The sequence below is a fragment of the Rhamphochromis longiceps genome, linkage group LG7 (assembly GCF_057381845.1).
Source record: "Rhamphochromis longiceps isolate RC_006_pf linkage group LG7, R_longiceps_female_GT1.1, whole genome shotgun sequence".
NCBI lineage: Eukaryota > Metazoa > Chordata > Actinopteri > Cichliformes > Cichlidae > Rhamphochromis > Rhamphochromis longiceps.
This window is the reverse complement of record NC_140563.1, coordinates 32,920,231-32,975,902: the sequence shown is the minus strand read 5'-3', so window position 1 is coordinate 32,975,902 and position 55,672 is coordinate 32,920,231. Positions and strand designations below refer to the sequence as shown.

At 40.5% G+C, this 55,672-nt stretch overlaps 4 protein-coding genes and 1 pseudogene across 4 annotated transcripts; 2 read left to right on the top strand and 3 right to left on the bottom strand.

The window, feature by feature from the left end:
• Positions 1-4,728: 4,728 nt before the first annotated feature.
• txnl1 (thioredoxin-like 1) lies at positions 4,729-10,878 on the top strand. Its single transcript, XM_085413406.1, has 8 exons — positions 4,729-5,018; positions 5,846-5,942; positions 7,185-7,358; positions 8,796-8,918; positions 9,653-9,722; positions 9,870-10,042; positions 10,429-10,533; positions 10,613-10,878. The coding sequence occupies exons 1-8, from the start codon at positions 4,921-4,923 to the stop codon at positions 10,640-10,642; spliced, it is 870 nt and encodes a 289-aa protein (XP_085269532.1). The 5' UTR covers positions 4,729-4,920; the 3' UTR covers positions 10,643-10,878.
• Positions 10,879-14,317: 3,439 nt separating this feature from the next.
• Positions 14,318-25,091, top strand: LOC146665684 (uncharacterized). Its single transcript, XM_085413405.1, has 7 exons — positions 14,318-14,543; positions 16,472-16,616; positions 16,692-16,787; positions 22,843-22,987; positions 23,207-23,352; positions 23,708-23,847; positions 24,192-25,091. Exons 1-7 carry the CDS (start codon positions 14,444-14,446, stop codon positions 24,338-24,340), a joined length of 921 nt encoding a protein of 306 aa, XP_085269531.1. The 5' UTR covers positions 14,318-14,443; the 3' UTR covers positions 24,341-25,091.
• Positions 25,092-29,906: 4,815 nt separating this feature from the next.
• LOC146665683 (tripartite motif-containing protein 16-like) lies at positions 29,907-31,551 on the bottom strand. Its single transcript, XM_085411187.1, has one exon. It carries the CDS (start codon positions 31,549-31,551, stop codon positions 30,058-30,060), a length of 1,494 nt encoding a protein of 497 aa, XP_085267313.1. The 3' UTR covers positions 29,907-30,057.
• An 8,485-nt stretch (positions 31,552-40,036) lies between these two features.
• On the bottom strand, positions 40,037-40,586 carry LOC146665682 (endonuclease domain-containing 1 protein-like; annotated as a pseudogene).
• A 9,039-nt stretch (positions 40,587-49,625) lies between these two features.
• On the bottom strand, positions 49,626-51,779 carry LOC146665681 (tripartite motif-containing protein 16-like). The gene has a single exon (XM_085413404.1). The coding sequence runs from the start codon at positions 51,510-51,512 to the stop codon at positions 50,004-50,006; it is 1,509 nt and encodes a 502-aa protein (XP_085269530.1). The 5' UTR covers positions 51,513-51,779; the 3' UTR covers positions 49,626-50,003.
• Positions 51,780-55,672: the final 3,893 nt, after the last annotated feature.

The window sequence follows — 55,672 nt, the reverse complement described above, 5'->3', positions numbered from 1 at the left end:
CGATGCCAATGTTTTTTACCTTTATCATTTGTGTGATGAATGTTTGTCAAGTTGCAAATTCTGAACACATTTTAATAACCACTAAATCACAGGGAGTTTTACTTCCCACAATAACTACACAACAAAACACAACTTTCAACTTTTAATGCAAGGTGTTTTTTTTTGAAAACCTGTAATGTAAACGTACCTGCCACATTTACATTTACAAAGAGGACTAATGTTGTGTTATTTAAATGTGCTGCACGCTATAAATTAAACAGACACGACAGTCAAGACAAAAATAGGTAAAAAACGACGTATCAGTCCTATCACACTGGTATCAATCTTATACCAATACCAGCATTGGCATCGATGTTCTGATCCGCTTACTTCTAAAGACTATCCAGAACCCTAATGAGAGGTGGGGCCTTAGCAAGCCTGCAATGGCCCATATCAAAATGAGTCAGCACTACGGCATGACACACATGGCCCTTCATTTTAGAAACAGCAGCAGGTCCCTCTTCAAATGATCTGATGACAGGGAAGCTCATATAGTAGCAGCTTAAAGTCAGTCCAAGCAGTCATGTATCAAAGCAGGTCCAACATTATACTTTAATGTTAGACAAATGAGGTAAGCCGGCATTGTGAGCAAGCAGGTGTGCTTCAGGCCGATGAAACCTAGCTTGCCACAATCATTGCTTCTCAATCAAATATTTGTTGGCAGTTTATATTTACATGACGATACCCAAACTTATTATAGTTCATTACAATTACAATTAAAATTTGATGTGAAACAAACAACCAAAATAAAATGTCCTTTTAAAAGAAATGTCCTTAGTTTTAGTATTTTCAGTATTTTTTAGTTGTCAAAGACTGATGAGGTTCTTCAGTGAAAACTGATGTCTGTGGTTTTATTGTGAGTTTAGACAATAAATTGAGTCTGAGTTTCCTAAATCTTGAGCCTTTTACATGTTCTCTATACCATAATACAGGGAGTGCAGAATTATTAGGCAAGTTGTATTTTTGAGGAATAATTTTATTATTGAACAACAACCATGTTCTCAATGAACCCAAAAAACTCATTAATATCAAAGCTGAATGTTTTTGGAAGTAGTTTTTAGTTTGTTTTTAGTTTTAGCTATTTTAGGGGGATATCTGTGTGTGCAGGTGACTATTACTGTGCATAATTATTAGGCAACTTAACAAAAAACAAATATATACCCATTTCAATTATTTATTTTTACCAGTGAAACCAATATAACATCTCCACATTCACAAATATACATTTCTGACATTCAAAAACAAAACAAAAACAAATCAGCGACCAATATAGCCACCTTTCTTTGCAAGGACACTCAAAAGCCTGCCATCCATGGATTCTGTCAGTGTTTTGATCTGTTCACCATCAACATTGTGTGCAGCAGCAACCACAGCCTCCCAGACACTGTTCAGAGAAGTGTACTGTTTTCCCTCCTTGTAAATCTCACATTTGATGATGAACCACAGGTTCTCAATGGGGTTCAGATCAGGTGAACAAGGTGGCCATGTCATTAGTTTTTCTTCTTTTATACCCTTCTTGCCAGCCACGCTGTGGAGTACTTGGACGCGTGTGATGGAGCATTGTCCTGCATGAAAATCATGTTTTTCTTGAAGGATGCAGACTTCTTCCTGTACCACTGCTTGAAGAAGGTGTCTTCCAGAAACTGGCAGTAGGACTGGGAGTTGAGCTTGACTCCATCCTCAACCCGAAAAGGCCCCACAAGCTCATCTTTGATGATACCAGCCCAAACCAGTACTCCACCTCCACCTTGCTGGCGTCTGAGTCAGACTGGAGCTCTCTGCCCTTTAACAATCCAGCCACGGGCCCATCCATCTGGCCCATCAAGACTCACTCTCATTTCATCAGTCCATAAAACCTTAGAAAAACCAGTCTTGAGATATTTCTTGGCCCAGTCTTGACGTTTCAGCTTGTGTGTCTTGTTCAGTGGTGGTCGTCTTTCAGCTTTTCTTACCTTGGCCATGTCTCTGAGTATTGCACACCTTGTGCTTTTGGGCACTCCAGTGATGTTGCAGCTCTGAAATATGGCCAAACTGGTGGCAAGTGGCATCTTGGCAGCTGCACGCTTGACTTTTCTCAGTTCATGGGCAGTTATTTTGCGCCTTGGTTTTTCCACACGCTTCTTGCGACCCCGTTGACTATTTTGAATGAAACGCTTGATTGTTCGATGATCACGCTTCAGAAGCTTTGCAATTTTGAGACTGCTGCATCCCTCTGCAAGATATCTCACTACTTTTGACTTTTCTGAGCCTGTCAAGTCCTTCTTTTGACCCATTTTGCCAAAGGAAAGGAAGTTGCCTAATAATTATGCACACCTGATGTAGGGTGTTGATGTCATTAGACCACACCCCTTCTCATTACAGAGATGCACATCACCTAATATGCTTAATTGGTAGTAGGCTTTCGAGCCTATACAGCTTGGAGTAAGACAACATGCATGAAGAGGATGATGTGGACAAAATACTCATTTGCCTAATAATTCTGCACTCCCTGTACTTAAAAAGACTAAAACTAACAGTGAAACTAATGAAAAATACTTTTAAAATAAACATTTTCAAACAACAATCCACAAATTCAAATCAAAATTACAATAAAAACTGATTAGAAAATACAAACCTATAAAAACTCAGTGAATGCCTTTATTGAACTTTTTCTAATTTTGTGAAACATTATGAGGCAGCACACTGACACACCCATATACATATTTCTGTATTGCTTAATCATCCAGTATCTACAAAACAATTAGACTGCTTTATAATTTTTGAGTTTGATAAGATCCAAAGATTCAAACAGGAAGTGGCATTATGGGGCGATCGTAGCTCAAGAGTTGGGCGTTTGTCTTGTGATCGGAAGGTTGCCAGTTCGAGCCCCAGCTCCAACAGTCATTGTGTCCTTCGGCAAGACACTTCACCCGTTGCCTACTGATGGTGGTCAGAGGGCCCAGTGGTGCCAGTGTCCGGCAGCCTCGCCTCTGTCAGTGCGCCCCAGGGCAGCTGTGGCTACACTGTAGCTTGCCATCACCTGTGTATGAATGTATGTGTGTGTGAATGGGTGGATGATTGTGTATAGTGTAAAGCGCTTTGGGGTCCTTAGGACCAAGTAAAGCGCTATACAAATACAGACCATTTACCATTACTGTGCAAGAGTCTTGAGCCCCGGTGAAAGACTTTTTGGCAGGTTAGAAAACTACAAATACCATTCACTGTACAGTCATCCTTTAAATTAATAATAACAGAGACATTAAAAGAGAGAGGCGTGGAAGAAGTGTAATTTCTGAATCAAACTGCAAATGTTGGGCGATTTTATCAGATTTGGCTGGTGATTCTGTACATGATTTTTTTTAACTTCCTATTTACCACAAAAATTAAAGAGAAGGCTCTGATTGATCTGTAAAAATAGTTTCTCTGTCAGCACATCGTAATAATTGTGTTATACTTCATTTATTTCACTCTAAAGGCATCTATTGAACATTAACTGTTACATTTGTAATGTGATTTTGGAGTTTCAGTGAGATGCACTGTATGTTTAGCTTTGATTTAAAGCCTAAGTCACTGTGTCACTCTAACTCTCAATTCTTAAAACCCAGTGCAATTCCATGGGAAAGTGTAATGGGGCAGCATTACACCAAAAGCTGTGTTTAACAATATCTTAATATGTATTTTTTCTTAATCTGAGAGTTTACATGCTGCCGATGCTTCTGGTGCCTTTTTATGTTATCAAAATACTTTGCCAGCGCTGATTTTCTCCTCCGTTGTTGTTACACCTAAAGAGATTCTACAGATTAGCAAGTATAAAAAATATTTAAAGATCAAATGTATGTGCTTTATTTCCCTGTCAATCATAAATCTTTTTTGATCGGTTTAATATGAGGCTAAGCTCTTCTACAAATACTCATTATAATGATGTTTATTTATTTATTTTTTGTATATATATATAACACCCGACCTACTATTTACTATGAAGGCCTAAAAGTGCCTAAAAAAATAGTAAAAACTGCAACATATCTAAGATGATAATAATAATAATAATAATAATAATAATAATAATAATAATAATAATAATAATAATAATAATAATAATGATATTAATAGGCCTACTACTAATAATAATGTTAGCATTTATGAGTCTGTAAAGTGTGTTGTGATGAATTTTCTTTTTTCTAATTGTCTTTTCTTAATTATTTCATTTTTCATGTTCTTCATTTGTCCATTGTTTCTTTATTGTTCATGTACTTTGCCTTTTAATTTCATTAATTTTTCTTTTTCTTTTATTTTCAATTTAATTAATGTATTGTATGCATGTATGTGGATTTAATTTTATTTATTTATTGCATTAATGGCCATGTTATTTTTCATTTTGCACTGCATATATAGTTAGCTAAATTTATGGAGCAGTCCATTGTTTTCTCTACAAAACTCAGTGGTGAGAAGTAAATGAAATTTGCAACATGTGAGGTTTGGATCAAAAAGCACATTTTCCTTTTTTGTCCTTTATTCATTCATTCATGCTTTACGGAATTTGTAAGATTTATGAGACCAGCGTTTGATTTGATTTGGTTTGCACTCCTTTCCCCCCTAAAAATTAAGATTTTTGTTGTTCGTTCCTGTTCGTAACCTGTTGAGGCCAATATAACGTGCGGACACAGACTCGGCGAGGACGAAGAAGAAAGCCCTACATTTCCGGTTGTGTAGTAGCCAATCAGGAGTCACATCCTGGAGCAACGCACTGTAACTGTAGTGTGTGGCTCGGAACCGGACGGCTAGTCGGCTAACCCACCGACAGAAGGCTAAAAACAAAACACCGTATATTTGTTAGGCTTCCCTGTTTGTTCGCTCTGAACATCACCCGGGTAACCGCCTCACATCGCAGCAGCACACTGCACCATGGTAGGCGTTAAAGTGATCGGGAGCGACCCGGACTTCCAGCCGGAGCTAGCCGCCGCCGGCTCCAGGCTCGCCGTGGTGAAGTTCACAATGGCCGGGTAAGCTCAGGCCCCTCGAGACTTAATCCTTAGTTTCGGGATATGACTGAGAAACATTCAGGGATAGTCGCTTAGCCGCTTTGAGGAGGTGACATGAGCTGAATATTTCTCTCACCGGCAGCGTTTATTGTATTGTAATTACGGCCGGCATGCTAGCGTTATGCTAGCAGTGAGCGAGGCGTTAGCTCACTAGCGCTGCTGCTTACAATGACACGGCAGTATTACAGCAACTTGGCTGCTGAGGTGTGCGAGTGAGCTGGCTGATTAAATAGAATGAGCTCTACTGTAGCATTGTCCTCATGAAAAGCAGAACTACTACCACTAGCATAACAAATGATCTGTTACGTGCGGGTTTTCAGGTCTTTGTGTGATTTTATGAACACTCTGATTGTAAGAGGCTTTGATTGATCTATAGGCCTGTTAAGCTGATGAAAAGACAGCAGATCAATAGTGATGATAATCAGTTTAAAGTATCTAAAGTTAAAGGTTATGTCTTTCGTTTGGGACACATTAAATGATGATAATGCTGGGTTCTTGTCCTGAGGGTAAACTCACGTACCCACAACAGCAGCAAAAAGGTCTAAATGAAAAGTTTAGACCAACATTAAAACTTGTAATTCATTTATTAGTTTACATTCTACTAAAGGTTTTTATGATATTATAATAAATAAAGGAGTAAGTTAAGCTTGTATTAGCTTCACTGAGCAGTGTTATTGTGTGTGGCAGATTTTCATCACATCTTGCAGGACAAGTACTGCAACAATTGATGCACTGATCCATCGTGAGACTAGAATTGACCGCTAACCTGCTCTGTCCTTCCTCCTCAGGTGCCGGCCATGCATCAGAATAGCTCCAGCTTTCAACACGTTGAGTAACAAATACCCACAGGTCGTCTTCCTCGAAGTAGATGTTCACGTCTGTCAGGTGAGTCTGATTCACCACGTTGTTGACATCCTGTGCAGTCCTGAAACAAGAAAAATACAGTGCTGTGAAAAAGCACTGTATTTTTTCTCTACAAAATGAGTAAAAATATGAGTAAATACAGCCACCCAAACTTACATAGCCTTGTGTGAAAAAGTAATTGCCCCCTTTATTAAGTGAGATTAGCCACATTTTTTGGAAAGCTGAGTGCATTTTCATTAGCCAGACCCAGGCTGAATTACTGTCAGACCTGATGAGTCAAGACATGTAAATAGAACCTGTCTGGCAAAGTGAAGTAAGATAAAAGATCTCAAAAAGCAAGACATCATGCCACAAGCTAAAGAAACTCAAGAACTGCTGAGAAGCAGAGTCAATGACGTCTGTCAGTCTGAAAAGGATAAAAAGCCACTTCGAAAGCTTTGTGACCCCAGTGAGAGCTGTTATCCACAAATGGAGAAAGCCTGGAACAGTGCTGAACTTTCTCAGGAGTGGCCAGCACAGCAAAATTACTCCAGAACACCATCCAAAGAACTTCAGGTTGGCCTTAACTTGCCTTAGTTAAGGTCAGAGTTCTTGATTGAACAATAAGAAAGACTGGGCAAAAATGGCATCTATGGGAGATTTATAAGGACTCATTCTTTTTAACACTCTTTGCTATTCTCCATGGCCAGCTGACGGATCTACAACAACACAAGCAAGAGTAGCCCACAGAGCAGTTGTACCACATACTTTGTGTCATGTTTTTCAACCCTGAAAGTTTAATTGGGATGTCTCCTGCACTTATGAAGTCACGAGGGCTCAAAAAGGCTACAAAAAAATTTAAAAGGTTCCAAATTTCAGCCCAGATGAGATACATTGGTGGCCTATAAGTCAAACAATTGTCATACTGATGGTTGATTTCTATGGTTTCATGAAATTAATACAAAAAAAACAAAAGGGGGAGGGAGTGGGAAGCAGACCAAATTTACTATGAATATTGATTTTCGTCTATTAATGGGAAACAAGCTCAAACTTAACTGTGACCTAACTGACAATATTACTGATCGTCCACAATCCCTGAAGTCGTCATCATCATCCTCTGCAGACTGAGTCAGAGCAGCAGAAATGTATGCTTCTGTCGGGGGTTATGAAATAATAGACATGTGTGGTGCCGGTCAATAGTGAGACCCAAACAGGCAAGTTTAGTTGCACTAAAGTCTGATTATATTCTGAATTTTAAATATATATTTTTTCTAATTTCCTTAGGCAACGGCCGCAGCCAACAACATCTCAGCGACACCAACGTTCCTGTTCTTCAGGAACCGGGTGCGGGTCGATCAGTACCAAGGGGCAGACGCTGCAGGTCTGGAGGAGAAGATCAAACAGCACACAGAGAACGACCCTGGAAATAGCGAGGACTCTGACATTCCTAAGGGATATGTGAGTGGATAATGTTCCTGATGGCTTTCGATTGCTGATGAGGACAGCTGGATTGTCCGCTGGCCATCAGCAGTGTTCAAATAAAGAAATAATCTGTGCATTTATTGCTAGTTGAAGACAGCAGTCACGAAGTTAGGGAAAAGGTCATTAGTCATTGTCTCCTTTAGGGATGTGCTTTTGCTTATGAATGCCAGCTCAGTACGTTCCCCTATATTTACATTTCTCCTGAGTTATTTTACAAAGTTAGAAAAGCTGTTTAAGCTGAGCCTGGTGTAAAGAATGGTTCACAGTCTCTTCCTCACAGTGAGAAATAAAGCTATTTCTCACTGTGATTATTGATCAGTACTCTACATCAGCATTTGAAAAAGTTGGACCAGTGCATCATGAGCCAACTTGACTACCAATAAAGGTGTGAGTCAATCCAGTTGTCCCATATTTCTGTATTTTTTTCAGTGTAAGATATATATTCATTGTGGTATTATTTAGAAAAAGCAGCATGTCGGATAGCATTGTTTTTTAAAAATGAACTTTAATTAAAATAAAATGCCATTAAAGTTCATATTTAATAGTTCTTATGTCAATTTTCATCAAACCCAATAAGACATTCTTACATTTTTTAGTACTCTTAAGGCTTTACTGAAGGTTCTCATCAGTGTTGGTGTGTTATTTGTGGTAGATGGCAGTGGGTCACGCCCCCAAGCAGACAGCATAACATTTTCACTATTTTCAGTGCTGGCAGCTCTTTCCAACAAGGAACTGAAGTCACTGCTAAACCACAAGACTATTGACAAAAATGTGTGTTTTACCTCACCTGACACAGGAGCTGTTTCGTCCACTGCTTCCTAAACAAGTTAATTATTTTGTCTTAATGTGTAACTTCTGTGTTTTAATAGTTAAGTTTGAATAAAAGATAAAGTTATAAAATACGAAGTCCACACAAAAACAGACCAACAAACGGTTATCTGTGATAAAAAGCATTGTTTTGTCAGCTTTATTTCTTCACAGCGGCTGAACTTTGTCACCTGTTGCCACTTATGACATTATAAGTTAAAATGTACCTTTAAAGTTTGAGTTAGTGTTCAGATGAATCACCACCACATCATGTCACCATTAATCATACTGTCTAATCTTATCTCGATAATCCACTCATATGTTTCAAAAACTAAACATCATCCAGCCATACTCTGTACTAAACCAATGTAAGCACTGATTTGACAGTAATGCTCTCTGATTCAGTAAAAAATGATAGAAAAATACCATAAATAGCCCAACTCTGTGTGAAAACACGTGCAAGCTTTGCCACAGATGAATGAAAAGGTTAAACAAATGTGTATGTAAACCTGCTGCAGTACACACATGAATCCAGCTTCATAAATATCGAGCCGTACACGAAGTTTGAACTGAATAAATGAGTTTGTCTCCTCTGCTGTGTTTCAGATGGACCTCATGCCTTTTGTGAACAAAGCCGGTTGCGAGTGCCTCAACGAGAGCGACGACTGCGGCTTCGACAACTGTTTGATCAAAGACTCGTCCTACCTGGAGTCTGACTGCGATGAACAGGTTCGATTTTTCGCTTCATGCGGGAAGTTTAAACATTACAAGTTTAAAGTTCTCACGAAATCAGTACCTCGCTCAGCCTGGATGTTATTTCCTCAAAGAAGCTGGTTTCACATTGAGAATGTCTAATAGATGAGTTGTCTCTTAAAAACATGTTTAATTTGTTTGGACCTCTTAAAATGTGACGATACATTTTCAGGGGTTTATCCTCATATGAAATATCTGGGTAATCATGATACTTTTAAAGTGGTGTTCCTGATAATTGTTTTTTCTTATTCTTTCTAATATTTGTCTCCTGAATACTCAAGAGAGAAATTTTTAGCATATGGTTTTAATGACCCTGAATTTAGATTTTTTTCTCTTTATGTTCATGACACTTTTAAACAGGAATGTAAACTAGCTAAAACATATTGTGCGTTTAAAAAATGAAACAAAAATATACAACAAATATCTTCATTTCAGACAACATAACCAGCACGAGAGGCTTTGCTGATTATATTTATTGATTTAACAAATCCCACCCATATCATAATGTCTAAAGCTAACAGACTTGACATTTAGACATTTTCAAACAATACAAAATAAACTGAAACTCTCAGGTTTGTTCAGGAAACTGAAACAAAGCTAAAACTAACTGAAACCCTTAGTCTGCTCTCATTCTGTTTACCACCTTAATAAACTTTGTTATATGTGGAGCATCAACCTGATGGATGTTTTCCTTTTTAAATTTTGTCCAGTTCTTGATAACGATCGCCTTCAATCAGCCTGTGAAGCTCTTCTCTATGAAACTACTGTCCTCAGACTTTGGTGAGTGTTTCTCCTGCTGACATTAATCACAGCCTCTGGAGCATCTGGAGGCGCTGATATGAACTTTGTCAGTTTCCGAGTGGTAAAAAAAAAATCATCATCTTCTTTCTGTGTCTCATTTTTTCTTTATTTTTCACTCTCTGTCAGCCCAAGCCCCTAAGGTGGTGAAGGTGTTTATCAATCTCCCTCGGTCGATGGGGTTCGACGACGCAGAGCGGAGCGAAGCCACTCAGACTCTGGAGCTGTCTGAGGAAGATTACAAAGAAGACGGTTTGATTCCTCTGCGCTACGTCAAGTTTCAGAACGTACAGAGTGTTACAGTAAGGACCCGACTACCAACAGTACCTCTGAAACATTACTGCGGTTAGATCTTAATGCATTAGAAATGTATTTTAAGAAGGTTGTTAATGAGCAGCAGAAGAGGCCGTGATGCAAACGGCAAAAATGCTCAAGTATATACAATAGAAGTAAATCCTGTAGCTGGGGGGAAAAGCTTTTAGAGGTTTATTTGTGGGATGGTCACCAAAATTGTGAGTTATAGGAAAAAGACTTCCCTCTTGGAGGAATTTGGAGAAGTAGCTTGGGAAGGGTCGCCCTATGGACACATTGCACGCTGGCAGAATCAACGAACAGTTAAAGAAAAACATTTTTTGTGTGTTTTTGTTGAATTGTTAAATGCATTTTCTTGTTTTTTTTTCCCCTTCAGTTGTTCATTAAGTCAAACCAAGGAGGCGAGGAGACGACAAAAATCAACTACCTGACATTCATAGGCACTCCGGTGCAGGCCACTAACATGAACGATTTCAAAAGGGTGAGGAGCAGCTGCAGCAGCCTGTGCTCATTTGTGTAGAGCAGTGTTTGACACTCACCCATGTTTTGTCCCCACGCAGGTCGTAGGGAAGAAAGGCGAGAGTCACTGAGCAGGAGAACAAAGGGGAGGATGAGGAGGAGGCTGAAGATGCATCCAAGGACTTTCCCCCTCTCTGCCAAAGCTGTCACACACATGATGCTCACATACAAACACACACAAACACACAGGGCCTCCAACTGTCCTCCTCGAGCTCTGAATGAATGCTCCACCTGTGGAGTCTATAAATCATTTGTATTTTAATTCTGATGGAACCTCTGTAAATAAAACACGATCCTTTTTCAAAGGCACGTGCGTCAGTCTTGATTTCTTTTAGTAGTAGCACCACGAAGACATGGCTGCTGGAAGGTTATACTATTATTCACTATTATTGAGTCAGAACAAATGGTATTGGTTTACTGATGCATGACAAGCTGCAACCTGAAAAATGGAAAACAAAACGTGCTTTCAGTTTTATCACCACTCAAACTATTCCTCTCACAGGTATCAGCCATGACCTGAAAATCCACTTGCTCTTTCCTCTCGGTGGTAAAGTTTCTTGCACTCCGTGTTTCTGAGAGGTTAAATGTCAGCGCTAACTATTTGTTTGGATCAGAACAAATTCTGATGTTCAATGTGTTTGAGTGTTTCTCCTGAAGGACCCGGTGATTATTCCCTGTGGACACAACTACTGTATGAACTGTATTAAAAGCTACTGGGATGAAAAGGATCAGACTGAAACCTACAGGTGTCCTCAGTGCAGACAGACAGATCGTATTAAGTATGAAGAGTTGGACAGCACCAGAGCCAGACATGATTCACACCTACTGGCTGAAGAAGCTAACTGCACATGGCAGCACAAATGAACCAGTTGCTGATCATCTGCTAGAAACTGATTTCTGATGTTTCCTTGTGTTTTTATATGTAATTTTTTTACTTATTTTGGTTTGTTGCTTCAAGGCAACACTGTGTGACAAGGGTAGTCAAACAAGTTATTCTATAATATGTTTTATTAGTACAACAAGGATGAACAAATAAACAATAAATAAACAATGTAAACATTTCACAGAACAATAAAACACCAAAGTACATCCAACATTTGACCCTAACCCCATGCACACACACACACACACACATGATGTGTTTCCATCACTTTTGGGGACATTACATTAACTTACATTCATTTCCTGGAGACAAAGGCTACGTTCACACTGCAGGCGAAAGCGCATCAAATCCGATTTTTTTGACCCTATGCGACCCATATCCGATCATGCTATGACAGTGTGAACGGCGCAAATCCGATATTTTCAAATCCGATCTGGGTCACTTTCGTATGTGGTACTGAATCCGATACATATCCGATGTTTTAGAAAGCGACTGCTGTTTGAACGGTCAAGTCGCATTAAATCCGCCTTTTACGTCACCGACACAAGACTGAAGCCAATTATCAGCGCCCGAGAAGACATCGCGAACGCTTCCTAGCCATCCAGTGTAGATGTCAGTGAAACTGTTGGGAAGACAACGTAAACATTTTATTTGTACTGTATAATCTGCAGATTCTGACAGAAATCTGCAGCTATCCTTTGAAGCACCGCTCCTCTCTTAAACAGCAATAAGGATCATTATTAGGTTATTTACATTATTATGTAAATAACAAAATAACTTAAAGCAAAAATTGGGAAACGTAAAGTCCGAAGTCTTTATATTAACGGCCATCAGTCAAACAATACTGTTTGTTCTTGGTCTAAACAGAGCGCGTCGTGTGTGACATCTTCTTTTGCGCATGCGGGCCGCTTTGAGCGTTCACACTAGAGCGCGTTTGCTGTCGCATTTTATTTGTAGTGTGAACGAGGAGACAAAAAAATCGGATTTGATCAAAAAATCGGAATTGAGCATTAAGACCTGCAGTGTGAACGTAGCCTTATTCTACCCATCACAAGTCCCTGCCTGAACCTAACCCTGAATCAAGCCTTCACCCTAAAATGTAATGATTTACCTTGCAGTTTGTCCCCATAAAGTAAGCGAGACCTCACAATGTGAGTGTGTAAACAGATTTGTGTCCCCACAACGATAAGTAATACACGTCACACACACACAATTACTTTACCAACTGACCCCTGACTGCCTAAGTGTCCCTCAAAAAAAAAGTAAAGTAAAAGTAAAAAACATTGACTATGATCATATACATGCACACAAACACATCTCTACACACATATGCTAATGCATTATTTTGCCTGAAAAAAAGTTAGGCTAACTACACAGTGTTGCCTTGAGGCAACAAGTGAAAATTAACAGTTTTACTGTATAAATAAATTTCAAAAAGTAGAACAAACAATCAAATATACTTCTTAACATATTAATGCACAAAGTATTTTATATACATTTATTTCACTATAAACATGTAAAATAGTGATCTTTATCTTACCTCCTAATGGAAATGTCTCATCTTGCAGAAAGCCCCCCCAACTTAAAGTCACCACCTTCAACTCATCATTTTATTGGAAAGAGATGTGCCTCGTAGCATTATTTGAAGAAAAAAAAGTTTGTTTATTTTGAAGGGCCAGTGTGAGGCATGGAAATGTGGTTTGTTGCCTCAGGGCGACGCTAGCAGTAGTGGGATAGTTCATGACAACACGACTCAGTGCCCACACACATGGATACTGGAATGACTGGACACTAGGGGCTCGAGCCCTTAACAGGAACTCAGTGGGAATGTGGCGAACATCACTAAAAGATGCATTTTCACAAAAACTGTATTTTCGTAGCTTTTATAACCGCGTACTGCAGCTGTTATGTCACCTAGCTATGTTACACAAAGCAATGAGCTGTCATTTCCAGGACTACGCATTTGTTACGTAGCTGCTTCTGGTAACTGGCGTGAGACACTAACTTCCCCGTGGTGCTCGGTTATAAAAGGGGACTCAAAAGGACCGATTATAAACCTGCAGCTTTTTCTAGAACTGCTCCCTGCCAAACATTTAGTGTGGTGAGTAAGAGCGGCTCTGTTCAGCAGAGCTACAGTGGGCTAGAGACAGACAGAGGGGTAGACTCAAACATCACATCGATTTACCATCTATTCATTCTTAAAAAAGCTCTTAAGTTCATTTATATCTTTTAATTTATATTCAAATCCTATTACAAATCTGTTCTCAACTAATGCTAATGCCAGGAATTGTTCTTTTAAACAGATTTATATTTAGAAGTTTGCAGTTGTTTACTTATTGTTTTCGCTGTTTAATGTAATTACTAATATGTGCGGAGCCCACTGTTTTGTTACTGTTTCCTCGGACGTGCTGATGGAAATACTGTTCAGGTTAGGCAGATTGTGAATGATGTGAGCAGATGCGCAACCTTGCACCATGCCTCTGAAGCGTATTAGAACAAAACCAATAAACGTTATTTGTTGTATGATGGGATGTAAATATGAGGGGGGAAACTCGCTATTTTCAACCAGTTCAACGGACACTATGTGTCACACTATGTATCTAAAAATGTTGTTGAACAACTTTTAAATTTCAATTAAGTTGTGAAACATGCTCAACAGACTGCATTAAATAAGCTGTATTATGTTCACGGTCTGCCTGAAGAGGACGCCATTACACTGCAAGTTCTTATATATGTAATTATATATTATACTACGATGCAGTTACTTTAGTTTAACTTATCGATAACATTTACATGAATATATAACTCAAGGTTTACCTGTGTTGAAACGTGAGCACAACACATTTGCATTTCTTCTTCTCCTTTTCCCCTCTGTGGGCGTTTACGTGGAGCACGTGAAGGCGTCACGTTCGGGTCCGTTTAGCTCCGTCCGCTGCTCCCTGACAGTTGAAGAGGACACACCGAGGCACGAAGCAGCGAGAAAGACAAGATGAAGGACGTCAATATTCTGCGGATTCTCGTCATAATCCTGTGTGCGGTGGTTTTTGTTGCCGTTTTAGTCTTTAACGCTTTGGCCGGAGCGGGCAAAGGTAGGTGAAATATCGCTGTTCAAGAAGTGAGTTTCACAGAGCTCGAAAAAGATTAAAAACATAACTGCAAGACTGTTAAAACTGCACACGGTGGTACATTCTCGGTGTTTTATTTCTGGTTTTAGTTTTCTTCCTTCACAAAAGCTGTATTTTCAGAAGTTTTGTTAACTGTTTACTGCAGCTGTTATGTCACCAAAGCATGTTACACCAACCAGTGAGCCGTCATTTCCAGGACTGCGTATTTACATAGCTGGTACTGCTAACTGGCAGGAGTAACAATAACAGCTCACAAACTTCCCAGAGTTTGTTATAGTTATGAGAGGGGGCTCAAATTAACCAGTTATTAGTACGAAGTTTATATTATTTTTATCCTAATAAATAGTCTAAGTAAAGTGTAGGAATAGTGACTGTGGTATCCCTCCGCCCACTGGTTCTGCTGGACGGGAAAGATCCAACAGTGATTTATTTATTTTTATATATATATTCAGGGTGTGGCCGAGAAAATGCTCCGCTCCCACATGGATAAGACTCATTTCCTTCCTCAGTGAGCTGGCAAATAGTAACAGTGTATCCACTTTTTTTCTATTTTAATCACAGTTTTTACTGTGATCAATTTGTTTTATGTAATGATAGATATTAAGTCATTATTTTAGAGATCTTTTAGGAGCAGCAGGCACTGTGATTCATGTAAAAAGTGTAAGAGCTACTCTGCAGCAGAGAAATGGTGAGCTTGAGACAAAGAGGTAGTCTAAAACGCACACGTTAAATTTAAGCCTGCCTTCTAAAATAGAAGTGCATTACATTAATGGAAACGAAAAGAAGTCCTTATAATTAGGACACATTGATGTTTATACCTACGAGAGGTGATCCTGCATAGGTCACCAGTCCGTCACAGAGAAACGATCGTCCACATTCATGCTGACACCCACAGCCTTGCCTCTTACAGTCACGTCTTTGGACCGTGGGAGGAAAGTGGAGCACCCAGAAGTCACAGTGTTTAGGATAGATTTAGATTTTTTATGGCAGGAGGTTGTTATGTGCGCACGCATCAAAAGGAGGAACACACGCTTTGTTATATGAATTGAATGCATATGTGTTTGCCAAGCCTTTTTGTGACTGACGCATAACTGAACATAATAATCAGCTGCTCCTGAAGTGAATCTCCTCCATCTTGGACTGCAGCAGGCCTCTACTCCTTGTTCTGCTCTCGAGCCTCACTGTGGCAGCAGCTCTGCATCTGCTTTAAGTTAAGACTAAGACTTAGGAAGTTGTATAAACCTGAACATTGTCTCCCTGTTAACCTAAGATCTTTTCCTGTGAGGTACTTTTTAAAAAGTAGGAGAGCCGTTCTCAGAATTCTGTAATGCTTTCAAAATGACAAAGTAAGGGTCAGTTTTTTTCTGTTGTAGCTTATTGTTTATCAGTGATTTTACTACTTAATAAAGGTCTTTATGTTTGAGTAGTTATAAAGGCTCAAAGGGAACATCTACAAACAAAATGAGGACTTTCTTTAGTTTACTTCGCATTTAAGATGTTGCTAATTTAACAAACAGTCCCAAAAAGTTGGAACAGGTAAATAAAAGTTTGGAAAAGTAAGTGGTACCAAAAAATACTGGAGGAACATTTTGCAACTAAGCATTTGATTGGAAACAAGTCTGTAACATGACTGGGTTTCTCAGATGTAAAGATGGGTAGAAGACGTTCATCAGTCAGTAAGCAGTAACCCTGCTGATCTGAGACATTTCTCTTTAATCCAGCTGAAGTAGTTCTGTTTTTCTGCATTTCCCCCTGTAACATCTAGTCACATCACATCAGTTTTCTTCCATCTTTGTGTTTGCTGCTTTGTTGCCCCTGTAAACAAACCAGCTGGAACTGGAATGCAAACTCCACCAGTGCACATTTGTTTATTCTCTCTGTCTGTTTTCCAGGTCCCTTTCATACTGCTACAGGAAATGTATCAGCCCGCTATGAGACAGGCATCACTCCAGCTGGCTGGACCTTCTCCATCTGGGGTGTTATCTATACCTGGCTCACCCTGATGGTGATTTATATCACTTCATACACATGCAGAGGGTAAGCTAGCATCAAAACACCTGGACTAAATCTAAACACACAGGATGAAACTGATATTTCTCTCTCTGTTAATAGATCCTGGGCTCAGTGTCTGCTGCCCTACGGCTTCCATATTTGCTGGCTCTCCAACATGGTGCTGAACATTATATGGCTCCTGCTGTGGGACGCAGAGTATGTCTTCATTTTATTTACTACTACCTGTTCTTATGCTTCTTTTGGCTGCTCCCTTTACGGGTCACCACATCGACCTCTTATCTCACCCTGTCGCCAGAGTCCCTAGATCCATATTCAATATCCTTTATCCAACATATCTATAATCCTTCTTCTATAAATGTCCTTGTCTCTCTATATTTGTCTCCAAAGTGCCTGACTGCCTATTCACTCTTCACCCTCTACATAGCTGCCTTCACTTCCTCCCTACTAAATATGCATTCATGAATCACTAACTTTCCATCTGTTCTCTCTCTCTTATTTTCTTCATTTATGCACTCCTCAGAGTACTTTTCCATCTTCTCACAACATTCACTGCACTCATTAGTACATTTCCATCTCTATTCTTAATCACCCTAGTCAGAGATTGAGCTGGAAAGGATGTGCAGCAGGTTACCGCTCAGAGTCTCCTGTGCTCTTGTCTTTGCTTCTCTTTCAATTTGTCTCTTGCACACACCGTGTATCTGCTATAACCCGATTGATCTAGGATTTTTTTGTTAGGCAAATATCAATATTTTGTGATTTTTAAAAACCCAATGAGTCCTTACCTTAATATGATGACAATACAGGTGTGATCTTGTGTTGTCGCTGCACTCATAGATTACTCATTTCCACACTGCCTGAGTCTGCTTGGAGCAGCTAGCTGTTGTGTTTGTGGCATTCCTAACAGGGAAGTTGCAGAGTGTGGTGAACAAACTCATAACACTCATAATGTAGTGTCTCTTGTCTCGCCTTTACTTTTAAGATGCTCATATATGCCATTACTGATTTATTGTTGGATGGCTAATATCAGCTGATACATTATCTGCTGTTTACAAGAGCTCCAGCCCATCCAGTATGAATATCTTATTCTACATATTTGATTTAGCACTGCATGTCTTTCCTAATGTACCTCAGCAGTTATCCATTTGTGGCTTTTGGCTCCACCCTGGCTGGGTTCTGCTTACTAGGAGTTTAATTTGTTTTTACTATTTTTCTGCAGCACAGTACAAAATTGAAAACTTCAAGACTGTTAAATTATACATGTGGTCGTATCAGAGACATAATAAGAAGGAATGGACCCTGGAGTTAAAGTTTAGTTAAAGAGAAAAAGGTTTAGCAAGAGCAGCACATGGTTTAAATTGTTCCACGAGCTTCATGAGGTCGTAAACTGGAGCTTTTTCAACATTCCTGAAGTAGTTCTCACATATGCTGAACACTTGTTTTTTCTCACTTGTGCGTCTCTCTGCACTCAAGTTCATCTGATACACTCTCATCACCCTGCTGGTGGGTTAGACCTCGCAGGTGTGTTTTGGCTCGTTATGCTCTTGGAAAAACAAATGATGGTTCCAGACCAGGTGTGTCTGTGAAGACTGGAATAAATTCCACATGTGTTACTAGCAGAGCACGAGCACTTGTAGGACGAGCTGTTCATCCAGACTGAGTCATGCAAATAACTGGAACTCGTTTGAGCCAGAACTGAAGTTATATCTTTGATGATGGCTCCAAAACAGTGGTTCCTCTGTATCGGACTTTGTAACACTTGGCGACCAAACAAAAATTCAGACAGGACAATTTAGGATGATCATCCTATACTGTGAATACTAAAAAAACAATAGTCAGTGCAGTGCAGCATGAAATGATGTGCCGTTCCAGCCACCATGGAAAAGAAAACATAATAAATAGTTCTCACGTTTCGTAGTTCTCATGTGGCACAGCGGTACTTGCAGTAAACATACAGTACTGACAAAAGCCTTTTGCACAGTACACATGCATCTACCCCTTCAGTTGACTCATCCACTGTTTGCTGAAGCCTCATCAGAAATGGTCTCAGTGGAAAAGTGGCTGCCAAGAAGCCATTCTTATGAAAGGAAGAGAAGGATGACATATGCCAGATTTCACAAGAACTAGACTGAACTGGTCTGATGGAGTGGTGAATCCAAATCCAAACTTGTATCCAAGTTTTTGGTTCAGCTCATTATCAATATGTATGGAGGAGGACAGGAGAGAGGTATAACAATGAGTGTGTACAGCCACCTGTAATCTCTATTATGGTTTGGGGCTCCATTTAAGCCGGTGTTGCTGGGAATCTTTTCCAAATTGATGGAATTGTGAACGTAGAAATGTGTTCACAATGTGCAGATTTTGATCCATCAAGTAATACCATCCAAAAAAATCATGTCATTGGCAACGACTTGATTTTTCATCATGGAAAGAATCTGAAACACACTCCCAGTAGATTAAAAACATACCTGAACAGGAAAAACACACAGATTGGCCTGCCTAGAGCCTGGATGTCAACATTACTGAAGCAGTGTGGAATCATTTGGACAGAGAACAGAACAAAAGGCAGAAACATCCAAAAAGATTTAAGTGTCCTTAAACATGAAGATTAAAGATGGCCAATGGCCATAACAGGCATTGCCTTTAAGGCTCATTAGAAATGTACAGACTGTATGCATGCACGTTTCAATAAATCACCATACTTAGTGATAAAGATTTATTATGGATGTGCAAAGAATCATACTGATAGCTGTGCCAAAGTATGCTACAGTGGGGCAAAAAAGTATTTAGTCAGCCACCGATTGTGCAAGTTCCCCCACCTAAAATGATGACAGAGGTCAGTAATTTGCACCAGAGGTACACTTCAACTGTGAGAGACAGAATGTGAAAAAAAAAAATCCATGAATCCACATGGTAGGATTTGTAAAGAATTTATTCGTAAATCAGGGTGGAAAATAAGTATTTGGTCAATAACAAAAATACAACTCAATACTTTGTAACATAACCTTTGTTGGCAATAACAGAGGTCAAACGTTTACTATAGGTCTTTACCAGGTTTGCACACACAGTAGCTGGTATTTTGGCCCATTCCTCCATGCAGATCTTCTCGAGAGCAGTGATGTTTTGGGGCTGTCGCCGAGCAACACGGACTTTCAACTCCCGCCACAGATTTTCTATGGGGTTGAGGTCTGGAGACTGGCTAGGCCACTCCAGGAGTTTCAAATGCTTCTTACGGAGCCACTCCTTTGTTGCCCGGGCGGTGTGTTTTGGATCATTGTCATGTTGGAAGACCCAGCCTCGTTTCATCTTCAAAGTTCTCACTGATGGAAGGAGGTTTTGGCTCACAATCTCACGATACATGGCCCCATTCATTCTGTCCTTAACACGGATCAGTCGTCCTGTCCCCTTGGTAGAAAAACAGCCCCATAGCATGATGTTTCCACCCCCATGCTTCACAGTAGGTATGGTGTTCTTGGGATGCAACTCAGTATTCTTCTTCCTCCAAACACGACGAGTTGAGTTTATACCAAAAAGTTCTACTTTGGTTTCATCTGACCACATGACATTCTCCCAATCCTCTGCTGTATCATCCATGTGCTCTCTGGCAAACTTCAGACGGGCCTGGACATGCACTGGCTTCAGCAGCGGAACACGTCTGGCACTGCGGGATTTGATTCCCTGCCGTTGTAGTGTGTTACTGATGGTGACCTTTGTTACTTTGGTCCCAGCTCTCTGCAGCTCATTCACCAGGTCCCCCCGTGTGGTTCTGGGATCTTTGCTCACCGTTCTCATGATCATTTTGACCCCACGGGATGAGATCTTGCGTGGAGCCCCAGATCGAGGGAGATTATCAGTGGTCTTGTATGTCTTCCATTTTCTGATGATTGCTCCCACAGTTGATTTTTTTCACACCAAGCTGCTTGCCTATTGTAGATTCACTCTTCCCAGTCTGGTGCAGGTCTACAATACTTTTCCTGGTGTCCTTCAAAAGCTCTTTGGTCTTGGCCATGGCAGAGTTTGGAGTCTGACTGTTTGAGGCTGTGGACAGGTGTCTTTTATACAGATGATGAGTTCAAACAGGTGCCATTCATACAGGTAACGAGTGGGGGACAGAAAAGCTTCTTACAGAAGACGTTACAGGTCTGTGAGAGCCAGAGATTGTCCTTGTTTGAGGTGACCAAATACTTATTTTCCACCCTAATTTACGAATAAATTCTTTACAAATCCTACCATGTGAATTCATGGATTTTTTTTTGCACATTCTGTCTCTCACAGTTGAAGTGTACCTCTGGTGCAAATTACTGACCTCTGTCATCATTTTAAGTGGGGGAACTTGCACAATCGGTGGCTGACTAAATACTTTTTTGCCCCACTGTAAATATCAAGGTGACTATGTAGGGCTGCTCAATTAATCGAATTTTAATCACGATTACAATCTGGGCTTTCAACGATCATTAAAAATGACTGAGCCGATTATTAGCCCCTCCCTCATTTATCCGCGACACCTTAAAGGCCGGTCCGTGAAAATATTGTCGGGCATAAACCGGTCCGTGGCGCAAAAAAGGTTGGAGACCGCTGATTAAGAGGACCCGAGGGAAGCTCGGAAAGCTAAGCAGAAGTTATTTGGAGAGGAGAGTGACTGCCGTTGGTTGAAAAGAGAGGTAAAAAACAACTTCAGTGGTGTTGCACACTATTTTATATTATTTTTTTAAAGTCATTGTTAACCCTTTAAAGCCGGTCAGAGCAGCACGCTCCGTTTTGTGCAACTATTTTTAAATCCCTGTAGAACCGGAACCGTGTAAGCTAGCGCAATAATTTGTTTTGCATATGAAACCGGAGGAGTTGTACTTACATCTGATGCCATCAGCTTGTCCTCGGTCACGGTTTCGTTCCACATATAGCTTTGCAAAAATTGCATAAAAAGCTCTTGCAGCAACAAAAACATAATATTCCAGAAACACGCTTTGCCGATCCGATCAGCTGTTCGTAACACTTCCCACATTGAAACAGATGTCAGCGCGAACTGTCGCATGTCCGCCATTTCCTGCTCGAAACTGGAAGTGACGTCATTTTCGCGGAAATTGTAGTTTTTTACTCGTAGGCCTTAAAAACCTATACTGGTCATGTTTGACTTTTCTGAATAGTTTCTGGGATGCTTAGAACTCGAATTGCACTGCTGGAAATAGTTTATTTTGATGCACCTGCTGTTTTCTTTGCAAATTTGCATCATAGGATTGTTTTTTCGTTTTTCCTGCAGTATATAAAAACTGGTGTATCTCCAAAATAAAACTATGAAGACACTCAAAATAAATTTCCTGTTGTTGTAAACTATTTTTTGCAACTTTTTTGTATTTAAAGTTTTGAGGGATAAACCTCTTAAATTTCTCCAAGTAGATATTTTACAAATATGTAAAAAAAAAAAAAAAAAAAAAAAAAAAAAAACGATTTTCAATTTTTTTGTAGTTTATTGCACTTTTTTGCAATTAATGTATTTACTATGGACTTAATGCATACATATTATTAAAATATGGGCTATAACAGTTGCATAGCAAATTGAAATGCTCCCACAAATGGCACTACAACATGTAAAAAAATAATATGAGCTCTGGCGGATTTGGTTCTATAGTAGGTCTTAAGGGGTTAAATAAATATCGTCAAATAATCGAGATCTCAATTTCAGTGAAAATAATCGTGATTATCATTTTTGCCATAATCGAGCAGCCCTATGACTATGCATATCTGCAGAAAGGCAAATAAATATCCTTTGAGATCTTTGTGAATGGAAGCATTTATGTTAGTTTGTGAATAATGAGTAGTGCATGAAATAAGAATGACCAAAATGTAGTATAAATAATATGAATATGCAAATAATGAACATGCAATTATGTACTGAAAGCTCAGTTTGCCTGAAAGTCACTGTGGTAAATTATGTTCAGTTACTACAATGCGGACACACCATTCAGTTAATAACAAAAGGAATTGTTGCCCCTTTGTCAGCTCTGTCTCTCTGATGTCTGACCTTGTAACTTAATAATCTGTACTTTATTAATCACATTCACTCAGTTAAGCAGTGGGCAGCCACCAATCCAGTGCCTGGGGAGCAGTGTGTAGGGACAGCACCTTGCTCAGGGTAGCCGTTCAGTGGACTTGAACTCCCAACCTTCTGATCATGGGGTCACCGCTCTACCTACAGAGCTGTTTCTGCCCCCTATTTATTGCATTCATTGTTTCTTTCTGTTTCTCTGTCTTCCAGGATGATGCTGGCGTCTTTGGTCGTTTTAATCCTGATAGCGGTTTCCGGCTACAGCGCTCTGTTCTTCTGTTGCTTTGCCACAGATTACTATGGACTCTGGTTACAGACATACCATCGCAAAGACCTGACCTTTCTCAGAGTACTGGTAGGACACAGTCAGTGTGAAAATTTCTTTGATTTTTGCATATTCGTCACACTTTAGTGTTTCAGATCATCAGACAAATGTTTATATTAAAATACCCATGGCAAATATGTTTTTAAAAAAAAGAAATTAGGAAGGGGGCAAATACTTGTTAGATGAGTGTCAGCTCTGTCCCCAAAAGGCAATAGTAAGAAACTGTTTGTCTCATTTTCTTTTTTTCAGGTCCAAAATGGTTTGGCTGTCTATGCTACATGGACTTCTATCGCCTCTCTGATCAATTTCTCTGTAGTTCTCCACCTGTGGGGTGTGGATAAGAGCACGGCAGCAACTGCGTCACTGTGCATCCTGTTTGCAGAGGTGGTGGCATGGTAAGCTCTGATTGGATGAGGTTCAGGCACAGGGATGTGGGAGCTAACAAGAAATTACCTTGAAGATAATTTCTATGATCAGGGAGACAGAAGAAAGTCAAATATAGATTCACCAGTTAAATCTGATTTTTTTTTTTTTTTTTTTATATAAACGAAAGCAAAGGTTTGCTTTGCCCTAAAATTCACCCTTAAGAAGCCACTTAAATTATGTGATCTCCCTCCATCTTTTGTGACTCTAAAAACCCCAAAACACTGATGGTGTAAGAACGACACGCATAACTGAATAAAAGTCTGTGAGAGAATCTCCAAACAGTTTGTTTCAACAGTAAACAGAAACACTGTTTGATGATGGCAGGTTCATTCTGGAGAACTGGGTGCTGGACCGCTGGGTGCGCAACATCCTCACAATCTACCCGGTGGTGATCGTGGCTCTGGTCGGAAACGTCTACAAGCACTTCAACCCAGCTGATCCCACTCCAAACGCCATCTTTATGGGTGAGTTCAGCAATACTTATTTATCAATAATGATTATTAATGAGCTAGTATTTTTTGTTTGGTTTGGTTTGGGGTTTCTGTTCCATTTGAATATTATACGGGTGTTTCATGCATGGAAAAGCTGCTTTCTCCACTGAAATGCTGCTTATGAACTACTAGAAATGTGTAAACTTTATAAAATAGTGAATCTGTTTTTGTCACCCCTGAAACACAAATATAATAAACTTGTGTCACAAGAATCATCAGTTTATTCAGTGAACAGAGGCAGAGAGGAGTTCAGTTAATTTAATGTCCAGCCTTGGCCGACCTAACCACTAGCTGCCCTGCTTGTTTTCTCTCTGCAGTTGTGCTGTTGGTCGTGGCGTGCATCCTTTTCGTGTCCAGATTCTTCACGGTGCTCTGGAGGAACAAGTGGCGCCCCCTCCACTCCCCGGGCTCAGCACGGCTAATGGTGTCACCCCTCGACGGCAGGACGTTCAGAGTCCTTTCTTAAACGAAACTCGTGCCTCCCCAGACCCACTGAGTTACATGTTCACACCACCTCCACAGTCATGTTTGAAGGTAGATCTAAATGTTAAACAGAGTTTATCTGTCAGCATGGGGAACAAATGTATTTCTTCAGTAGAAGAAAGAGTCTGCACGGGAAGGCAGGGAACCCACAAATCTTTTCTATCTGTTCTTCAGCTGTACTGAAGAAAATAGAAAATAGAAATACCGTCTTTAAAATACTTTAAATTCTTTTAAAAACTACTACAACTATTTAATACACTGCTTAATTTTATCTTAATGTACTTTATTCATGTATTTCAGTGTTCCCCACTCACACACTTTAGTTTGCAGGTTTATTAGTGGTTCCCACAGTATATTTGGCAGCTCATTTTTGATTTCTCTTTTGTTTTAGTTTTTTATCCATCTGAGACAAGTTCACACTCCATGACTTCATGATCTCTGTGCTCTTATTTTGAAAGTTCGATCACTGCTAAATAGGGATGGGTATGGTATTGCACCGGTTCTGACATAAACGGTAGTAACCAGACCGAAAAGCAGCGCACATTTTGGTGCTTTTTTTTTTTTCCTGAAATGTCATACATCTGTTTGTCCTGACAGATTCTGGTCCTGAAATCAGGACGAGAAACTCCAACTCCAGCTTCTTGGACTGCAGATAGTTGATGTTAGCTGGGTATCATGAACCTTTTTTTTTTTTTTTTTTTAATTTAAAATAAATAAATAAGATTGTAGTCATACCAGAATGCCAAAACACCCGGCCATACTAAATGTGTGTGGGGAAAAACTTCATTGCATTAGATTCATGTTTTATATTCTAAGACTGTTTGTTATTGCACTTGTATTTGCTTTTGTACATGTATATCAATGCTGTGGCACTAAACCTCACTGTACAGTATGATGACGTTTGACAGTGGAACTTGACTAACTCTTCCTGAAGCACTTACAGTTTTGTTGGCCTTGAACGTTGAAATAAATAAATGAATGCAGCCTCTCTTGTCTCCTGACTCTTTCAGTGCATGTAGAATCAGGCTCAGCAGGGCTTTATGTTCTTTGTGTTCGGCTGCTCCTGTCTGATCCGCTCAGCTTGATCCACATGCGTTTTCCTTGGTGCTTAGAATGTTTTTCACTATTAACACATCCACATTTGATTCATACACTCGGGTCTGTGAGTAGAGTCTGTTTCTGATTGGCTGCGCTGTGATCCCAATGAGGCCCTGATTTAGTGGGCGGAGGTTAAGATTTAAGATACTAAGTGAATCTTTCCAACAACGCTCCGTCTCCTGGTAACTCCTGTGTTATTATGTTGTCTGGCTGATATTGTATGGTAAGACTTACCATACAATATCAGCCAGACAACACTTACCAGGTAAGTGTATTGCTGGTTTAGTTGGTGTAACCTTCTGTTTCTCATGAGGAAAGAAAACCATGTTGTTTTTAATTCCAGCGTAAAGTTTTTACAAATACTTGAACCAGCTCGACTGACTCTGCATGTGTGCAACATGTCTGGTTCAGTCCCTGTGGGTGGCATCTCTGCCAATCTCTCATAAGGGATTTCCTGTGTTATGTACTTTGGCAGTAGCCACAGCCATTGTCACATCCTCCAATTATTAAAAAGGTTGGAGATAAAATGCCTCTCCACCAGCCTTTCCTGAAGTTGTCTTCCAAAACCTGATTTTGAAGTCCCCCCCTTCTTCAGAACAAAGCCACTTTCACAGCACACACTTCTGCCCCACACAGGCTGAGCAGCTGTGGAGTTCTTTGAATGCAGCTCCTATATTCGTTAGTCTGCTTTCAAATATCAAGCAGAATATTGTGATTGCCTCAACCTAAACCCATGTGTATGAAGGGAATACAGAGCTGAGGAATAATTCATTCAAACCAGTTAACAACAACTGCCATCTCAATGGCAAAGACCCCAAAACTATTAGAAAGAGACCTCCAATGCTCAGACTATAATGTTAACAGGAAAAGGAAGAATTCCTTTTTAACAGGAAGAGGCCTCCTTGGCATCAGGATCAGGGAGGTGCTGCCACCTGCTGGAAGTGGTTCAGGTTTGAAGGGAAAAGAAAAGAGAAAACAGGAGCCTTAACCACACCAACCCTGACTGTAAGCTTTCACACACATGAAAAAACAAAAAACAAAACATTGATGTTGACATTATACATTTAAATGTTGATCGTGTAAACTCCGTTTTTAAACTGTGTCACCTCTCTGTGGTATGTTCGATGCTCACCTCTTCTTCAGCTTTCCTGCTCTTTTGGTATCTCGTCAATCTGCTGCAGTCTGGAGATGTGAACCCAGTGTGGGAACTAAAACTGTCACCATTATACAACATACCAGCTTGCATATGACTGCTTCATTGACATCATGGCTTTATACAGCTGCTTCAAATAAAGACAAAATAAGAGGTTTGACAAAGTTGAAGAAGTCAAACTTCACTGATTGCTTATTTTACATCATTCTGTGAAATACAGACTAACACACCTGACTTCAACCTTTAGGTCGTGGACAGTGTCTGACATTTATATTATTTTACTATAAATTATTGTAAATAATTTTAAAAAGGTCTGTTTATCGAGTGACAGGAGCAGGGCACGAAAAGTGGGTTCACTGTGAGACAAGGAGTTGTAGGACATGAGTGTGCTTGTTTGATACAGTGACTCATCAGTCTGTGAGGACCTGTGATTCATGGTTGCAGACAATACAGTTGTTTCGTCGTTACTTTAATGAGGCTAAATCTGTTTGGGCTTGTGGCAGCCAAGCTGAAGAAGATGAGAGTTTATAGCATGAAGTTACATAAATGTGTTCGTCCCACGACCTCTGACTGCAGGAGCTCGCTGTTGTTCCTGATGCTGATCTAAAGCTGGAATGATGTGTGTTTGCTCCGGTACAACATGGCAGTAAGAGACAAGGAAATAACAGTTAACTAAAAGATTTTAAAGATTAGTATTATACAAGGTTATAGAAATTTGGTTTGTTAAATTTTTTTTGTGTTGATTTAATTTCTTGATTTATCATTGATTTCTTTTCAAACTGTTATACAACTTATTTATCAATGCTATTTATTTTCTTGGTTAAGGATTTGATTATTTCTATGGGGGTAAGGGATAGGATAAGTATAAGCCATAAGGCTTCAGCCTATTCCTTTTTCGGTTACTGTTTGAGTACTTTTATGTAAAATTATAATCTGTTGTTGTTGTTGACTGAAATAAAAATTTCAATTCAATTCAAAAGTGGATGTGAAAAAATAAAATAAAATAAAAATAGAGAAAAGATCCTTAGTTCTGGTATTTGTTAATTTGGTGAGACGTTAATGTCTAACGGACTGCGAGTCAATTGCTTTCTAAAAGTTCTGTTTGTATTGTAATATCTATACTTGCTTGCCCCTGTGTGACACCCAAACTCAGGCCAGTCACCCTCCAGTGTCAGCTCTTGGTTAAGTGTGGGACAGTTTTAGTGATAAATAAATCCAAATCACACAGACAAACACTGATTTGGATTTTTAACTCCAAAGGAAAAGCTCAGAATCAGACATTACAGATTACAATATTACTGCCCGATGAGACTGGATAGAAACACACTGACTGACTGACTTTCCATGTTTTGATACATGAAAGGTTTTGGTTGCTTAACATTATTATTTATTTTTAGTGTATTGTGTATATCATTTAATCTGGCAGACTTCAGCATTATCCAGTTTATTTTTAAAGCCCTGCTAATAATGCAACTTAATCTGTAAATAAGTTAATGATTTCCTAGTGTATGTACACTCACCTACAACTTTTTTAGGCACACCTGATCAGCTGCTCATTAATGCAAATATCTACCACATGGCAGCAACTCAATGTATTTAGGCATCTAGACATAGTCAAGGAAGCCTCCTGAAACTCAAACCGAGCATCAGAATGGGGATGAAAGGTGTTTGAAGTGACTTTGAACATGTCTGTTGGTTCCAGACGAGCTGATTTGATCTCATAGGGTTTTCCAGGATTTGCAGAGAATGATGCTGTCAGCTAAGAACAGGAAACTACCGTTCACACAGGCTCACTGAAACTGAACAGCTGAATGTTGCCTGGTCTGACAAGTCCAGATTTCTGGGGGTAGCAATATGATATAAACAAGATGAAGGCATGGATCCCTCTGGACAACACAGTGTTTGTCTGTGTGATCTACGGGGCAACCGTGGCTCACGGGGCGACCGTGCATCTGTCGCCGGTTCGATCCCCGGGCTCTTTGTCCTGGTCGTTGTTACCTTGGGCAAGGCACTTTACCCTACCCTTTACCCTATCGGCCCCTCTGGATGGCGCGATATGGCAGCCTTGCTTCTGTCAGTCTGCCCCAGGGCAGCTGTGGCTACAACTGTAGCTGCCTCCACCAGTGTGTGAATGTGAGAGTGAATGAATAGTGGTACTGTAAAGCGCTTTGGGTGCCTTGAAAAGCGCTATATAAATCCAATCCATTATTATTATTATTATCCATCCTGCCTTGTATCCACAGCTCTGGCTGCAGGTGATGGTGTGGGAAATATTTTCTTGGCACATTTTTTTATGAACTGAGCATCATTTAAATATCACAGCCTACCTGAGTATTGTTGCTGCCCATCTCCATCCCAGTATGGCCACACTGCACCCACCGTTTGATGATTGCTTCCACCAAGATAACGCGCCATGTCAAAAAAAACTCAAACTAGTTTCTCAAACATGGCAATGAACTGACTGCACTCACATGGACTCCACAAGCACCAGATCTCTGACCTTTATGATGTGGTAAAAGGGAGATTCACATCAGAGTTGTGCAGCTGACAAATCTGAAACAACTCTGTGACACCATCATGCCAATCTGGACCAAAATCTCTGAAGCATGTTTCCAGCACAGCGCTGGAAAAATGGAGAAAACTTGATTGAAACTGGAAACTAAATAATTTTGAGTAAAATCAGCAAACACTGTATCAGGTAGGAAAGAAAAACACGCTCCAAAGGTCCTGGTCATTTTCTCTCATTTACTGGATTTTATGATAAATACGTCTCATAAATTTCTAGATGTTTTAGAAACACTGCCTTTGTTAACGATTTGCTAGACAATAAAACACTGGCCATACGAGACAATCAAATAAAAGTTATTTAAACTAAAACACTGTTTCGAAGCACTTTACCTTACTCTCCATGGATGAAATATTCCCAATAAAAACATCAGCAGATAAGAAGCTGTTATGGCGTCACATGACATTAAGTTTTAATTTTGAGATGTTTTACAATCAAATCTGTTACACATACAATATAGAAATGAATTGAATATTGAAATGAAATATCATTATTTTGTTTAATAAACATTCTGATAAATAAATTGTGAAAATAAACCCAAAAACTTGACACAATCAGAAAGATAAATTTTCAGTTTCTATTTAGTCAGTTATTGCAAACAATATCAGAAGTCTGTCACAAATCAAGAAAAGATTTAAAAATAATATTTATTGTCTTTAGAGAAATGAAGATTTCAATAAAAACTGAGTTTTTATTGTATAAAATGTCTGTGCTATCTTCTAACAATGAACTGATGAACAATCACTTGTCTGTTTTTCCTAGGCCACTTCTTATAATAAAAAGTATAAAACAAAGACATTTTACCTTCAAGTGAGTATCTTGGTTTATGGAGCTTCTTTACTTTTTGTTGCATAAGATAATGATTTTATGACTTTTATCATTTTTAACTTGAAATCTCACAGATTTCAGCGCTACCGCCGTATACACCGAGCCCAACCAGGAGTGGGCACCTAGTCTGGACTCTGTGGAGGAGAGTCATGGTTCGAGTGCTTTCAGAGACGCTGTAGAAGGACAGATAAGTGTAACTATTAAAATGATTCAGGAACACTCCAATTCTCGAGGACTGTGGACCTTTAATGAAAGTGCTGCTGCCTGAATTTCTGAATGTATAACCGCCACTGAAACACTCCAATGCCCATGAACTGTTATTGTTTCCAAAAGCACTCTCTCTTCCTGATCTGCTTACACTGCTGTCAGCTAATGCTATAAAGACATCGTCCCCGCTCCACTCCACCTCCCAGTAACAAGGTCCTGTGAAAATCTCTCTGCTCAACACCTGAGGCCAGTCAGTGAATCTGTCGGCGTGATCATAGCGCCTGATTGTCTGAGTATGACTATATTTTGCTTTTAAGCCAGGCCCAAGCACAACATGCTGGTGTGCTGTGTTTGGGTTAAATGTGATTTCACATTTATATTTTAAGAATTCAGCTCTGGTCTTGGGCTCTGTCTCTGACAGTGAAACATCCCCCTTAGTTTCTTCAACAGCAGTTATGGTCCATTCAACATTGTCCTGCAGTTTCTCTCTGGTGTCTGACACAGCTGCTGCCACATCCTCGGTGTAGCTCTCAGGATGAATATTGATGCTGGCTGAGTCTGGAGCTTCACTGAGACGTGACAGCAAGGTGTAGTTGTGTAGAAACTGGGTGGGGTCCTCTGTGTGAGAGAGCTGCTCCAACTCAGCTTTTCTCCTCCTCAGCTCAGAGATCTCCTGCTGCAGGACCTTCAAGCTTTTCTCTTTCTCTTTAATTTTCCTCTCGATGTTCTGCTGTCTCTCTTTGAGCTCTCTCTGCTTCTCGTTCATCTCTGCTGCAGCTGAAACTGTGTCGTGGCCTTTATGTTCATCCATTGTGCAAAGAATGCAGATACACTGCTGATCAGTGCGGCAGAAGATCTTCATCACCTCATTGTGGCGAGGGCACATGATCTCCTGGAGCTTCTGGGAGGGGTCCACCAGCTTGTGTTTCTTAAAGGTGGAGGATTCATAGTGAGGCTGGAGGTGCTGCTCACAGTAAGAGACCAGACACTGCAGACAGGACTTGACAGCTTTCAGCTTTGTCTCAGTGCAGAAATCACAGCTCACATCTTCATGTTCAGCATGACAGAGATCAGCTTTAGCAGCTTGGAGTCCAGTCTTCTTTGTTTCCTCCACTAAATCTGCTATCACGGTGTTTCTCACCAGAGCAGGCCTCGGTGTGAAGGTCTGTCTGCACTGAGGACAGCTGTGGGTTTCCTTCTGATCCTCTTCATCCCAGTAGATTTTAACACAGTTCATACAGTAGCTGTGTCCACAGGGAATAGTCACCGGATCCTTCAGGAGATCCAAACAGATCGAGCAGCAGAGTTTGTCTCGGTTCACCTGGTTTTCTCGCTGCGCCATTTTCGGGATGATAAATGTAACTCAGCTCGTTGTCCGCTCACCTGTCCAACTCGTTTCAAACACTCAACGTTGGTTGGAAGAACACAGGAAAGCTTTATTCCTTTATTCTGCGAGGATAATAAGCAGGTCAAACTGGAAAAGTTTGTCTCTCTGGAAATCTGAAAAGTTAGCTTAAGTAATCCAGACCAGTCTGTCTCTTAAAGCAACAGCACACAATTAACACAAAGGTACCGAGGAGGCGCAAAAAGGTTAGAAAGTTCCTCCTCCTCTTTTTGTGAGCGTAAAGAAGGAGATCAAAATATGTTAAAAGGTACCCCGGCTGTTAAGACATGTTTGCGCTAAAATATGCACTGTACTTTTAATAATATATATGTGGTATTAAAATACGGCAAAATGTTTTCCTTTCAAGCACATTTTATATAAAACCAATTACCAGTAGGTCACCATTGTTATTTACTTCTCAATGCACTCTGGGTAGTGACGTCATACGGTTGCACCGCATCGAGTTCACAGTTAGCAGCGCCCTGGAAATGGCTTCCGTTCAACCTTTCCAGTTTGAACCAGAGCAAACCGAGAGCGAGGATGAAAATAATCAACCAGTACTTATTTTAGATGAAGATGAAAACAGTCCGTCACACGAGGACGCGAGAGTGAGGGAAAACTACCGGTGTCTATGCGGCTACTGAGAGCGTTTGTTGTAAAGAGCTCAATTTTATGGCAGCATCTATCCATGGTATCGCATAACCGCACAATAAGTACATTAATAGAATTCGAATTTTTATTATACAGTGAAATTACGATATTGTTATTTTTACAGATTCTCCATGCAACACAGTGCACCAAAACCTTGAAGTCGTATGTCTTAATCCAGATGTTCTCTGGTATAGTGCTGGTCTACCAAGTCATAACCAGGTCACTAGGCAAGTTAATTAATACCGTTGCTACACTATAAAAAACAGGCTAGCTGAATGAAAGCCCCTATGACAACCAATACATGTCATTGTCCCAGAATTCATTGTGTGGGAAAAACATGGCCGCTCCCACGGCTCCAAAATAGTTTTAAACAACAAAGATTTAATGAATAACAAAAAATTGTAGATATTCTCAAGTATGTTTTTATGTAGTGGAGATAATTCGTAACATATTTAGAGTAACTTGGTAATTACTTCCTTTTAAAGGAACTAATTACGAAATGTCGGTATCTTGATTGATCTTCATTTTGATTAAACAGAGATGAATTTCTGCATCAGCCTGAATCCATGAGCCACACTGCTTTAATCTGTAAACACAGTGAACAAGTTTCGGCCTTAATATCCATAAAAAAAAATCCAGTAATTTAATTAAAGTGAATTCTTTTCATCATGTCAAGAAAATCTGGTATGGTGACGGACCTGAACAACACATAAAGCCAGTCCAGGTGTCCTGGGATGGAGTTAAATTCCTGTATTATCTGAATTATTGTGTCCCCTGGTTGTGTTACTGTGGATAAAACTACACAGCACAACTTACTTCAGTCATCTCTGGCTGCAACATTAAACTGACATACACATCAATGCTCTCATTTCCTGTCCTAAACGTCTGTGGATCATGTTGAAGATATCAACAGAAATATTGTAGTATTGCTGAGCAGTGCTTTTTTCTAATAGCACTTTGTACTACAAGATGGTGCAACCTCATTTTAAACCAGACATCACAACATGCTCACTGGTGAAATTATGCCCTCTTGTGGTGAAAGATAAGTTAATTTCTACCGGAAAATGATCATAAAAGTAACTTTAAATGAACAGGAAAAAGAAAACATTCAGAACAAATATCAAATTGTTATTATAAGTACATCTCTGCAAAACATTGTAGCTTTATGAACATTAAAGAAAAGAAAAAAAGGGGCAGCACGGTGGCACGGTGGTTAGCACTGTTGCCTCACAGCAAGAAGCTCCTGAGTTCAATTCCACCATCAGGCCGGGGTCTTTCTGTGTGGAGTTTGCATGTTCTCCCCGTGTTTGCGTGGGTTCTCTCTGGGTACTCCGGCTTCCTCCCACCGTCCAAAGACATGCAGCTTGTGGGGATAGGTTAATTGGATAATCCAAATTGCCACTAGGTGTGAATGTGAGTGTGAATGGTTGTCTGTCCCTATGTGTTAGCCCTGCGACAGACTGGCGACCTGTCCAGGGTGTACCCCGCCTTTCGCCCTATGACAGCTGGGATAGGCTCCAGCGCCCCCCGCGACCCTGAAAAAGGATAAGCGGAAGCGAATGGATGGAAAGAAAAGAAAAAAGAAATGTAGATTACACAAAAAAAAGAATAACTTTATTGATATTGTATTTTTAGTCTGTAACTGAAAAGATTTAAAGTGCATGTAGTCACAGTGAAGCCAAGCGCTACATACACTGGTCATATTTCCCCTTTTTAGCTTTCGGGAGACTTTTGTTTGTCTCATTAACTCCGTCTCTCTCCTCCTTTCTCTTTGGCACTGTTAAATATTTTTCATTTTTTCTTCAAGCTTTGTTTTCTGCACTTCATTTCTCCTGCTCTGGGGCCCGTTCTTCGTACCTCGCTAAGTAAGTTAGCTGGATTTGATTGTTGACGATTTCGCGTGATCCTGGATCGTTCGGTTCTCCGAAGCTCATCCGGGACTTGCTGTCATAGCAACAGAGCCGTAAGCGTAAACCTGCTCGGGAGCAGGTTTACTTTATGTAAACAGGATTAGATCGCGGCCACGCAGGTATGTCCGCTTCATTTATACGAAAGCAACAGCGATATTCCACCACTGTTTCACCATAAATAAATAACATCAATGTAACTAAAGATAATGCAGCACTTGATCCCTTTATTGATTCCATACAGATACATACAGGTCATTTCCTAAAAAAAGGGAAATGTACTATTAATCATTCTATTCCATGTGATTATTACAGATGTAATTCATATTTCAGAGTAGTAATTGTAAATTACTTCGTGTAATCAAGATGAGAGACCACGGCTATAAAAGCGAAGGTGGAAGTGGGAAGTCTGTCGCAGCCATGTCCTGTCCGTATACGCGAGCCACCCATTGCGGAAGGTGCAAGATTGATAAGGAGAGTCCTCAGAATTCAGCGTATATTGCGGGATAGACAGGATCCTTTAGCTCAGCGCGACAGTGTGCTCATAGAGAGATATCGATTTTCCCGAGAGGGTATTATTTACTTAACCAACTTGTTGACGAGGGGGTGCAGGACCACCACCTGGTTTTTTTTGCTCTGCCCTTTTCTTGGTTGCTGTTATAAACAAACAAACAAACAAACAAACAAACAGATTATTTCAGGGTCTCTTTTCAAGAGACTAAAAGCAATATAAGTGATAAATATTACCATTCTGTAGAATATTCTTATATTTCACACTAAGATGGCGCCGGTGAGGTCGGCTGCCGTCACGACTGCTCCGACCACTTTTTCTTTGTCTTTGTTTTTTAAGTTAGTTTTCAGCGTTTCTAAATCGGCAAAATCATCACCATCGGGTACATTAGGTATGACAGTGACACTCTTGTTTCTATTGGTTTACAATGTACTCACAATTCGAAGTTTTTAACTCCGGATCCGAGCTGGCCGAGTGAGATCTTGAGGGAGAACAAAGGGAAGCGGCGGCGGCCTAGAGGGAAGCGAGCCGGTGTTGTGCCAAAAAGTGATTGTCTGCCAAAAATTGATTTCCAATGTTTCCGGCGTCAGGAACAGGCTGAGAGCTCGTGCACACCGCACACCTCTGCCTAGCATCCTGCTCGCCAACGTCCAGTCACTGGAGAACAAGCTTGACGACCTCAGGGCCAGGATAAAGTTCCAGAGAGACATTCGGGACAATCTCCTCTGCTTCACCGAGACATGGCTGAACCCAGCGGTGCCGGACCACGCCATCCAGCCGGCCGAGTTCTTCTCGGTCCACCGCATGGACAGGACACGGGACTCGGGGGAAGTCAAGGGGAGGCGGCGTGTGTTTAATGGTGAACAACAACTGGTGCAACAGTGCGAACGTTGTTCCTCTCACACGCTCCTGCACACCAAATCTGGAACTACTGTCCATCATGTGTCGTCCTTTTTATCTACCCCGGGAATTTACATCGGTCATTGTAAGTGCCGTTTATATTCCGCCACAAGCGGACACGGTCACCGCCTTATGCGCGCTGCATGAGGCACTCACACAGCACCAGACACAACACCGGGACGCTGCGCTTATTGTGACGGGGGACTTTAATAGCGCCAACCTCAAACGCGCAGCGCCGAACTTTTATCAACACATCACCTGCCCCACCAGAGGTGAAAGGACACTGGACCACTGCTACACTACGGTCAAGGACGGCTACAAGGCACAATCCCGCCCTCCGCTTGGCAAATCTGATCACGCCGCCATCTTCCTCATGCCAAAATACAAACAAAGGCTGAAATAGGAAGTTCCGGTTCAGAGGAAGGTCGCGCGCTGGACGGATCAATCGGTGGCCGCGTTACAGGACGCACTCGATGACGCAGACTGGGGCATGTTCAGAAACAGCTCCGATGATGATGTCAACGTGTTTACGGAAGCGGTTGTGGGATTCATCGGGAAACTAGCGGATGATACCGTGGAGACAAAGACTATCACAACGTTTCCCAACCAGAAGCCGTGGGTGGATAAAACCATCCGCGACGCTCTGAGATCCCGCACCGCTGCCTACAACATGGGACTCACGACGGGGGACATGGACCCGTACAAAGCCGCGTCATATAACGTGCGGAGGGCGGTGAAAGAGGCGAAGCAGCGCTACGGGAGGAAACTAGAGTCACAACTCCAACAGAGTGACTCTAGGAGCCTGTGGCGGGGACTAAGGACAATAACGGACTATAAAGCACCAACAACCGGTATGACGAAACGTTGAAACGTGCTCGCTCCCACAGAGGAGAAACTGTTGTGTTAAGGTTGTAACCATGAAGAAAGTGGTGGCCTGTCGGTGCAGTGGATCACATCTGGACTGTGTAAAAGGTGTATTTCCCTGACCTTGACTGGATTTCATTTGGCATTTAACTTTCATTGCAGCTCTGGGCGCTTTGCAAAAACACAAAAAGACATTTTCTTTTTTGCACCCCTCTTCTTCAGGGACTTCACTGGCTCCCTGTGAAATTCCAAACAGTATACAAGCTTCTTCTGTTCAGCTGTACTGAGTGTGAGTGTGAATGAGGTGATGCTGCCCATTCTAACCACCTGAGGTCTGTCTGTTCACCTCTTCAAGGCCCTTTATAAGCTTGCTCCTCCTGACCTGTTAAGCACTGCCTCTTCTGCCCGCTCACTTCGAGCCTCTTCTTCTATCCAACTTGTTGTGCCTTGTTTTGGCCTCAGCACCATGGGAAGCAGAGCTTTCAGTTGCTCTGCTCCCAGGCTGGGGAACTCTCTACCGCCAGATATAAGAAACACTGGTTCTCTCCCCCAGTTTAAATCTCAACTCAAAACCCATCTGTTCAATGCTGCATATTCACTGTGAACCGATTGTTTATTTTATCGTGTTTTTTAAATTATTGTTCTCTGTACTCCATTATTAAGTGTCCTTGGGTGTCTTGAAAGGCATTTTTAAATAAAATCTTTTTTATATGAAGCAGTAATTGAGAAACTAAGGAGCTTTAATGTGAGAAAAAAAATCCACTATTGTTAAATAGTAACCAGCATCATAATTCTGTGTTTCTTAGTGATGTCATGAGAATCCAAACTAGGAACACTGCCAATGCAGTAAAGTTTTATTGTCATGTACAGATAAACAGTGTAGCCACATTTACCCGTAATGAAACTCGTGCTCCTCAGCTTTACATGAACATGTAGAAGTATGCAGTTATATTAAAGAAGATAACAATAATAATAATAAAATCATAAAGTATTAAATATTAAGAGAATTTAAGACAATTGTTTAATATTTACAGTTTCGTTTTTTTCGGGGGGTTTTACAGTTGTGCAAAAACCTGTGCAGTGAGGATTTAAAGTGATTTAAAGTGGCAGTGTGTAGAGTCCAGTAGTTGTAGTGAGTGTGTAATGGTGTGTATAGAATGTAAACAGTTCCAAAGCCTGATGGCTTGTGAGTAGAAACTGTCTCTGTGTCTGCTAGTGCTGTCCATATTGATCCTGCACGGCTGGCAGTTCAGTCCTGGTGATGCCCTAGGATCTCACAGGGGGTGTGATCTCACCACCCTGTGCAAAGCTTTGCGGTCCAGAGCGTTACATCTGCCATACCTGGTTGTGATGCAGCCAGTAAGAATACTTTTAATGGTGCATCGGTGGAAGTTTGTAAGTATTCTGGAGTTCATGCTGAATCTTCTCAGGCGCCGCAAGACGAAGAGCTGCTGTCTTGCTGCTTTTGTGTGACCAACGCAGATGGTCGCTGATGTTGATGCCCAGGAATCTGAAGCAGCTGACTCTCTCCACCTCTGCTCCATCGATGTGGATGGGGGTGCGGCCTCCTATCTGCAGTCTCTTGTAATCCACGATGAGCTCCTTGTTTTTGCTGACGTTAAGCAGCAGGTTGTTATCGCAGCAGGTTGTTATCGCAGCACCATGATGTCAGGGTTCTCACCTCTGCCCTGTATGCTATCACATCTCCATCACAATGCAGCTGATGGTGGTGGTGTCATCTGCAAATGTAATGATGGTGTTGGAGCTGTGTGTTGCTTTACAGTCATGGGTGAACAGGGCTGAGCACACATCCCTGGGGGCCGCCTGTGCTGAGTGTGAGTGTGGATGAGGTGATGCTGCTGATCCTAACCACCTGAGGTCTGTCTGTCAGGAAGTCCAGGATCCAGCTGCACAGGGAGGAGCTGATGTTCAGATCACGGAGTTTCATTCTGGATGATATGATGGTGCTGAAGGCGGAGCTATAGTCTATGAACAGCATCCGCACATATGTGTTTTTCTGGTCAAGGTGGCAGAGGGGAGTGTGAAGTGCAATTTCTATTGCATCGTCTGTACATCTGTTTGGCATGTAGGCAAACTGGAGCGGATCAAGTGAAGCAGGGAGTAAGGATGTGATGTGAAGAAGGTGTTCAGCTCCATCAGGTAGAGAAGCAGTTACCTCCCTCAATCTGACGCCGTTTCCCCTTGTAATCTGTGATGGTCTTCAAACCACTTCAAACCTGGTGTATAACACAAAATGCAACACCATCATTCATGAATAGCCCTGTTTAAATGCTAACACAGATCACTTTGAGTTTAATGAGTGTGTGCATCTGCTGTATTTTTATTCTGCTAGGAACATAATTACCAAGATGGATAAATACATTCTTTAGAATTCATTTCAAAATGTTAGTTTGCTTTTAAAGTTTTAAATGGCCTGGCTCCTTCTTACCTGTCACACCTTCTACACCGATACACTCCACAAAGGTCTCTCAGGTCAACTGACCAGTCACTCCTTGCTGTCCCCATGTCGAGACTGAAACACTGGGGGGGACTGAGCTTTTGCTGTTGTTCTGTTCCTTTCTTGAAGAAAGATTAAAAGAAATTGGTTCAAGAGACTTTTAAATGATCTGTTTTGTGCCCATTTTAATGAATCAGTTCTTTTGGCCACTTAGGATCCCATGGGAACATGTGTGACCAACACTTACACATGTGCTTAACAATCATTAATAATCTTCGACTGCTTTTTCATTGCACAAAGATCCTTCACTCAACATAATGTTAAATGTTTAGTGCTTCTGTTTCACAGTAGAATATTTAGATTATTTCAACATGAAGGAAATAAAGACATAAAAAGAGCTTTGTCAGTTCATAGCTGATGAACAATCTTACAACATCTTATTTTCAATTTCACATTTTTTAAAACTCTGGTGTAATGCATAATCTCAGTCTTTCAGGTTTTTTCTTCTTTACATCAGACTTTTCATGCTGACAGTTTCTGTTTAATAGTTTCTACATTTTTCTGTTTCAGGTCTCTTTATTGTTTCTTTGTGTTGTACACTAAGGTTAGAGCAGTAAAGCTAACAATAAAGCATACAGGCACAGTGATGTGATTAGCAGTTACTTATTTGTGTCTGCGTGCCTCAAACAGCCAGCCAGGTTGTAGATTATATTCATTCCTGAACAGGAATGACCTTTAGACATCTATGGATGTAAGTATCATCATCTCATTAAATTATCCTTTTGAAAATTTGTTGAGTATGAATATAATATGAAAAATATGATAAAATATTATACTATGTGAAAATAAAGGAAATAGGCACCCATTTAGAAATGGATTATTTAATACAGCCCTGCCAGAACAAAGCCAAGTTTTTATGAACTCAGCTGTGCGATGTTGGTGAAACTCGATGTCAGACTCAGACATGTAATTTTAGTTTCTCGTTTGTGTGCACAAATAGTGTTCGGGTTAATGATGAAAATTTCTTGTTATGTTTCTAAAATGTAATCGGTTTTAACTTAAAGATAAAAACATTACAATTGACAACTGAATTTCATTTCATTTATTGGGATTCATCTTAACACATTTCAGTGGCAAGTATTTGATTTTTGTTCAGCCAAATGAGAAAAAGACGTCCTCCTTACATTTATTTTTAAAGAGACTAATTTCAGGCATCTTTACACTTTGTTTCAAGTTGTTCTCAGGTTTTCAGGGACATCTTCCTGACAGCATAGCCATCATTGGTATTTTTTTCCATGATTCCGTCTGTACTGCAGCACTTGTGATTAGCTGTGGCACTGAACGTTGGGCAGCAGTAAGCAGTCCAAAAGTACTCAGGAACAGTCACCCTGTTATTGATCTTGGGTTCATCTTTCTCATAAGGCATGACTCCAGTGATAACATACATTTTTGGCATGCAGACATTAAACCTTTCTAACATCTTCTCTTCCTGTAGACTCCAGGGGCCATTATTGAACTTTTCCATTTGAGGAGCAATATTTGTCAGGGTGAATGTAGCCTCTTTGTCTTCTTCTGTCTGTTGGTGACCACTGGGGGCGAGGTGGCCTCTGGTATAACCAGAGTGTTTATAGTCTTCATTGACTGCCTGGCTGTTCTTCACATTTTGGTCAGGATGTTTTTGGCAGAGGTGGGACCAAGTCATTGTTTTGCAAGTCTCAAGTAAGTCTCAAGTCTTTATCCTCAAGTCTCAAGTCAAGTCTCAAGTAATGTCAGGCAAGTCAGAGTCGAGTCTCAAGTCACTGGTGTAAAAGTCCGAGTCAAGTCACAAGTCTGAAATTTTGAATTTCAAGTCCTTTCGAGTCTTTAAAAAAAAAAAAAAAAAAAAGAAAAAAGTATGTTGCAGTTATGCTAAATGTAAATATTAGACCATGTAATTTTTAAATCTGTGTTTTTCTCAACACATGACAAAATAGTGAACTTAGAAAATATACACAAATTGTGAAATTGCACCTCTTTAAAATGCAGCTCAATTAAACCTAGCTCCAAGAATAATTTTCACCGACAGTTCTGAGATAAGCTGCATGTTATTCTTGGATGCGGTTGTAGGACCGGTGTTGTGCCAAAAAGTGATTGTCTGCCAAAAACTGATTTCCGGTATTTGCCAAAAAGCGATTGCTCATATTTAAAGTGCTATAAGTAACTTGTTGGGCTATAATATGTTAAACATATGTCAAATGCATCCCTTATGGATGACATAAAGTCATCTTGAGCCACAAACAACATTCGTGTAGCAAGATACAAGCCGCAATCAGTTTTTGGCAGCGACTTTTATATAACCTTTATTTATGCAGTAAAAAAAAATCTCATTAACATTAAAAATGTATTTTGTAAGAGTAAGTTGGCCAAGAGCACAGCAGAAATGGCAGCAAATATTACAATAGTTCTGTAAAAATATTTTAAGTGGGGATAAAGGACCGGATTGGTTATAATGTAAGTACAAGTTGTAAAGATACTTAAAAAACAGATAATTTTTTAATTCTTTATGTAACCCCTTTGTATCCCCTGTTCACCGAAGTCTATTTACGAACATACGTAAAGATATTACACATAAAAAATACACAGAAACACTGGAAATCAGTTTTTGGCAGACAATCACTTTTTGGCACAACACCAGCTTTAAAATCGCATGACAAAAATATCATATACATTAAAAAAAAACTGCATCACCAACGTAGCCTGGACAACATTTGCTAGTTAGATGAAGTCAGCTATCTCATTGTAGCATATTTATATGCATATTTATAATTATACGGTTCTTGTGAGTGAGTGCATACACTCGTGAAGTTTAGTAACTTCCGGTCACTGCAACAAGCCCAGGTACAGTTTACCGCCGGATGGGTACAGGACCTTGAAATGCACCGTGTAGAAAGTAAAGACCATCGTACGTATCATAAGTTTACCAGTCTCACAAATCGTCGTCATAAATACACATTCGTTAACCGTTTATTAATAGGACCTTTGAGCTCAATGGTAATTAATTAGTAGTGGAAATAATTTCTGGTTCATTACAGAAATGTAGCAGTGACAATAATATTGTATGCTGTAATCGTACTGGGCAATTAGTGATACAAAACAACTGTTTTATCCTGTGAATAAAAGTATATGTTTTTGTCAATGTACCATAATAACAGAAGCGAAACGCAATATTGTGTCAGGACAATTCACTATTTATGCACAATAAACAAAGGAGCATAGCGCGACAATTTCTGTTCAGCGCCAGACTTGCTTGTAACCTATATCACCAATTATGTTATGAAAATGACGTATTAACTACAACAGCAGACTGACCTTTGTGTAAATGCTTGGAGCAGACTAACCTGTGAGCTGGAGTGTTCTGGGACGTTATATTTGATCTTTGAATGGCTGCAATCCAGTCGCGTCTTTGTTACTTCGGAAACATGGCTTGAACAATTTCTCTTCAACGACGTAATCCGATAACAACCGATCTCTTTACCCGTCGGCTTCCCGTGGCTGTCATGCGACCGGCTATTGCAGTTAATAATACAACAGCTTCTTGACATTTTTGTGTTTCTTTTTATCGCTGTATAACTGATTTTAATTGAAAGCCTGCGTGCGCTAGTACCGCTTGCCACGAGTTCCCAGAATCCTTTGCGGTTTACCCCTGAATGACGTCACATTTTCAATCTCTATATAATATGCATGTTAAATTTTATATTTGGGGTAAAATATCAAGTCTTTTCAAGTAAACCGGTTCAAGTCCAATTCAAGTCCCAAGTCATTGGTCTAAAAGTCCAAGTCAAGTCACAAGTCTTAGAACATTTTTTCAAGTCAAGTCTAAAGTCATAAAATTAATGACTCGAGTCTGACTCGAGTCCAAGTCATGTGACTCGAGTCCACACCTCTGGTTTTTGGTACTCCATTCCTGTGTTGACTTTGTCTTTGTCACTCAGCTGGTATCAGACAGACTTTTTATGTCTTTAGAAGCTACAAAGATTATTTATCATTCATGTTGTGTGAGCAAATTGTCCTTTACTGCAGGTTTGTGGGGATGTGTAACATTGAGAGCATACTGTTGGGCTTAGTTGTGTAATATTTAAATGTGAGCAAGCCAGTCAAATCCTACATGCCTTTTTTAATCATCATTTTATTAAAGATCATCTTATTTTGTGTATTTTTTCTTCTTTATCATGTCCTGTTATTTATTCATTTATATTTGGGTTGTTTCAGTTATAGTTATATAGTTCATTATATTCTATTGTAGAGGCTAAGCCTACGCTTGAAGCCACTGAGGTGGTCGTTAACGGGGGTGACGCGATGTCACTGGTATGCATGAATTAAGTTCAGTCCAATAAATCCAGCAGTATGTATCTTGTCCTTTTTGGTCTTTATTCCGTATCGACTTAGCATAACAGCGCAACGGTCACAAACTGTTTGCCTTCTCAATGACACACCTGACGCCGATTACGTGCGTCTACCTTAAATACCTTTACATTACATAATCAAAACAGAAAAAGGTGACCTCTAGTGACCACATAAGGTATTAACCCAAGAATGGCTCCTACACCCCGGCCCCTAATTGAAATGGCTATCAGACATGGCAATTCTAATCACAAAGAAAATAAGGAGCCACTAATACAGTCTACTTTAGACCTATACATTCACATAAATAAACATAAGTAACACACTTTTAACCTTGAAATGGGAAAGCATTTGCAAATCACTGAGCCAACTTTTCCACTTTTGCAACATGGTTTGGGGTATTGGTTCATCCCATCCCAGTTTCCTTTTGCAAAGCTCCTGCTGCACTCCTTTGGCAGGCAGCAGGACTGGTGCAAGAAACCCCAATCGATCGTAAATGGAACTTGATATTGATAACATTCCACGCCTAGTACAGGATTTTTGAGGGATATCCATTTTGAAGTTGAATGTATCAGTTTCCACACACCACTGCAAGCCCAGAGCTCTTTCTACCGGAAGTTTGTCTCTGTCAAGATTTAATTCTTTCAAGTCTTTAGCCCTTTGCTCCTCAGAGATACTTTGCAACAGGGTGCGATTGTTACTGACCCACTTGGTCAGTGTAAATCCTCCCCTTTGACAGAGTGCTGAAAGATCTTTGACCAAATCGACAGCATCTGAGGTGGAGGCCACACTCTTTAAACAGTCGTCCACATAGAAGTTCTCTTTCAGCATTTCACATACCTTGTCTAGGAATTCAGTTTTATTGTCCTCAGCCGTTTTTCTCAAAGCGAAACTGGCGCAGCTCGGGGAAGATACTGCACCAAACAGATGAACAGTCATGCGAAACTCAATTATGTCCTTGCTCAGATCTCCATCTGGCCACCATAAAAAACGCAGAAAGTCTCTGTCCTCTTTGGCAACTTTAACTTGATAAAACATTGCCTTTATGTCACCCATAAATGCGACTAGATCCTGTCGAAATCCAAGCAAAACCCCAAGCAATGCGCTTGTGAGATTAGGACCTTGTAAGAGCTGCTTGTTTAATGATGTCCCCTGGAATGATGCCCCACAGTCAAATACAATTCTTATAGATCGTTTTCTGGGATGGTAAACTGCGTGATGAGGAATGTACCACTTCTTTCCATTTTCGCAAGACAGCTGCTGTGAAGGTATTTGCTCTGCATATCCATTACTTATTATCTCATCCATAAAGTTTTTATATTCTTTATGCAACTGTTCATTGTTGAGAAGTTTTCGTTGTAGACTTTGCAATCTTTGTTTAACTATGGAGAAATTGTTTGGCATCTTTATGTTATCCTTTTTAAAAGGTAACTTCAAACAGTAGTGTCCATCTTCCATTGTTGCAGATTTTTCCATGATCTTCATGAACTTAAGGTCCTCCCTTGACAAACCCTTTTCCTCTGTAACCCTTTCATTAAAGTCATAGTTATATTGACTTTTCAACATCTCCTCCAGCTTACAAACAGATATCCTATTTACAACTGTTGGTGGGTGCTCGCTGTCCAAGTTGCTTTTACCATCTTCCATGGGCCCATTTATGACCCAGCCCAATGCTGTTCTTATAGCATATGGGCCATTCCCCTGGCTATGAATGACCTCCCATGGTTCCAATAACTTGGGAGTGTTGCATCCAATCAACAGGTCAACATTAGCCATTATGTGGGGAATTTGAACCTTTGACAGATATGGCCACCTGATCAGATCTTCTTCCTTTACAAAGTTATCCGTGGTGACAGGCATCCTTTCCTGTGTTAGAATTTCTGGAAGTTCATAGAAGGCATTGCTGCCTAAACCAGAAACTTCAAGACCAGTAAGTGAGTGGGCAGAGACTACCTTTTCTTGACCCATCGTTTGTAACAGGAAGTGAGTTCTTTTGCCCACAAGATTTAGCTTTTGCATGAGGTGCTCTGAACAGAAGCTAGCTGAACTGCCAGGATCTAAAAAAAAAAAAAAAAAAAAAAAAAAAAAGCATATGTCTGTATGACATGACTACCTTTAACAGACTTTATTTGAATTGGCAGAATGGAAAGCAAACCGCTTTCTCTTCCGGCCCCTGTATGACCACAAGTTTTTACATTCTTTGAAGAGGAGGGCTCTCCATAGCATTCAGGGTTATCAATATGGAGGACAGTGGGATGACCTTTACCACACGTTCTACATATCAAACGCTTAGCACAGTCCTTGCTTATGTGCCCAGCACCTAAGCAACCAAAACACAGCCCTTTCTCCTTTAGAAAAAGCATTTTGTCTCTGTGCTTCTGAAACTGTTGACACTCCTCCAGTGTGTGTCGTTGAGTAGAGCAGACACAAGATGGCTTTACTGTAAAGTCATGGCTTGTTGTAGTAATCAGCCTTTCCGTGCTGTAGGTTTTATTCATGTTCATGGGTGTGGCTGTAGCAGCAAAGCTGTTCCCTTTAATTTGTTTGCTTGGTTGTGACTTCAGTCTGTTGTCAACCTTTGAGACAGGGATTGTTGACGTTACATTCTGAATGTCCCCAAACAAAGGATCTGAAAGAATTTTCACCTGCTTTTCAATAAATGCAACCAAATCTTCAAACCGAGCTCTGTGTTTAGAGGTTTCCAATATATCATATGCAAACGCTCTCCATTTCTCTCTCATTTTATATGGCAACTTGCACAAAATGATTTTCATGTTCACTGGCATGTCCAGTTCCTGCATATGTTGCAATGTTTCCATGACATTACAACTCCCACATAAGAAAAGGGAATATGCTTGCAATGATTTCACATCTTCATTTTTAATTGCAGGCCAATATAATGCCTTGTCAATGTAAGCAGTTGCAATTTTATATTCATTTCCGAAGCTGGTTATCTAGATCATACTCACAAACTCTTTCTTCAGGCAAAGTTAATTAAATTCCAGGATCTGGTTAATTACAATACATCCATAATTTTTTATAAAGCTTTTACTAAACTTTTACCGGCAAATTTACAAACTAGATTTGAAATTCGAGAAAAGGTTTATAATGTGAGAGGCTTTGGAGAATTCAAATTACCTAGAACTCGAACAACCCGTAAAGGTTTTTGTGTGTGTGTATGTGGTGTGAAAATCTGGAACAGTCTGAGTTTACAATTGAAACAATGCAAAAATATTCATAGATTTAAATTCCTCTACAAACAGTTGGTCTGGTCACAGTATACTCAATGATGGTTTTAGTGTGCTCTGTAATGTCTGTTCTCTTACCATTGCTGGTATGGATTCCAAAAAAAATAAAATAAAAAAGTGTGCGTATGTATGTATGTATATGTATGTGTGTTTGTTACTTGTAGTTATTACTGCCTGTTACCTGTGGTAATGCAATTTATAATTTATATATTCTGTATTCAGTTATGAAGGCTTTAATTGTTGGTTGCGAGCTGCCGTTTAGATGCTTGTATGTGCCCGGGGCTGTTGATGGGTCTGTATGCAATGATGGGCGTAGCTGCGGGAAGTTTATTGTTTTTTTTGTTGTTGTTGATGAGTGAGTATAGGGGTGGGATTTAATAAGTTTTCTTCGTCTCACTCCTTTTTCAGGCAATTTTTGTTTTTTTGTTTTGTGTATTTTATGTTCAATATAGGTATTTGTTGTGCCTGAAAATGAACAAATAAATGAATGAATGAAGTGTTCTTTGAGCAGTTGCTTTGCTTGTATATAGCCTTGTCCTGCAGCCATATGTTGACAACTGCGTACCAGCTCTCTCGGCTGTCCTGTTGTAAACTGCTCCAAATAATACAAGCAGTCCCTCTTATTGGCCTTTTCTTCCACTCCTTGTTCAAACGCATTAATGAAAGAGATGTACTGAAGAGGATCACCATCGAATACAGGTATTTTCCTGGATGGTAATGACAATGCACGCTGATGCTGAACAAGGGTTGCAGTTATTTCATTTTGTCTTTGTAAAATGGTACAAATGTCCTCCGACCGTCCTTCTGCCGCTGTAGGAATTGACCTGGGCGATGGAGGATCCACATTGTGAAATTGCATTGTGATGACCGTTTGAGCTTGTGGCTCACTTTCAATTTCCGTTCCTGGCAGGATCATTGCAGATATGTTGCTTTCTGTCTGTACTATTTGCACTGCAGGTTTATCTTCATTGACTGGTGTACTAGGCTTGACTGTGGCTGAAGCAGCTGTTTTCTTGATTTCCCTTTCATAATATGAATTCATAGCATTGGACGATATGTTAGATATACTTTGAACTTCAGCAGCTTGGAGAACAGCTAACTTTGCAGAAGAGGCAGAAAGCAACGCTTCAAGCTCAAGTTGTTCACGTTTCCTCCTTAGCTTTAGCTCTTCCTCCTCCAAAGCATGCTTCTCTTTTAGGACTGCCATACAAGCGAGTAATGCTGCCTTTTCTGCTTTTGCTTTGATTTTGGCAGAAGAAGTTGTGCTCACCTTACCACTAGATGAGCCTTTAGTGACTGAAGATTTACCAACAACATTTGAAACACTGTCCTCTGGCTTAACACCATCATCAACACCATGATCACCCTTTAAATGTAAATGTTCGCAACCTGATAACCATTCTTTCACTTCATAAGTAAACTCATCATAATGCATTATTTTTGCTTTAAACCATGTTTCATGCTTTTCTTTTTCATCATCTGGTAACAAACACATCAATGAACCATGAATTGTTTTTGCTTCATTACACAAACCAACAAAATCATTGAATGATGCTTGAATCATAGAAGTTTCATTTTTTTCCATTGAGACCCTTATACTCTTTTAAATTATTAGCTTTATTTAATTTAGCCTTTCTATCACGTTGCAGTCTGTCTAGTCTCTCTGCAAGTGCCTTAGCAGTCAATTTCACCACTCGTTTTTCCTTTTCTGGATGCGTCTCAGCCTTGCTGGCGTTGCTACCTTGCACAGCTGATTCTGCAGCAGGCTCCGGGGGCCTGTCAGCAGCTTTATTTGTGTCCATAGTTCAAATGTTCCAAAACTCAAATATTTATCAAGGGTTTATGCGCACATGCGAAAGTTTGTTTATAAATCAGTTTTATTTGGGTTGACCACCAATGCATTGGAATTACGTCTTCTTAAATAAGTGTGCACACTTTTATCAATGGCCATTTATTAGTAGCGCTACTCATACCTTGCGTTGGGCGCCGTACTGATTCCGATGAAGAATTCTAAGTCCTCTCCAACATCCACGGAACAATCGCCAAGCATTCCACGTCGTCAGCTGACAGACCGCTAGTCCGGCTGTCCGCTCCTCGTGAAACCTCCACGGTAACTTTTCCAAACGGCATTCAGCTCTCCGCGGCAATCGATCACTCAGACTTTAATTGTCCTGTTTGCGCCGAGTCTCCAAAACACCGCGGCGAAGTTGGCACAAACTTTTCCCCAAAGAAAAGCAGTTTGTGACTCTAGTGTAGAGGCTAAGCCTACGCTTTAAGCCACTGAGGTGGTCGTTAACGGGGGTGACGCGATGTCACTGGTATGTATGAATTAAGTTCAGTCCAATAAATCCAGCAGTATGTATCTTGTCCTTTTTGGTCTTTATTCCGTATCGACTTAGCATAACAGCGCAACGGTCACAAACTGTTTGCCTTCTCAATGACACACCTGACGCCGATTACGTGCGTCTACCTTAAATACCTTTACATTACATAATCAAAACAGAAAAAGGTGACCTCTAGTGACCACATAAGGTATTAACCCAAGAATGGCTCCTACAGTTATTACATTATATTACATTACACATCATTGTAAGATGTGGTCTAAGGCAGGACAGAGAGGTCAGGATTTGTAGAAGGTTCTTAGTCCCTCAAATCAATCGTGTCATCCTTCTGCTGACCTGTCAGTAAAATCAACCAAACACAAGGTTAGCGTGAACACACTGTTAGCTTTAATATTTCCTGCTGTAGACTAACCTATGAAGAAATGTAATAGGAAGCCTCCACACTGCAATATTTAGTAGAAGACTGGTCCAAATGTCAGTTTATCACAGCAAAATCCACCACTAGTGCCAGATAAACTGATGGGATCTCGTGGGACTTTAAACACAACCATCTCCAGGATTTACAGAGAATGATGCTGTCAGCTAAGAACAGGAAACTATTCACGCTCACTGAAAATAGAGCATGAATAGTTTCACGAGACAATCAAATAAAAGTTATTTAAACTAAAATACTGCTTTGAAACAATTTACCTCACGCTCCATGGATGAAATATTCCCCCCAAAACATAATCCACACTAAACAACATCAGCAGACAGGAAGCTGTTTTGGCATCACATGACATTAAGTTTTATTTTTGAGATGTTTTACAATCAAATCTGTTACACATACAATATAGAAATGAATTGAATATTGAAATGAAATGCAAACAAAAATATCCAGGAATTTTGTGATCATCTTCAATTATCAGAAGTCTGTCACAAATCAGAAAAGATTTAAAAATATGCTTTAGTATGTTTAGAGAAATGAAGCTTTATTGTACAAAATGTGCTATTTTCTAAGATTGAACTTGCCAGTTTTTACTACTTACAACTTAGAACATGAAAATGTATAAAACAAAGACATTTTACCTTCAAATAAGTGAGTATCTTGTTTATGAAGCTTCTTTACTTTTTGTTGCATAAGATAATGATTTTTTGAATTTTATCGTTTTAACATAAAAGCTCACAGATTTCAGCGCTACCACCGTATACACCGAGCCCAAGGGATGAGCAAATGTTACCGGTAGCGACTCTGTGGAGGAGAGTCATGGTTTGAGTGCTTTCAGAGACGCTGTAGAAGGACAGATAAGCGTACTTATATGAACTCTTTTTAAAATGATTCAGGAACACTCCAATTCTCGAGGACTGTGGACCTTTAATGAAAGTGCTGCTGTTGCCTTTTCTAAATTCATAACCACCACTGAAACACTCCAATGCCCATGAACTGTTATTGTTTCCAAAAAGACTCTCTCTTCCTGATCTGCTTATGTTTTTTCCAGCTAATGCTATAAAGACATCGTCCCCGCTCCACTCCACCTCCCAGTAAGAAGGTCCTGTGAAACTCTCTCTGCTCAACACCTGAGGCCAGTCAGTGAATCTGTCGGCGTGATCATAGCGCCTGATTGTCTGAGTATGACTATATTTTGCTTTTAAGCCAGGCCCAAGCACAACACGCTGGTGTGCTGTGTTTGGGTTAAATGTGATTTCACATTTATATTTTAGGAATTCAGCTCTGGTCTTGGGCTCTGACTCAAAGTTTGAAACATCCCCCTTAGTTTCTTCAACAGCAGTTATGGTCCATTCAACATTGTCCTGCAGTTTCTCTCTGGTCTCTGACACAGCTGCTGCCACATCCTCGGTGTAGCTCTCAGGATGAATATTGATGCTGGCTGAGTCTGGAGCTTCACTGAGACGTGACAGCAAGGTGTAGTTGTGTAGAAACTGGGTGGGGTCCTCTGTGTGAGAGAGCTGCTCCAGCTCAGCTTTTCTCCTCCTCAGCTCAGAGATCTCCTGCTGCAGGACCTTCAAGCTTTTCTCTTTCTCTTTAATTTTCCTCTCGATGTCCATCTCTCTCTCTTTGAGCTCTCTCTGCTTCTCGCTCATTTCTGCTGCAGTTGAAACTGTGTCGTGGCCTTTATGTTCATCCATTGTGCAAAGAATGCAGATACACTGCTGATCAGTGCGGCAGAAGATCTTCATCACCTCATTGTGGCGAGGGCACATGATCTCCTGGAGCTTCTGGGAGGGGTCCACCAGCTTGTGTTTCTTTAATGCTGCTACTTCATAGTGAGGCTGGAGGTGCTGCTCACAGTAAGAGACCAGACACTGCAGACAGGACTTGACAGCTTTCAGCTTTGTCTCAGTGCAGAAATCACAGCTCACATCTTCATGTTCAGCATGACAGAGATCAGCTTTAGCAGCTTGGAGTCCAGTCTTCTTTGTTTCCTCCACTAAATCTGCTATCACGGTGTTTCTCACCAGAGCAGGCCTCGGTGTGAAGGTCTGTCTGCACTGAGGACAGCTGTGGGTTTCCTTCTGATCCTCTTCATCCCAGTAGCTTTTAACACACTTCATACAGTAGCTGTGTCCACAGGGAATAGTCACCGGATCCTTCAGGAGATCCAAACAGATCGAGCAGCAGAGTTTGTCTCGGTTTACCTGGTTTTCTTGCTGCGCCATTTCCGGAATTTAGCTCGTTGTCGCCTCAATAATCCAACTCATTTCAAACACTCGATGTCGGTTGGAAGAACACAGGAAAGCTTTATTCCTTTATTCTGCGAGGATAATAAGCAGGTCAAACTCACAAGTCTTCTTGCTGGATGATATAAAACTGGAGAAGTTTGACTGTCTGGAAATCTGAAAGTTAGCTTAAGTAATCCAGCGAGGGTTGGTCTCTTAAAGCAACAGTACGTGGTTAACACAAAGGCACAAAGGCCTTTTTACGCCGAGGAAGCGCTAAGTTCCTCCTCTTTATGTGAGCATGAAGAAGGTACAGAAGCGTAGAGCTGCCACCCAGGCAAAAGAAAAATACAAGTGTATCACGTTGTAACGTGAAAAGTTTATTGTTCTAACAAGATACTTTTCACGTTTGAATAACATAATATCACGTTATTACAATATACATAATTATCACGTTCATACAATATAAATATTATATTGTGCGAACGTGATAATTACATTGTTTGAACAAAAAAGTTTTCACGTTATAACATATCTTTTATTGTTCGAGCATGATATATTGCCGTAAAACATCGTGAAGTGGGTGACAGTGCAGATCAGAGTGTGAGAAAATGGCTCGTTTATTGGAATTAATTAAGTTCTATTTTATGCTTGGATTGAGGCATGGGGAGATTTGGCTGTTATTGGGCAGTTTGGACAGTATTGTGATAAGCATGCGGACACTTAGAAGAAACCTAAAACGCATGGGACTGTACAGGAGAAAGAATGAGTCCGATTGAGGTGGCAGGATTTCTTATTGATCAACTGGAGGAACACGGGAGGCTCCATGGATACAAACTACACCACATTCAGGCAGGTTATGTTGTCACGCAGAGTACTGTGAGACATTTACTGAAATATCTTGGCCCTTACGGTGTTGAGCAACGACGCAGAAATCGCCTAATGCGATGTATGTAACACGTATGTAAATCCTGGACCAAATTTTATGTGGCATATTGACTCCTATGACAAACTGAAGCCTTTTGGAATCTGTATAAATGGAGCTATTGATGGCCTAATCAAGAGTTATGATTTGGCTTCATGCCTATTCAACAAACAATGATCCCAAGGTCATTGCTGGCTATTTCATAGCAGAAGTTGAAAAGAGGATGGGAACACCTGCTAGGATTCGCTCTGATTTGGGAACAGAAAATGTCATAATGGCGGAGATGCAACGATTCTTGCGATGGACTATGGATCAGAACGTCAGAAACTGTTTTATTACTGGGTCCAGCCAGGGCCCCGGCCCGTGCCATAGGCCGTATAGGCAAATGCTATGGGCGCCGTCCATCAGGGGGCGCCACGCCAGTGCCACAAATGTTGAAAAAAAAATTGGTACTATTATTTCTAAATACAAAAAATAATCCCACGTTAATTAAAATGCAAAGTAAAGCTTATTTAATAGAAATATTATTTGTTACAACATTACAACATTATTTGTTCCCCCCCCCCCCACCACCACCACCACCACCACCACCACCACTTTCCCTGCCAGTGGCGGACTCCCTCAGACATCGGTGCGTTGGTGGTTCTTTGTGTCTGGGGGTGGGCGTCCAGTTACACACCGGCTCACTCCTTGGCGGCCGCTTATCGGGGCCTGGAGCCTGGGGTTCGCTCGGGCCACTTCGGAGGTGGGGTCACTCAGGCACAGCTGGCTGCCGGCGGAGCTCACGGGCGCGTCACTGCAACTCCCCCTGGCTTCTGCTCCGCGGCTGCTGAATGAGCCCTCATCTGGGACTCTCCTCAGCTCTTACTGGGACAGTGGCGCAGCTGCCCCTCTGTGGGTCTTCCTTGGTCTCTTGTGTTCTGGGGGCCTCTGGATGTCTGGAGTTTTGATCTCCTCCATACCTGCTTGATACCATAAAGGACGGGGCTGTGGCTCCCCCACACTCCCTAGCAGATCATTACATGGAGAAACCTTTGGAATGCAAGCATGCTGATCCACACAGGTATGCACACAAGTGTACACATGGGTATTCACAGACGCGGACTACAGCTTTCTTGGCCTCTGCCTCAAAGCACATTGTGCGCTGTCTATCTTGCGTGCTGCACAATATCGTTTATTACTTAGTAACTATTGATATCTACTGCTAGCTAGTTTATTGTGATGGTGTTTTTTTTTCCTTATTATGTTGCTCTTTGTTGTTTGCTTTCTCTTCTGTTTTTTTTTCTCCATACAGGTGACCCAGGTGTTTTTTTGTTTGTTTGTTTGTTTGTTTTTCTCTCTTCCCCCCCTTCTCACCGTCTCTTCTCCCCTTTGGTTTTCTTTCTCTCCCTCTCTTTCTTTCATTCTTTCCCCCTGTCCTATCCCACAGTCATGTCTGTCCCGTTTGTAGCAACTGAAAATAAAATAAATTCATAATTATAATAAAGGTCAATCAAATGGACCAATATGGCAAGGCCATGATGATCCACTTGGTAAAATAAATCCGCTTGGCATCTTTCTTGGCCTTAAGACAACAATTCTGATGGCTATAGATCCAAACGGGACAAAAACAAACAAACAAACAAACAAAAAAAAACAATAACGAGTGACTGTAAAATGATACCCACTGCAACAGCATAGTAACTTTTTGTATGTGTGTGTGGTTCTGGCTTTGCTGAGGATAGTTACAAGCACAACAGCACTGGATGCTCAGAAATGGCTGTGCACTTCATCCTCTTCTCTCCGACAGAATCGTCTGTTGTATTATTAGGATTTATTCACGTCTTGTTGCTATGCATTGTGTGTTTTTTGTACTGATGTTCACGCTGTGCTTATCTCCTCCTGGTGATAAATACCGGGGTGATGGAGAAATGAGAACACAATGTACCTATCCTTCTCTATTGCCTGTGGTGCTGGAAAAATACAGCTTGGTTAAGTGACCCTTTAATCCAGAAGGGGGCAGCACTACATCGTGTCAAACTGGTTTAATATGAACTTTAGCCAGCCTAAATCCTGTTTGTCTGTGTGAGCATGTGGAAATAACTGGTGTTAAGTTTAAAAGGAGAGAAGTGAAAATAAGATTTAATAATCAATGAAAAAGTGGACTTACATGGTAATGTTAATGAAGTTGTCAGCCCACTGATATGGATGGAAATATTTTGCTTTTAATATAAGGTTTTAAAAGAGAAAGAAAGAAAGAAAGTGGATTCATTTTGTTGTTTTATTGTGTATCAGTATAAGCGTGTGCCAGAAACACACCACAGAATTTATAGTCTTAGCTTATTTGCAAAGGCCCGTGGCCTTTAAAATACATGAAACTCAACCACAAACACAGAGGTAGTACAACACACAGTCTGCACAATACAGCTCACAACTGAACAACAGCAAAGTTGGCAAGTCACAAGAAAACCATTGAATAGAGAGCAGCAGATCATCCATAATTGCATTGCTCAGAGTTTCAGGTGTAAATGATCTCAGTCAAAATCCAGACAAACAGCGGTTTGCCGAAATGGGGATTTACATAGAGCCCTTTATACTCCTCACTGGTTGCTCATCATGTTTCTGAGTACAGTCATCTTAAGGGTAACTAAGCACCTGAGGAGCCTGATCATGTGATAATTTGCATACCCTGCATCCTATTTAAAGCATTAAATTTTGGCTCCTGAGCTTAGCTGTGCAGTATGATTCTCAATGGCATAGATGAAGTTGCTTGAAACATTCCTTAGAGATTTTGCTCCATATTAACATCATAGCAACCACTAATGCAAATCTCCCATTTCACACCATCCCGAGGGTGCTCAGTGGACTGCGATGGTTACTGTGGAGACCACTTGAGTACAATGAGTAAATGGTCTGGTTCTTATATAGCGCTTTTCTACTCTTCTGAGCACTCAAAGCACTTTACACAACTTGTGCATTCACCCAAGCACATTTTTCCTAGGTGCTTTCTAACTGACATTCACACACATTCATACTCCGATGAATGCATCGGAGAGCAATGTCGGGTTAGTATCTTGCCCAAGGATATTTGGCATGCAGACTAGGGGAAGCCAGGAATCGAACCACCAACCTTCCAATCAGTAGATGACCTGCTCTACCACCTGAGCTACAGCCACCCTGTCAGTTTGCTGTCATGTTCAAAAAAAATAGTTACAAATGATCTGACCTTTATGACATAGTGTAATCCTGGTTGAAG

Coding starts and splice junctions, on each gene's coding strand:
- txnl1 (XM_085413406.1), top strand. CDS start 4,921: ATGGTAGGCGTTAAAGTGATCGGGAGCGACCCGGACTTCCAGCCGGAG. Junction 8,919..9,652: donor AGTCTGACTGCGATGAACAG/GTTCGATTTTTC, acceptor AATTTTGTCCAG/TTCTTGATAACGATCGCCTT. Junction 9,723..9,869: donor ACTACTGTCCTCAGACTTTG/GTGAGTGTTTCT, acceptor ACTCTCTGTCAG/CCCAAGCCCCTAAGGTGGTG.
- LOC146665684 (XM_085413405.1), top strand. CDS start 14,444: ATGAAGGACGTCAATATTCTGCGGATTCTCGTCATAATCCTGTGTGCG. Junction 14,544..16,471: donor TTTGGCCGGAGCGGGCAAAG/GTAGGTGAAATA, acceptor TCTGTTTTCCAG/GTCCCTTTCATACTGCTACA. Junction 22,988..23,206: donor TGACCTTTCTCAGAGTACTG/GTAGGACACAGT, acceptor TCTTTTTTTCAG/GTCCAAAATGGTTTGGCTGT.
- LOC146665683 (XM_085411187.1), bottom strand. CDS start 31,551: ATGGCGCAGCGAGAAAACCAGGTGAACCGAGACAAACTCTGCTGCTCG.
- LOC146665681 (XM_085413404.1), bottom strand. CDS start 51,512: ATGGCGCAGCAAGAAAACCAGGTAAACCGAGACAAACTCTGCTGCTCG.